This window comes from Zalophus californianus, chromosome 6, assembly GCF_009762305.2.
Source record: "Zalophus californianus isolate mZalCal1 chromosome 6, mZalCal1.pri.v2, whole genome shotgun sequence".
Lineage (NCBI taxonomy): Eukaryota > Metazoa > Chordata > Mammalia > Carnivora > Otariidae > Zalophus > Zalophus californianus.
Genome location: NC_045600.1, coordinates 113,505,449 through 113,566,396, shown reverse-complemented (window position 1 = coordinate 113,566,396; position 60,948 = coordinate 113,505,449). Strand labels below are relative to the sequence as shown.

General features: G+C 46.7%; 1 protein-coding gene across 3 annotated transcripts; it reads right to left on the bottom strand.

Moving 5' to 3' along the window:
* Positions 1-307: 307 nt before the first annotated feature.
* ARID3B (AT-rich interaction domain 3B) lies at positions 308-49,532 on the bottom strand. Of its 3 annotated transcripts, XM_027571694.2 has the most exons (10): positions 49,422-49,532; positions 46,285-46,919; positions 25,830-25,895; positions 18,317-18,388; positions 18,030-18,102; positions 5,793-5,976; positions 4,395-4,666; positions 4,032-4,286; positions 2,542-2,640; positions 308-502 (listed from the first exon to the last, which is right to left on the bottom strand). In XM_027571694.2, exons 2-10 carry the CDS (start codon positions 46,456-46,458, stop codon positions 339-341), a joined length of 1,359 nt encoding a protein of 452 aa, XP_027427495.2. In that variant the 5' UTR covers positions 46,459-46,919; positions 49,422-49,532; the 3' UTR covers positions 308-338. The 3 variants fall into 3 exon arrangements, with proteins under 3 accessions (XP_027427495.2, XP_035584080.1, XP_035584081.1); XM_035728187.1 differs by lacking the exons at positions 18,030-18,102; positions 25,830-25,895; positions 49,422-49,532 and having other exon boundaries at positions 46,285-46,346; XM_035728188.1 differs by lacking the exons at positions 18,030-18,102; positions 18,317-18,388; positions 25,830-25,895; positions 49,422-49,532 and having other exon boundaries at positions 46,285-46,415.
* Between the last annotated feature and the right edge of the window lie 11,416 nt (positions 49,533-60,948).

Genomic DNA, 60,948 nt, shown 5'->3' with positions numbered 1-60,948 from the left:
CTCCAGCCCTGTGCCGGCTTACAGATTGTCGATACACTGTGCCCGGGACGGGAGGTGGCCTGGGAACCCGGGAGGAAGCTGGACGCCCGCAGACCCTGCCTGGTTCTCCAGGGCGATCCCTGATTGGACAACGCTGCCCTGTCCTGCCCCTGCAGCCTCTCCCTGTCCCCAGAGTACAGCAGGACCTGAACGGAGCCTGGACAGACGGACACGTCCAAACTCTCAACATCTGGCCAAATGGTGTTTGACATGGGCTCCGCGAGATGAGGTAAATTCTGTGCATCAACCTCCTTCACTCTCGACAGGAGAGTGGGGCGTGGGGAGCTGGGTCCTGCCCCTCAGAGGGACCAGCTGGTGGAGGGCTCGGCGCTGGGGGTGCCCCGGGACGAGGTAGGACTTGGCGAGCAGTGAGAGCTGCTGCTGCCGCTGGCGCTGCCACCCAGGCTCTGGGGGGTGGGCCCCGCGATGAGGTGGACCACGGGCTTCTGGGCAAACAGCACACCTGGCGGGGGGTGGGGGGTGCAAGTGTGAGCAGCTGAGGAGACACAGGCAGTGCTCTGTCCCCGCACGCGTGCGCTGCCTGACCCAGCGCGGGGCTGCGATCCTCCGCACCCCGCGCTGGCCGCCGCCCGGAGTCCCGAACACCTTCCCCCTTCGGGTGCTCAGGGCCGGCGAGGGGGCAGAGGTAAACCATGCTTTTGAGGAGACACAACCAGTGCTCTGCGGGTGCTGCTCCCTTCTCCGGCGGGTGGTGGGAACAAAGAGAAGGTCAGAAGGCAAGGGCGAGCAGGTCAGGAAAGGCTCCGGGGGAGAGAGCAGGCCCGGGCGGGCAGAAAGAGCAGCCGGAGGAAGGGCCGGCGTGCCAAGCAGAGCTGTGACAGAGCCGTGGCGGGGGCGCCCGGCAGCCTGCACTCAAGGGCGGGAGGAGGGGGGCCGGCGCCTGAGGCGGGAGAGGTGGGAGGCCTGTGTGCCTCTCAGGAGGCGGGTCTTACCCCGCACTGTGCTGATGGTGACGCCCCTGGAGGTTTTAAGGGGAGGGACATGATGAGATCTGTGTCTTACAATGCTCTCCGTGGGGCTGGGTGGCATCAGGGCAATGGAGGCCTGCAAGGAAGCCACTCCAACAGCGGGGAGAGGCCCAAACCAGGGTAGCGGCGGTGCGTGCGGCCGGAGACGGGGAGAGAGCAGAGTAGCGGGGTCCACTCGGCTCTGGGGGCTCCCAGGAACAACTTCCTGGTTCCTGGCCTGCGCGACTTGCACACCCACTGACAAAGGGCACAGGTGGGACGGGGACTGAGGCAGGTGAGGTCTGGGGAACTTTCACCTCTCTTCTGACTGCTCCCCATTCTGAGAGAAGGAGGTGTGATCTCCTTTCTCCTGAGATAGGGAGAGGATTATCAGCTCCAGACACGGATCCCCTCCTTCCCTGCTTTCTCCGTGGACCCACTCACAGCCCCCAAGCCTCCTAGGTCACCGAACACCACCAGATGGCAAAGGGCACCTAGGCCTTGCCTGCTGGCTCGCCTGGTCTCCTCGAGGGGCCCCTGGTGTCAGGCAGAAACTTCTGACTGTGGCCTCCGAAGCACCGGCCATGTGGTGACTGGCAGGCAACCTGGCATCACTGCTTCTCTGCAGGCTGCCTCCGAACTCTGTCCCTTCCCTGGCTGCAACCCTGATGCCCACCACTGGTGGCCCAGCAGAGATCCAGAGCCTGAGGCCTGCAGTGTGGTGCCCCAAGGGGGCCCAACCCCCAGCCCCCAGAACAGGAACATTCAAAGGGACAGAACATGCCCTGAGGAAATGCCCCCAGTGTGACGGGAACGTGCAGCTTTAAGCCCCTTTACCGGGCACCTCCTGAGCCCTCTGTCCAACATGAGGCTAGCATGCCTGGGCTCTCCGCCCCCACTCATCAAGCTGCTCTTAGTAAGAGTTGGCTGGGCTTGTTCCCAAACTCACACCTAAACCAAAGAAATGGGGGTGGGGAAAGGGCTGGTTTCCAGCAACTGGAAAGACTCAGTAGAGGTGCTAAACCAACCAGCCAACAAACCACTGCCCATCAGACTGAGAAGGACAACTGTGAAGGACTGGGCGAAATCCTACAAACAGGGGCTGCTTCTGCCGCACTCAGATTCCTCTGCCTGCATGTCAGTCCTTGGTCCATTTTAAAGAAAGGGAATGACAGGCGGTGTTTAGGGAGAGCGGGGTTGAGCTGGTCCGAGGAGAGCGATATGTCACAGGTGGCTTATGACATGTTTAGGGCATTGGTAGCTTCACACTAAAGGACGGCTGCAATTAACGAGCCAGCCATTGGTCCAAAAGGGTCAGACGGAGGGTTTCTATTGTTCTGTCAAGGCTGGGGGGAATCTGTCATCCTGTTAGCAACCCTCAGCTTCTGGCTGGAAAAACCACTTAACCTTTGGAACCTTGAGACTACATGCAAGAAAGCCACCCCCGGGAAGGGGGTTCAGATGGGAGGGTGACAAGCAGGGCCAGCCAGGACTGCCACGCTGTGGACCTCCCTTGGAGCTCCAAGAGCCTCACCTGCATAGGTGGTGCCATCGATGTCCACAGACATGTTGATGCTCCCGATGCTGCCAGTGGCCAGGTTCAGCGCTGCAGCCGAGGCCTCTGATCTGTCTTCTGCTGGGGACAAGGGAGACAGCGGGCCTGGTCAGGCCTCCTGGCGCTGCAATGTCCTCTCGGAGGCTCTCCCGCTCTCCCGGACTGGCCACAGCTGGCCGAGGCCTCCCACTTCTAGAAAGCATCCGTACAACCTTCTCCTGAGCGTCAGGTCTGGCAAGAGAACCCAGGCTTGCCAATGTCCAATTGCTTGCTTTCCCCATTTTCCGAGGAGCCACTTACTTCCCCCACTTCCTCTGTTGTCCAAGGAAAGGGATCACAGGCAGCAAAGCACTGACCCTGGCTCCTGGCTGTGCACCGACACTTTCAACGTGATTCGGCCAACCCTAACTAAGCACCTACCACCCACTGGGCTGGGGAACCAGAGACGAGGAAAGCCCAGTCACCACCTCTGGGTATCTGCCTTTTCTCCTCCTCCGCTTAAGCGGGCTGGGTCCTCAAGGAGAGGGTTTGCCTGCTCAGTGTGTGGCCCGGCACCTGTGACCCATTTCAACCTGACCATCTGTGAAAGCTGCAGGTACCTGGGGCCTCTGCCTGGCTCACTCCAGACTCTGCCCTTTCACCATGCAGCCAAGAATTCTTCCGGATGAGCTGTTTTTCTCTTAGTGTCTGGCTGGTGCAGGACCAGGGGCACCAGCCCTGAGAGGGGCACAGAGCAGAGCTGTTGCCGCCAGCGTCCTTCTGCTCCTCACCTGGGGACGGGGGGGGCAGGGAGCACTGCCTGCGAATACGCACAGCTCCCTTCACACCTGACTTCTTCCCATCACATGCTCGCTGAAGTTTGTTCTGCGATAGTGTCAAGGGCAAGAACCGCAAAGAAAGTGTGTGTGGGGAAGGGGGGGAACAAGGGGCATGGAGTGTGTGATTCAGGAGAAGGCAGGGCACCTGAGAAACGAGGAGGGGGAGGGAAGGATGTCAACGATGCTACCAAACTTGTATTTCCTCTTTTCCCCTGGTTCCGGAGGGTCACAGGCAGCCTGGCCTGAGGCACTCGGGCCCCTTGTGGAGGCTTGGGGATGGAGGGGCTGCCTTCCGCCCAGAGCCCAGCTCTACATCCGGGGAGGCGCTGGGGGGAAGGCTGAGCCCTTTCATTTAGACAGATCAAAAGGCTGGTGAGGAAGAGGAGCATAGCAGCTGTCCCCGAGGGCCTCTGGACCCTCCTCCTTGAAGGACTCCTCTTTTTTGCCAGAGAACAGGGCGCTGCCTGAGGCAATTTTTGGTCAGCTTGGTGAGCTGAGATCCCAGTGGCCACACAAGCGCCATGTGACTTTCTGGCCTTGAGACTGTTCTGGGATGTGAAGCCCAGTCACAGGATGTGAACGGGCCCTGGAGGGGAGCCCAGGTAGGCACCCAGCGGGAAGGGAGGCCCTGCTTGGGGGCCTGGCGCTCACCCCTGCCATTGATCCTGATCTTCATGGGCAGCTGCCGTGCCACGCTGAACAGGCTGCGCTGGAAGGCCTGCTGCACCAGGCGCTGCTCCTCCTCCGACAGCCTGGACGCCTTCTTCTCGGGGGGCTCCCCTGATTCCAGCCGCTCCCGCAGCTGTTCCAGCGCAGCCGTCCGGGTACCGGCCTGCTGGCCTGCCAAGGCCACAGGCACAGCCAGGCGATTTGGCACGGGCACTGTTGTCACTGGGACGCCATCACCTGGCAAAGGCACAGGAGCTGGACTGATTCATGATCCCCGGCCCCCGCACCTGACAGTGGGCTCTGCCACTCCCACCCTGCCCACCCTCCCTGCGGGGCCCTACAGACCTTTCCTGAGAGTGGTCGCAGGGGGTACCCGAGGGCTGCTGGCATTGGCGCCACTGCTGGAGCCCAGCCCGAGGATGGGGAAACGGATCTTGGGTGGGGAGAGAAGGGCGGGGGCCCCGGCGGTGGCGGCAGCAGGAGAGTAGCCCAGGAGGGAGGAACTGTAGCTGGGCCGCCGGCCCTCCCTCCGGTTGCCGTCGATGGCGGCCTGGAGCTCTGCCGGGGAGCTCAAGGCTTTCTTCTCACACTCATAGGCATAGAGATACTTCATGTACCTGGAGGGAAGGAAGGAAGGGAGGAGAATAGTCCAGAACGGTACAAGAAGCCACCCAGTTTAAGTTTATGGGTCTCCGTGGGACAGGCCTCTGGGACACAGGATCACTTGGCCGAAGAGGAAGGTCCAGGGAGGCCGGATGCCCTGCCCCAGGCCCCTCTAGCTGCTACTCAACACTGTACCAAACTCTGCTCCAAATAGAGGCACCGTTCCTTAAGTGAAATAAAGAACATCTTCACTCATGTTTCATGTTTGTTTTGGCACTGTTTTAGGTGCCATTTAGAAATGTTTTTGCAATGTCCTCCTGGCTCCTGGATGCCCTCACGATTCTGAGTCAGGCTGGTCAGGTAGGAGCACTGTTTCCTGTCCCTCTTTGCATCACATGTCCCAAGAAGCAATCATCTACCCAAGAACCTTGAGAGGAGGACTGCTGTACTGATTACAGCTCTGTCCCCAACTTCTGCTGGAACAGTTCCAAAGATAAAGCCCTTCTCCTTTTCAGCATACTGCCTCACTGATGCTCATTCCGTATTCTCCAGAGAGCAACACCCAGTGTGTTCCAACGAACAGATTCCCCTTGGCCCTCATTCTCTGATGCTACCCTTGGTTCCCCTGCTCCTAGTACCCCCATAATTAATTCAAATGATGATAAAAATAGGTCCCAAATCCCAGGTCCTCTGTTGCCAGGCAAGCAGAGTGTCAGGTAGGAAGGGCTAGGCTTAGGGTGGAGGTGCCGTGTGGGAGATAATGTCCTGGAAAGAGTGCTACGGGGCCAGAAGCCCAGGGGTGAATCTCAGCTCTGCTACTACTAGCTGGTATGGCCTTGATCGAACCATTTAACCTCGGAGACTCAGTTTCTGTTTCCTGAAGAATGAGACAGCACCTACCTCACAGGGTTGATGGTGAGGTCTGAAAGAAACAGAATGGCAAAGTAGCCTTGGCAGACACTTGGGAAATGGTGGCTCTCATGATCACTTAGTAGAAAGGGATTTGGCTCCTGGCTGCATTGGGAATTCCTCCCATCTTGCCCACTGTACAGTGGAATTTCCTTCCTTCCTCTCCTCTAGGTTAAAACATCCCCTTTCTCCCAGCCTCAGCTTCCTTTCCCTAAGGCCCCGGCCACTCACTGGGTCCTCAGGGTAAAGGCGGCGCTGGTGATTGATGTGGGCAGGTTCAGGCCTTTGGTGATCTCCCGCCAGATCTTCTTGTTGATGATCTCCACCAGGCCCCCCTTCTCTGTCACCAGCTTATACAGCATATACAGGTCCAGGATCTGCTTGGCCATGATGGGGATTCGATTGATGGGGGTCCCTGTGATTGCCCAAATAGAGAAACAGAGGGTTGTGTCATCAAGCAGAGAAAGAAGACATATGCATGTGCCCAGCTTTTGCAGAGTTGGAAATATGTTCATGAATCTGCTTTAATCTGACTCAAATTCCCAAAGCTGGAAGCTATCAAGACTAGCTGCCAGTTCTCCTTGAGCAAAAAGGTCCGATTCACAGGCTTTGTGGTCTTGCTTAAAACATGAGCCTCTGGCTCTGTCTTCCCATCTGTAAATAAGATGGCTGCACTAGATGGCCTCAAAGTTGGGTTTTTGTTTTGTTTTTGGCTAGCAGGATGAGTCCAGATTCTTTCTTAATGATGTGGCAACTCACACCCCTCTGGGGCCTTCAGAAGCCACTTGAGCGGTTCCACCACCCACCCGCACAGCTCCAGTGCACTCTGTAACAGTACCGCCTGCTTCCTCCTCTCCTGCGGCAGGACAGAGAGATGTTTTCTCTCCTGTGTCCCCCACTGAGTCAAAGGGGCTGCTGGACACACACAGGTCTCTAGGGGGATGAAAAGCCACTGAACGACTCTCTCCCCACTAATCGCTCCACCCCTCCCTGGCCTCTGAAAGAGGGAGGGTCAGAGCGGCTTCCGCCATTGGCCCCGAAGGGAAGTGAGAGGAGCCGGGGACTTGATTAGGAAGCCTGGCACCAGGCAGGAAGGCCCACTAATGAGCACCAGGGGACGGCAGGGAGGGCGGGCCCAGGGTCCTTCCACAGGCCGCTGGGATGCTCGGCAGGAGGCGTGATGGATGACTGTCATTTGGCAGCCTCAGGATTAATGATCTGGAGGTCAGAGGGGAGAATTCCACAGGGAAGGGTCACCGTCCGGGGCAGGGTATGAGACTTGTTGCCTTTTGATGGCAAACTCCTTTTACTGTACACAGGCTGCTCTCCTCTGCCTCGGACCCCTCCCACTGCCCAGTCTTGCCGAGGGTCTCGCTGACGGCCTGGTGGGCGGTGAGCCAGCCTGACTTTCGAGCAGTGCTGTTTGTTTCAGCTCCTCCCGCTTCTTTCCCCTCAAGGAATGGCATTTTCTTCCTAGCCCTGAAATGTTGGCCTCAACAACTCTTCCACAGGGTAATTCAAGCAAGAGAATGGAGCAAAGAGTCCCATGAAGGGCAAGCAGCATGAACATGGGGGGGCTGTGTGGCAGCAGTGTGAGGAGGGGGCACGAGGTCTTCGAGAACTCCGTTTTTCCAGCTGGTCCTTGGAGGGTCAAACACAAAGGGGTCATAGTGTTAGATCCAAAGATACACAGGTAAAAATAGCAGAGGACTGTGGGTACCTTGCCAAGACACACAGCTTGTGTTGGTTAATTTTTCCTCTCTGTGCTGCTCTGGACAATAAATCTGATTCCTGACATAAGCACAAGAGCCTGGTCTGGCAGAACTGGTCTCCTGGCAGGACCAGGGCTAAGGTCCACCTCCTTCTGGAGGCCTGTCTGCCCGAGCACACTCACGGTCCAGGCCAGTTTGCATCCTCATGGCATCACCTGGAGACTCTGGAAGGACCACTCTCAAGGTCCCCTCACATTCCCAGAAGCTTCCAGGACATCTCCACGGTGACCTGTTCACTTCCAAGTCAGAATGTTCACACTGAGCTCACCGTTATCCCCAAAGCCAGCCCCTCCTTTCTCACCACTTCCTCTTCTTCCAGCAACACCATTGTCCTCTGAGGTCTCAGGCGGCAATGGCCCCTCTTCGCTCCCCCGTCGCCCACCCTGAGGTGGTTAGGAGGCTCCACTGATTCTTCCTTGGAGGCGCCTCTCAGATGTATCTTCCTTTCCGCCCACGGCGGCCTCTTACCCACGCGCTCCACCTGCGCACTGCGGCCACCACGACGCTCGCGTCCTTGTTCCACACCACAGACCCTGACGCTTGCCCAGTCTCATCACCTGGGTCCCCCACACCCCTTAAAAGATTGCCTGTGAAGTATTTCAAGCGTCCCGATGGCGCACTCTCTCACTCTTTAGCTGGGTCTCCTCACGACCCTCCCCAGACCAGGCTCATTTCTACTCTCCGCTTTGTGTTTTCCCTCATCAAGCCTAACGTGACCTGCCTCCGCTCAAATCCTCTACACACTGGCCTTCAGGAAGAATCTTCTAACTATCCCAGTTCAGGGGATTTCTTCTCTCTCAGAATTCCTATTACAAGCCCTACAAGGTCAGCAGGTAATTAGTCTCTAATCGTTTTACGTACGTTCACCTGGCATCCCAGGAGGACTGTAAGCTGCATGAAGGCAGAGAGAGACTGTTTCCCCCTCACCATGCCCTAAAGAATTATAGTGTTTAACAGATGAAACTGCCGTGCAGATGGGGAAAAAAAAAGGTTTCTCAGAGTCAAAGCAACCAGCTATGGGTTACCCAACTGGGACCCTCTGACGCACTTCTGTCATGCTTGTGGTGTGCCCGCCAGACCTGTCACCAGCATCACATGTCTGATGCTGACAGCCCTGAGCAGAAGTCACCTTCTCCTCTCAGGTCCCAGCAGGTTCATTAGGGTCATGACCCTTAGTAAACAGCCTGGGGAATGGAGGCCGAGGGTGCGTAAGCTCTTTGTGTCCACATCCCATGCAAAGTGGACGAGCAGCAGCAGAACGGATGGAGAGCCGGGGGGTTGGAGAAGGTAAAGAATCTATGACTGCACTTGGTGGGGTCGAAGGGATGAGGAAGCAGGGACTAAAGAGTGGAATATGGCTGGGTCTGTGCCATACACAGATGGGCACGGCTGAGTGTGTAAGACCAGGCGGGGGTTTGCCCAGCCGATGGAGCGCTGTTCTCCAGAACAGTCACCTTGGGGAACCAGCTACCCTGCGGTTTTGGAGATCCATTTGCAAATGGCCTTCTCAGTTGGCATTATTTTCATTAGAATCTCCAATGGTGGTAAACCTTCAAACATAAAGGGTGTATTTTACATTTAGAAATGGTCGTTCATGGAGGCAAGCCAGGAGAATAGGAAGTGACCAGGCCGTTTATACTGATTTTATCTGAAGATGAGGTGTAGTCATAAACCATGAGAGGTTCTCAGGTGTGGCTCACACTGCCTCTGGAGGCAACTCCCTAGAGAGGAATTATACATTTACTCTGAGTAGTCACTGGACTGTCTAGTTATTTGAGGTGGCTTCTTTGAAAGATAACGATGTTATAGTTGTAGAAATTTCAGGAAAAATGCACCTTTTTATAGTCGTAGAGTGTGACTGCATGAGGCTGAGAACTGCTCAGGGTGGCAGACACAGAGGTAGGTATGGGAGCTGAGACAAGGAAGGGGAAAGTGGCATTTGAAGTCAAGACTGTAAATCTAACCAAAAAGTGACTTCTTCCCAGCCCCTCTGGGAAGAAACCACAGGTCTGGGGTGCACTGGCACCAGGTGGTGGGCCCCACAGTTCTGCTCTGTGGTCCAGCCAGGCACCCTCGTTCAGAGATCAGTGGATAAGGAGACTGGGCACGTTCTTCCCAGAGTCTGGCCCTCTGTGAAACTGCTAAAAATAGCTCCCAGGGCAGGAGGCCCCCCGGGTGCCGTCAGAAACAAAGCCGAGACTATTCTGAGTGCCAGCTCAAAATGACGGTATGGTTTTCCCACGTTATCCAGACAATCCAGACACAAAACCTGTCCTGGCTTCCATTCTTCTGACAACCAAGAAAGAGGCTGGATCCTCAGGCTGGTCTGTCTCTACAGTCTGCTCTGTGCCTAACAGACCTGGCACCCATCTCCCTTGTCCCAAGGAGACTCAGCTATGAAGAGAGAGGGGGAGAAGGCCTTTTAGCTGAGTTTATCTTCTGAACAAGAAAGAGAACCAATATATCATACTGGGGGGTGGGGATGAGGGATGGACATATTCAGGTCTCAGTTTCTCCATCTGAAATGAGGAATTTGGACTAGATGAACATGAGTTTATTAAAACTTAAAACAAAAATTGATAGTCGTGATTATTACTGAAGGGAGGGTGACTTGGTTTTAGGAGCTTGCCTGAATTATGGAATAATGTTGCCAAGTGATCTTGAGATGGTGGTTTAGGAACTTCTCCTAGGAAGGCCCCTGTGTGGCCACAAACCACAATGTTCGTTCTTTCCTCAAACCTGAGGGGAAGAGGGGCATCTATGGCCTGCTCTCTGGGCTGGATTAGATCTTCCTCTAAGGAGGCTCTTCATCTGAGAGGTGACAGGTCTCTGTCCACAATAAATGCAAAAGCAACCTGCTAAGAACCAGGAAGGAGGCAAGCAGCCACTGCAGAGAGCGCTCTGTGGGTCACTGGTGTTGGCCCTGCAGGAGGCCGAATCTCCGCCCCCATCACGCCTCCCAGAGGGGGTGTGAGTACCTGATGGGGAAGCCTGTGTACTGTCAGTCACTGCTATCAAAGCAGGAGCTAGGATTGAGGGTAATTAATCATGCTCCTTCTGACAGGAATCCAGGGCCTTATCTGTACCCCAAGAAATGCCGCTGGTCTCCAGTTCCCTCCTCAATAAAAGAGACTGACAGTTCCAACAAAGAGGGCCCTTATCAGATTTCAGCCAGGGAGCCTGAAGCAGCCCAAGGGACAGTGTAGAAAAAAGGCTTTTATGAGGGCCGGGGACCCAGCGAGGCTGTGGCACTCCTGGGGCTTTAACCCTTGGGTGGTGGGAATGCCGCTGGGCACGGGCACTCGCAAGGCCAAAGCTGTCATCAGGAGCTTCCAGCCAGATTGAGCCAAACAAAAAAAAATCCTGGTCCCTGGCACTTTGCTCTCCTTCCTGCCACTCAGACTATGGAGACAGAGCTAGGGATAGGGGTGAGGGCAGACGGAGGAGATGGCCTCCTTGGGCACTGGAGACAAAGATGGGAGATGGCAGGAGTGTGGGAGGGAGGGCAACTTCCTCCCCACCGCAGAGAATGGGCCCACTCCAATGATGACCAGATGCAACTGGGAGCAGGGACCCCAGACAGAGTCACATGGTTGCCTTCCTGCCCACTGATCACGGGGCGAGGGCCCAGGACCCAGGACATGGCCCTGCCGAGGACCCTTGCTGCTTTTTCCTGGCTTTAAAAAAAGATCATTAATCATTTCCATTGCCTGTCAAGAGAGCTGGGTGGCCGAGCAGAGAGCCTAGTAGAGTTAAGACCCATGTGAAGCAGGGAATGTGCACAGGCAGACAGGCTTCCTGTCCATTCCTCTGCATATTAATTCTTACCCTGCTCTGGTCCTGCTGCCCAGAAACAGGCAGAGAAATGACTGGTGATCTTCCTCCTAACTTGTTTACGTAGAAAATACCTCACCCTAGGAAACGGGGCAGCCGTGTCTGGCAGCGTGCAGCACAATGTGTAGTCGACTGTTCCACAAAGCAGAGCAGAGGCAAGATGGACAAATATCGCCATTTTGCACTGACAGGTGTCTCGAAGCCTTCTACCTCTGATTTCCCAGTGAGCAGGTCTAACAGATACATACTATAGCGCACTAAGCTGAAGGATACACAGCTCACTGGGGTTCTACTTCTGTGTACACTCCTGTAACCACTCCTCAGATCAAAACACAGAATGCTTCCAGGGCCGCAGGAAACTCTCGCACCCCTTCCCAATCAACACGCGTCCCCTACCTCTTCCCTCCTGGGAGGCAGCCATTATCCTCACCCGTATCTCCGTAGGTGATTTTCTTCACCTTTGTATACGTGTAACTAGGTCCTATCTACTCTCTCATGTCTGGCTTCTTTTGTTCAACTTTAGGTTCGTGAGAGCCCTCCCATGTGTACAGCAGTTCATGCCTTTTTGTCGCGTGTGGAATTCCACTACAGGACTGTGCCGTTTGTCCATTCTACTGCTGATGGGCACTGGGGTTCTTTCCAGTTTGGGGCTCTAACGAATGGTACTGCTCTGAAGACCCTGGAGATGTTGTTCAGCGAACGCAGCACTCATCTCTGTTGGTATACGCCTAGGAGTGGAGTTACTGAGTAACAGCGTCAGCCTATGTTTAGCTGTAGTAAATCCTACCAAGTACATTTCCAAAGTGCTTGTGCCCATTTATACTCCTAGCAGCCAACCTGAAAGGTTCACTTTAAATTCCTCACTCTTTTTGGTACTCTAGCTCAGACTAATTGCTTTAGGTGAAGGTCAGTGTTTAATGCTGTCTTCTCCTCTGGCTAATAATCAAATGAAGGTTAGGGCTATGCTGTCTCCTTCCTCAAAAACTCTGTTCAGAGAAGTTGGCCAAGGAGTTAGAAGGAGGCGAACCACTGGGTCTTCTCTGCTTTGACTGCTGCTGATCAACAGACCTGACTGGTGTTTCCAGGAGAGGGGGCAGAAAGTTGGCTGGGGAAAGGCCCAACCACTCAAGGGCCTTTTGGCCTGGGGAGTGCATAGCTGTCTTTCATTGTCAATCAATCCATGGCACTAGCTTCTCAAGTGTAAGTGTAACCAAACCCTTGCTTTAGACTTTTCCTGCACCAACCCTTGGATGAGGTACTAAATATTAGTTCACCTGGAACAAAGAAGGCAAAACTATCAACTCCATTTTACCAGGTGCTAAAGGTATCAATAAAAGATTTGAGGAGGTGGGGGGCACGCCTGGGTGGCTCAGTCGGTTAAACGTCTGCCTTTGGCTCAGGTCGTGATCTCGGGGTCCTGGGATTGAGCCCCATGTTGGGCTCCCTGCTCAGTGGGGAGTCTGCTTCTCCCTCTCTCTCTGCCCATCTCCCTAGCTCATGTTCTCTTCTTTCTCTCTCAAATAAATAAATAAAATCTTTAAAAAGAAAATTGAAGCGGAGGGGACTGAATTTAATAACAAAATTGGGCTCTTCAAATTAATCATGCCTTCCAAAAACCAGGATCCCTTCCCGTTATTATGGATAACTGAGTAGATACAGGGCATTACATGACTATTACAAGTGGAAAAAAGAAAAAAGCAGTTTATCAGTAGTAGTTGAAACACCTGAGGAGAGAAAAAGATTTGGCCTCAGACAAAGGCTAATTGAGAGACAAAGATTTGCATTTTAGACTTTCATTTCGGGATAAAGTTAGAAAATGAAGTCCCAAAGCCTATTTCATCTGACAAAGACAACATATTTTAGTCGATCAGGAAGACTGTCCATGGCACAGACCATTTACTTCAAGATAAAAAGAATATATGAGAAACTGCCTCCACCAAAAGGCAAAGCAATATATGTCATGAACATTTCCTTGCCTGAGATGGATAGATAAGCACACAACAGAAGGAAAAACACTCAAATTGCACTTTGAGGCAGACCAAACCCTTTTCCCACAGTAAATTCCTTGTATATACACATCAAAACCAGATTCAACAATCCATTTGGGAAAACCAAGGTCAGTTTGCAGCCTTGCACAGAACTAGTGGGGGAAGGAGGGCAGTTCTCTGGGTGAGGTCTTGACAAAACTTGTCCTCTGTGTGACTAAGCAGTTCATTCACCTGGTGTGTCCAGCTGGGGCAGGGAGAGGGTGCTCTGAGTGCGTGCATGATGTGTCAGAACTTCTGCCTCCTATGCCCTGCACCCCCACCCCATCCTGCCCTGACAGATGGCAGCCTCTGTGCTACTGTGAACTGTCACATCTGCCCTTCCTTGAGAGATAGGCCTTACCCTGAGATGAAGACTCCTCTTACATGAATAGTTCTACCTCTGGGTTAATCGGCTAGATGCTGTCAGACCCTACCGGACACCCCACCGTGGAGGTGGACCAGCATTTTCCATGGGGCTCAGAAGGCTGAAGGAGAGACAAGGCCTGCCCGTTGCCCGAACAGGAAGTGATGGAGCTGCTGGTACTAGGGACCAAGTTTCTCAAGTGCAGGAGAGGGAAAGAGCACTGGCCCAGGAGTCAGGGGACAAATGCTAAATTGGCTCTGTGGCCTTAGGCAAGTCCCTTAACCTGGTGACCTTTGCTCTCTCTACCCCTTAGAGCTGGAGCTGTGGGGAGATCAGAAAATGGGTTGAAAGGGTTCTATAAAGTACATGGGATAATAAAAATAACAGCAAAATCGATTTCTTTCTGTTTCACGGCCTAGGGAACAAGAAAACAAGCTTTTCTTCCTCACTGATGAAGAATGGAACTGTTTATAAGCCTCTGCTTATCAGACTTCCAAATTAGTCCCCCTCTGGCCTACTTAGATTTCCCCCTGGAATATCTATCACAGAATGATATCTCAGAAATCACCCACAGTCAATTTAATTAGCCAGAGAATTTTATTTACAATAGTTTGGCTTTATTTCTGGCAAAGAAACGTGTGTGTATTTTCTACACACACGTGTGCGTGTGGGCACATGCAGCCAAAGGTAAGTAAGAAGGGGCATCGGAACTCTGAAATCTAACCAATCTTTCTAGAGAAACACGGGTGGGGTAGCAGAAGCAAAGGCAACTTCTTGACTTCAATTTGGCTTAGGTAAGGAAAGGGGAGAAGCACTTGGTCTTGGGGGTCAAAACACAACTGTTGTGATAGAAAATTGCTAAAGGGGCTTTTCTTCTCTTTTTGGTCACTGAGGGTGGCTCATTATGTGTTGGGAGCTCAAAAGACAGTCATGGACTTAATACAGAACACAGAACTTGGAAGAAACTTCCAGATTAACTCTAATTGAACCCTCTCATTTTACATATACAGAAACTGTGGCCCCCAGAAGGAGAAGGATTTGCTCTAGCTCATGGAGATGGGTCGGGGGGGATGTGAGCCTGGCTTTGCACTCAGTCTACAGCTCTTTCCCCTGCCTGGGTCTCTTCTCAGGCTCCTTCTGGGGCAGCTTGCTCTGCTGGTGGGGGAGGGGTCAACAGGGTGCAAGTCATCCTGGTCTGGCCCAGAAACCAAGGTGCCTGGAGCTGAAAGGCCCATCTGTTGCAGTCAATTCACTTAAACGTGTTAACAAGCGAAGGAGACCCTGCACAAAGCAGCAGTTATGGCCTGGCCCCTCTCCCACTGGACAGCCGTTTTATCACCTGCAGCTGTGGTCACTGGGGCAGCCTGCTGGCCACTGCCTCCCTCAGAGCCCTGTCCCCTTCCTCTGCGGTGCAGCCTGCAGCATCAAAGCTGCCTGCCCCCACTCCCAGCAGGCCTTTGAAACTCAGGCCGTTTTTAGTGGCTCCTGTGAATTCTACGTTTCTCCTTCCTGTTAGCTCTGGAGGAGGATCGCTGGCCTGCTGCCGGAGTCTCTGAGGCTTTTCCTCGGACCCAACTAATGATATCTGGCTCCTGAGTGCCCCAGACACTCCGATTTGGGAGTGATGAATCAGTCACAAATGTCCAGGGGGCCCTCGGTCTCATCATTGTGTGAAGAGCAAACACAGCAAGCTTCACATGAGTAAAACTCTATCTGCTCGCAGCCCTCCTGAGGCGCCCCCTCTAGGTTAGACTATCAGATGCGAGTTTTCCAGGGAGGAGATCACGGTGAGTTTAAAGGGAACCACCTCCACCCTGCCTCTGTGCCTTGCTCTCCCCTCTCTACCCACCCCCCCTCCCGCCACTGCTTGCCACAGCAAGCTTCCTGAAGGCCCAGCTCTGGTGCCACTCCCCACGTTCTATGTGCATAGACCAGAGTGCTAACTTCTTGGTCGGTGGGGTGCCGGCTGTGCCTGGGTCATGGGGTCACACGCTTCTGCCTCCGCCTGTGTGGGTCCTCCACTCCTGTTACCTCCTATCTGGGGGAAGTGCAGCTATTCTCAGAGGCCTCCCCTGAGCCCCAGCCTAGGACAGGGTCCCAGCACCCACTCCTTGGGCACTCAGCCGCGGGAGGGGCGCTTGTGATATTGCTCGGCACAGGCCCCTGCTGCCCTCAGGTCCTGCTATCTGAGCGGAGGTAAGATGATTTCCAGAAAGAATTTCTCTGCAAAGGAAATTTTAGACCTTCACCCTCGTTCCCATCCTTCTATAGTAGTGGTTCTCAATGGGGGGGGGGGTGCGGTGGGGGAATGTGCTTCTGTCCCCCAGGGGACGTTTACACTATCTAGAGATATTTTTGGTTATCATGACTCAGGGGGGTGCCCCCTACCACAAAGGACTGTCCAGTCCCCTAAGTAAATATGCTGAGGCTGAGAAACCTTGTATTCAGGTAACTAACAAGTAGCAAAATGGACTCCTCTGTTTCTACGGGTGATGCCAGCAAACAGTGAAAATACCTAACATTTTAAGTGCTGAGGACAAAAAAGATTTGTCCAGCCTGAAATAACCGTGAACTGACACCATCAAAGGGAGTCACTTACTCCTGCTCAGAAATCTACTCGATGGCAGTCTGGCAATCCCCAGCCGCCGCGGAGGGGCAGGCTTTGCAGTGCATGCTGCTTTTTGCTGCCCGCTTCCAATTACGGGGTGGCTATCAAAGGGGGGCAGCTCAGCCTCCCCGCGCAGGGCCTGCTGAGTAAGGAAAACCTACAGGACTGCTCATACGGCAAACACCTTTTGAGCACCTCCCTGTCTGGCCCCGTGCTAGCCTGGGGACACAAAGAAATGATAAAGTGGCTGTCCTCAAGGAGCTCCTAGTCTAGCGGGGACACAGAGTAGTCAACAAATCATTTCCGAGATTCACTCTTGGCTAGGCTGATCTAACTTCCATTTTCCTTTAAAAAATCCTTCTGGGAAGGGAGACAAACAATAAAGGAAAAAATAAGACAGTGGAGCCACACTGCTGATTAAAATCTATATTGCTATGGCAGCCCCTCTGAGACGGGATCAGCTCCTGGGTCTGCACCAGCTGGGCTTGTGGAGCTTGTAAATAATTAAAAGGTAATTGGAAGGGAGACCAAAGTATTAAGTGGATTTTTCGCTCTCAGGGCAACCAGGGAGTTTCACTGCTGCCAGTCACATTATCTTTCAGGATTATATTCTTGTTTTTTACTGACACATGCAGCTCCAGATAGCAGTTGGAGGAGCAAACTAATTAGGCTGCTTAGACTGCTTTGAGAGGCTTGGAGATGGGAGGACACTTAGACTCAAAACTTTCAATTGTTTTTGTAAGAAAAACCAGCAGTAATGGGCATGCTACTAGGACAGCAATGAGGCTTTAGAAGGTAAAGGAAGTGGAAGGAGGGGGAGAGAGGGAAGGGTGTGTTGGGGGAGGGGGGAAGAGGGAGAGAAAAGAGTTCACACAGAATAGTACCTGCTGGGGGCTGCCATTATAGCTCAGCCTAAGACGAAGAGGAGGATTTCAGTCCCAGGTCTCAATAAAGGAGCTGACACAGAAACCCGGGGATGCATGATCAGACATAAGCAGAGTCCCAGGCAAGAGGCTGGTGTGAACAGCTCTCTCGTGTGGCTTTGTCCTGAAGGTGATGAAGGTGGAGCTAGGCAGGTTGCTGAGGACCTTCTCCTAGAGAGGCTGGGTTTCTGGCCATGCTTCCTGAGGGCTGACCTGGCTGGTGAACCCACTGCTATGACAGGATATAAAGCCAGGAAGCTGAGTCACTGGGCTCAAGATTCAGTCACGCCAGGGTCCAAAGTGGAGATGGCTGGGGAAGGGGGGTGGGAGTGAGAAGGAGAGATGGACAGAGAAGTGGGAAGGTGTATTATGAAGCAGATGCCCACGCAAACTACAATTAAACTGCAGGAACGCCCCAACCAAGCCAGTGTGTGCAAAAAATCAAAGAGCCAATGGATAAGGAAAAAGAGTTAGCCTTCCCTTTTCCCGGATCATTTCAGACCCTCTCAGCAAATCCTGAGGGCCTCTATTCTTTTATTGGCCTTTCTCAGTCTCTTTGAGACTAGGTACACCAACAGGAAACCCCACATACTAGTTTAAGTGATGTCTAAGGTTGCTAGAAGGCTAAGAAAAAAGTACATTTGAATTCGAAATACCTCCAGAGACCAGTTAATCAGAAGAGAGCATCACAAATAAGGCAGGACCAAATCTGGATGGATCATTCCATTCATTTTCTGCCAAGGCCCTCTCTGCCCATTTCGATCTCGTTGTCTGCCAATTACTCTAAGGCCAGAACCAATCGGCAGGAAATGCCTCTTGTTCTCCTGGGCTAAGTAAGATGCTGGCACTCTGCACGGAGGATGGCTAACAGTGAATTGCACACAGTAGGCACTCAATTAATATTCACTGAGTTGAAAAACTGCGTAGACTGCACACTCACCCCTCTTCTGCATAAAGACGAAGAGGTCATCCAGGAACTCTTTCCTTTCCGGATCACCATCCAGTTCATACAGCTGCAATCCCAGTCCCCCCAGGAAAAAAAAAAAAAAACCACAATGAAAAATTCCATCTAATGCAGGGAGTCTCACACCAGAGATACACAACCATCTCTCTGTTTGACTACAGATGTGACTCACAGGCCACTCCTGTCCTTATTCCTTGGGGATCAGATACAACAACCCACTGGAGAACTGCCCCTTTCGTTATCACAAAGGAAACATTACAGACCTTGGCAAAATCTCGAGAGATCTCTCTTCCCCGGCCTCCATCCGCATCATCAGTCCAGGCCAAACCACCATTCTGAAGGGGAACAAAGCACAGAGCTCAGAAGGGAGAAGGACAGAGTGGCAGAGGGCGAGGCAATCATTCAGGGCGAAGACGAAAACCCTTAGCAACTGTGCTATCCTGGCTTAAGACTATAAAAGACTGCTCAGCTGACCACCTCTGCCGCTCCTACAGGGACATCTTTTGCTTTCAGTTACAGTTCCAAAATAAGAGAGAGTCAGGTGGAAGAATCACATCCATTTGTTGGAGGAGGGTGGGTGTTACTTACCCTTGATAATCCTGGAAGGGAAGGACACAGAGGCCCAACTTTCTGAGAACCTGCTCATCCCTAGCTGATCTTCCAGAAGCCATCACTCTGAGCTGTACCACTTTTCTTCAGGTTCTGTATGGTATACGCATTTGTATGATTTTTATGGCATGCTTAGATACTACACGGTATGTTATATGGTATGTTATTAAAGACACCTAGCCCAGCTTCCCTCATGAACACTCTAAGTGGAGGATAAAGGGTCACAGCGAGCAGGACACAGGTCCTGAAGTTCTGGTCTCTTGACCAAGCCTCCCCACTAGAAGCCGTAAGTCTAGTGATAGGAGGGTCCTCAGAGCTTGACATTATTCCCAAGGTACAGAGACTGTGCCACTAGGGTGAAATGCATTTCCATTAGAGAGATAACGAAAACCTAATCCTAATTTAATTGATTAGGTTAAACCAACACCACTCAGCCCAATAGGAGGAAATGGCAAATATGCCTTTGTTTATGTTCTTGGGAACTGCTTCCTGCCTTTATTCAGTTGGGTAACTCTTAACTCCTCGGATTAGGCAACATCTTCTCGGGGAAGCCTTCCTCTCACTTGCGGCTGCACTAAGTACTCTGGAAGCAATCTCTGTACATTTTGGGTTTGGAATTTAACATATCTTGGAATTATCTATCATCCTCACCACACTGTAAGCTCCTTGAGAGGAAAGGGTCTCATCCATCTTTATACCCCCAACATACAGCACACTGCCTGGCACTTAATAGGCCCCAGTGAATGCCTGATGAACTACAACATTGTTAAAAGGCAATAACTGGCTATTTTAATCAATTAAGCACCTCTTCTAAATATACACACATCTACTGTACAGAAGAGTCAAAAAGGCCCTCCACTAGTGGGGAATACGAAATGTCACAGCAGAAGTCTGCTATTTACTTCTGCCATGCTGGTCAGCGGAGGACCTGGTGGATGGGACTAGACGCATGGAGGCTGTCACTCTCTCACTTCTCCCCCAGGACTACATGTGCACGTGCAAGCACTGGGGTGTGCAAATGGCTGGGGAGGGGCATCTGGGGATGGGGAGCAGAGGTTTTTGGGAGGACTTTCTTTGGACTGCTCAGGGATCGCATTGTAAAACGTCGTCAATAATACAAAAGCCTGGTCTAATTCCCTTCTTTCCTATCGCCCCCTCTAATCAAGCTTGCCTGAAAGCAGGAGGTTATTATTCAGTTATATTTTGGGACCATACTTTGCTTCCCCTACTCAAAGAGGGCTCTGAGATGCAGACCCATTTTCTGATAGAAGCAATTTAGAACACAGGGAGGTAAGTATAACCAAGAAGAACTGACACTCTGTCAGCTGAAATGAAACAGGCTACACCAAATTGTTTCCCTGCTTATCTCGTCAAAGATGTGTGTAAGGAAGTGCTCAGTAAATGCTATCTGACTGTGCACTCATCATCTCCCCAGGCAGACGTTAGAGATCTCCCTACAGCTCTTCAGCTCAGGGAGGCCAATAACTAAGCAGGAGGAAAAAAAAAAAAAAAGCTAAGATTCATCCCCACATTGTAATTACAGTCAACAGAAATCTGGTGTCATCTGGTGGCAACTAGCACAATGAATAATCAAGATAAATTATGCCTGTCAGGTCAGCAAAACCAGAGAGAGTTACAGTCCCCCTTTCAAAGGATGCAGGAGGTTGCCCTAATGCCCAGTGATTTTGTTTGAGCCAGTAATTCCTGCTGGAAAGTCAATTATCCCGGGAGCCCCTATCGGCTGAAAGACATTTAATGGGGGATCATTGCTGCTTCTGTTATGTCAGCTGTTTACTGCGGCAGCTCAATTCCCAGCCTCTCTAGCTGGAGATCTGAAGCGGATTCTGTTCACAGGAGGATTCTTTCTCTATTGGTGACCAAGAGAGATGAAAACACCGTTTTTTTTGCTAATTACAGTAACTTCCAGGCACTCAGAATGCTCCCTCAGAAATGATTTAACACTCAGCTGGGTGGGGAGGACGGAATCCACAACCCAGAATCCAGACAGGGCTTCCCACAGCAGGAGAGGACTGTCAAAACCAGCACACCAGTGCAAGCACCGTGTGACTACGTGTGAAAATAAACACCCAGGTGCGAGAGCTCAGCTCAGGAACAGAGGAGAATGCCTTGGGGGGGGGGGTGGGGAGGGGACCGGGGGTTGTCATGACCCCTTGGCTATCTCCTGCTTTGCTCAAATGGTATCAGAACCCGAGCGGTGGGAGGGTCGGATCTTGCTCTAGCTTTGGCCCGCTGTATATGAAACCCTTAAAAATCTGCTTAGTGACAGGATTTTAGTCTGAGGCACCCCTAGCTCAGTGACTGCAGAGGGCAGGGAGATTTGCCAGAACAGGATGGAAAGAGGACATCCAACTCTTTGGGCAATCCCACCATTCCACAGATAGGAATTTTAGTGATCATTTAAAGAAAACACAGGGTGAGAGTTTCCCAGGAGTGGAGGTGTTTTCTTTTGTCCAAGGCAAGGATGGGCCATTACTTAATCTAAAATATCCCGTTGGGGCTGATGGGGAAATGTCCACTCCCTTTGCATTACTCTTTGTCTCAGGGCTGTTAAACCCTGCTTCACAGGATTTTCTGGCTGAAGTGAGAGTAATTCCTGGACCTGCCCACCCTTCACAGTCCTGCTGGAATGCTGTTTCCCTGCACGAAGTCTCCCGCCTCTGCCCACTGGGCAGAATCAACGCCTTTCTCCTCTGGGCTGTCACCTAGTGTGCTGGCAACTTGTGCCCCCGCCTCTGTCCCCCATCTGCGTGTGGCCCGTTGGGGTATCTCCAACCCCCAGCACATAAAAAGCACGGACACGTTTACTGAAAGGCAGGGACCTCCGACCCCATAACGCCTCTGTTCTCCCTCCTCCTCTCACGGGGAGGACTACAGGCTTCCACGCTATCTTCTCGGCTCTGATCAACTACTGCAAAACACAGCTCCCTTAGGCACTTTGAGGTTATGTGCAGGTTTCCTGACCTATTCACCTGGCTGTGGGTGTGACTGCTGGAAGCCCAGCGATGATTCTTTCTTGGATGCCAAGTGTGGCTGACTGAGACCATGGTGGGGAGGCCAGTGGGGAGTGGCAGACGTGAGTGTGGGGAACACATGTCCAAAGGGAGCCAGCTCAACAGTGCCGAGGGGTCCCCGAGAAAAGCATTTCGGTTGAAGGGCCACTGCAGGCAAGTCTACGGCCCAGGGGAACAGGCTCTGTGACATTCAATAGCCCCGAGATGCGTGCAGGGAAGTCAGGGAAGTCAGCGGTAGCGCAGCGAGGGCTCACTTACTGCCATTTACAACCTTCCCAGCCTCTCCTACTTGAGAACCCTCTTAACCGCTTTGATCTCACCAGGAGCTCACAGGAAACTGACAGTTTGTCCCCAAATACCCACCTAGGACTACTTTGGCTACTATGTCCACATTCAGCTTCTTTTCCCCAGGGAAGCCACGGTGTTGTGCGTTTAAATCCCTCAAAAATGGCAGCGAAAGAAGGTTGGGGAAGGAGAAAGGGGAGCGTAAAGCTGATATTTGTGCATCTTCTGTGCAGCGAGGGCTGGGCCAGGGGCTTTGCAGGCATTTTCTCACTGAGTTGTGTGATGTAGAGGTGGTTATTTTAGAGATGGGAAAACAGTGGCTCAAAGAGCAAATGGGTTAACTGGCCTGGGGTCTCAGAGCTTCCAAGTGGCAGCGCCAATATATCATGAACCCAGGTCTGGCTCTGTTACGCCTGTTCTGCCTGGTGGGTGGAAAAAACAGCACAAAGTGTTCTCACTGGGACATCAGGAAAGGAGAGAGGGAGGAGGAGAAGAAAAAAAATCCTCCAGTTATAGAGTGCCTACAATGCCAAGTCCTGGCCCTCGGGGGTCCTCTCAAAGGGAGATTCTTTAATTCCCTGATTCATGTCATTGGTGACATCTGGGAAGTACAGCCAGCCAGGAAACCAGCCTTCACACATCATCAGCTGGAGACTTATCTAGGGTGCTGGGGGGTACTGGAATAAGAATTGCTAACCTTTCACCACTACCTCCAAAACAGAACATCCAGGGTAGGATGGGCCCCTGTCTTCCCCCCGGGGCCAGGGCATCAGGGGAAAGAGAAAGAGAGATAAGCAGGTTATGCCTCTGGGAGGACCAGTGGAATATGGCACCTGGCACTGTGACTCACACATAAAAGGCCTTCAAAAAACAATGAATCAGTCTAACCTGCTTCTCAAAATTAACACAGTGCTTCCTCAACACCTCAACCCTGGAAGATCAAGGAGACAGAGGGGAAATGTATTCACTCCTAGAAAATCTAAAAGGCTGCCTTACAGAAGAAGAAGAAGGGTGTTTTTGTTTTTGTTTTTGTTCCTTTTCCTTTTTTTCTGTAAAGCCCCAGAGGGCTGAACTAGAGTTACTGGGCAGAAGTTGCCACGAGGACAATTTCAGGTGGACAGAATAAGGACTTCTCTAAAAATCCGAACTGCCCAGGAATGGAGGGGGCCTTCTCAGGAGGTGGGCAGCTTCCTGCCCCTGGATGGCCATCTGTCTAGGACGTCATGCTGTGGAATCCAACATGAGACAGGCCTGGATGAGAGGGCCTCTAGGGGCCCTTTATGTCCTGAGAAGCAAAGACCCTATGACAAATTCATTCAACACTGATTTCCTGAGAAACCACCCCAGGTAGAGCCTTGTGCAAACTGCTGAGAATACCCCCACCCCCCAAAAAAGTGATTCTCCCCACTGGGAGTTTTACCGAGTAGTTGGAAAAACAAGCTGGACACACACATTTAATAGAGCAAGTCAAAGTGCCAAAACACAAAGCGCCCAGGAGGTGGAAGAAAGGTGGAGATAAAGCCGGCCTGGAAGAATGGGCTGAGGGAAGATTTACAGTGTAAATGAGCATGGAGTGGGGGGGTAAACAGGGCGTGTTTTGGCAGGGAGGATGCAAGTCTGAATAGCTGAGGTGGAAACAGGCTGTGAGATGCCTTGAATACCAGAAGGAAATTTAAATTCTGAACTGTGAACGGGAGGGAGGCAGTGGATGTTTTCTGAACAGAAAAATAAGTGATTAAATTGGTGTTTTAGATGATTTTAATGACCCACTTTTGTTGGAGAAAATAGAATATAAATATACAAATGTATGTAGATACCTAATTGGATTGAGATTATGGGGGATTTTCACTTTTCAATTTTTCATTATATTCATTCACATACAAACATTTGATCACCTAGGATATACCAGATAATGTGAAGGGTTCTGAGGGAAAAAGAACAAGATAGTTAGAACCTCTGACCTCGTGGAGCTTAATGGAGAGAGAGATGATTACAAAAACTGCTTATTTTTTCTAGATTAATTTTGACTCATCTGTCAAGCCCCATCACTTGCTCTCCCGCTTCTCCCTTGCCCCCAGTGAAGAAAATCTGGATTGCAATGAAATGATAGAGTAATTCAGTGAACTAACACCTTCACAATATGTAGCCTTTCCAGTAAGGGAGCAGTATGACCCTTCATTTAACAACAGATACTCTGAATGGCCCTCAGTAATGATTTGCAATGCCGACATACTACTTTTGTAGATGGCACAGAAGACCAGAGAGGGAAAGCCAGCACCGGGGCTGGCTGGCTGGCTGGCTGTGCAGCAGCCGTGCAGAATCCAGGGTGGGGTGGGGGGCAGTGGGCCCAGGGAGAAATGACGGGACCTGTACTAAGGGTGGGAAAGACAAAGAAGATGGCTGTGAATCTTACCAAGAGAATGGAAGTGCAGAGACGCTGGGCAGGGAATCGAGCAGGAAGCCTCTGAGCGCTAATGGAAAAATAGACCACTGTCTCTGGTGGATAGGGTGTGTGAGAGAAAGAGAGAGAGAGAGAGGGAGGGAGAATATCCCATAACCCTGAAAGAAGCCGGGTTATGGCAGCTGGCCGTGGCAAGAGCCAAGCTTCTGGGGAAGAGAAAGGGAGAAATTCAACCAGTGTTTCCTGACCCGAGAAGGCTACCTTGGGCCTTTCTTTTTACTGGGATTTGGGAAAAGGGGGGGAAAAGGGCACACCAGACCACGCCTCCAAGATCTTAGGAGCCAGCACTGCATTCCTTAGAGCTGTACCTCCCCAGAGACAGGAGCGCCTGACTTTAAAAGCAATTAAGTATCTAGGCTATTTTAGGATTACTCCTTGACCACCTGGAATATCTTACTAAAGCACAGCTCAGATGTCCAAAGCAATTTTAGTTCCCATCCCTCACTCCTCCCCAAGCCAAGAGTTAACCCTTTCCTTCAGACCGAAGTGCAGAGGCTAAGCTTCCAACTCTTCACTTGGGCTCCCCAGATTCTAAAACCTCTAAGAAACCGTCCTGTCAGAACACTGTCACACATACTGACAACCTTTATAGAGATTCTTGAGTGTTCTCTGAAAACACAGAACAGTAATGTGTTTCCTTTCTGTCTACTCTATAATCTAATAGATTCTGAACCCCAAGGTCAAGGATCTTGGCAAATTCCTGGGGCCTGAATCTCAAAGTAGTCATTAGCAAAGGAACTAGACTTCAAAGGGGCTGATCACAAACTCATGGATACTATTAACTGCTTTGAAATATAAAATGTAACCAAAGTATTAGGGCTGAATATTGCTGTTGTTACTACTGTTATTTTTTGAATAAGCAAGACCTTGGCTCTACTGTGGGTAGCACCTACACCACACAGCCCCACCGCTGGCCAGGCTTTGATGCTGTAATGTTAAAAGTCCAATTCCCAGATCTTGGTAGGAAGAAAAGAAAAACATCTTTGCCCTCCCACCACTTTTAACCGATTCCAGGAGGTAATGAGACATGCACAAGGGGGTAATGGGCAGGATTATAGGAGAATCCTAAGAGGCGACTGAAGCCCCAGGAAGTAAAACAGATATTGTTATAAACAACACTGTTGGACTACAAAACCCTCCTGATAAGATCAGGATTACTGCTCTTAGCTAAATCGCTCAGGCCTTGGAAGCCCTAGAGTTATAATTATCAGATGCACGCCTTCCGCTGTCAGGTAACTTTAGCAGGAACCAGAAAGTGCCTCCCCACCTCTCACTAGCAGCAAAGATCAATTCAAACTCGGTGGCTTGGAAAAAGAGCTAAGGGACACTTTTCTGATTAAGCAGTAGAAAGGAGGAAGTGTGGGGGAGGGGAGAAGACAGCGGTCTTACCTTCCCTTCTAGGCACACAATCCCTCCAGGCCATAACCAAGAAGACTGCCCAGAAATGGGGTGTTCCTACAAAGGGAGGAAGAAATACTAAAGTGCAGTGTTGGTGATGTGGATACCCCTCTGCCAAAGAGTGAACCTGCTAGCCCGGCCAAGTCTAAGTCTGAGCCACAGAGCAAAATCCCAGCTCCTTCTCCCAGCAGACTCGTCCTGCCCTGCAAGCTACCCAGCCCTGGACTCCCACCATGACCGCTGCCATCCATTTACACCACAGAGCTCGGAGAGCCAGCGGGGGAGAGCTGAGGAGAACACCTCATCTGACTTTCATCTGACAGAAGGGGAAACTGAGATCTGAAGAGGTTAGGAAACTTGCCAAAGTCAGTGCTTCAGAAACTTTTTTCATGAAACTTCACGAAACTTTTTTTTCCCAAGCTAAATTTTTTAAAAAGAATTATTTATTTTTGAGAGAGGGAGGCGGAGAAAGAGCGAGGGTGTGTGTGTGTGGGGGGGAGCAGAGGGAGAGAGAATCTCAAGCAGGGACCCCGCTGAGCCAGATGCAGCTTGATCCCAGGACCCCGAGATCATGACCTGAGCTGAACCAAGAGTAGGACGCTTACCAACTGTGCCTGCCACCCAGGTGCTCCACAAGTACATTTAAAAAAAAAAAAAGTTTTTTTTTTTTTTTTAAGATTTTATTTATTTATTTGACAGAGACAGAGAGGGAGAGTACAGGCAGAGGGAGAGTGAGAAGCAGGCTCCACACTGAGGAAGGAGCCCAACGCGGGGCTCGATCCCAGAACCCTGGGATCATGACCTGAGCTGAAGGCAGCTGCTTAACTGACTGAGCCACCCAGGCGGCCCCAAAAAGATTTTATTTTTAACTAGTGTCTACACCCAATGTGGGGCTCAATTGACAACCCAGAGATCAAGAGTCACTCCATCGACTGAGCCAGCCTGGTGCCCCCAAGCTACATAATTTGAATGTACAGAAGAACACATTTTAAAAAAATGCTATGATGAATTATTTTATAAAGTAAAAAAAAAAAAAATCCTTTCATTTCAAGTTTGGTATTCCACAGAGCGGGTTTTCTCACACAGAAAACAGTTGCACTTTGTGTTTAAAAGTCAGCCCCTTTTACAATTCTGAGAGCTTCTCCTAAGGCTCCCCCCGAGCCCCACAACCCCATCCTAGGGGTGACAGGCACCATGGTGTGCGTGTCTGATGCCCACTGCCCTGTGCTGCCTGTCACCTCTCCCAGGCTGTGGTCTCTTCATACACAAATAGTGACTTACAGAAGACTGAATCAGAATCCAAAACCTTCCAACAAAGAAAAGCCTGGAATCAGATGGCTTTGCAAGTAAATTCTACCAAACATTTAAAGAAGAATAACATCCAATCCTTCCGAAACTCTTCTAAGAACTTAAGGAGGAAGGAATACTTCCAAACTCATTTTATGAGATCAGCATTACCCTGACAACAGAGCCAGAAAAAGACACTACAAGAAAACTACCTGATGAATACAGATGCAAAATCCTTCATAAGACACTGACAAACCACAATCAACAGCACATTAAAAGGATCATATACCATGACCAAATGGGATTCATGCCGTGGGATGCAAGGATGATTCAACACACAAAAATCAATCAATGGGATATAGCACATTAACAGATGGAAGGATAAAAATCACATGATTATCTCAATAGATGCAGAAAAAACATTTGACAAAATTTAACATCCTTTCATGACAAAGATACTCAATAAACTAGGAATAGAAGTAAATTACAAATTACCTCAACATTTTAAAGGCCATGAATGAAAAGCCCACACCTAACACCATACTCAATGGTGAAAAACTAAATGCTTTTCCTTTAAGGTCAGGAACAAGGCAAAGATGCCTACTCTTACCATTTCTATTCAATACAGCACTAGAAGTCCTAGCTGGAGCGATTAGGCAAGAAAAAGAAATAATGGAAAGGGAGAAGTAAAATTATCTTTATTTGCAGATGACATAATCATATGTAAAAACCCTAAAGATTCCACACACAAAAAAACCCATTAGAACTAAGAAGTGAGTTCTGGGAAGTTGCAGGATACAAAATCAATGTACAAAAATCAGTTGCGTCTCCATACACTAGCAACAAACAATCCAAAAAGGAAATTAAGAAAAACAATCCCATATTTGATAGCATCAAACAAATAAAATACTCAGGGATAAACCTAACCAAGGAGGTGAAAGACTTGTGTACTGAAAACTACAAAATACTGCTGAAAGAAATTAAAGATACAGAAAAATGGAAAGACATCTCATGGTCATGGATGGGAAGACTTAATACTGTTGGAATGTCCATACTACCCAAAGAGATCTATAGGTTCAATCAACCCCCACCAAAATCCCAGTGGCATTTTTTAAATAGAAATAGAAAAAACAATTCTAGAATTCATATGGAACCACAAAGGACCCTGAATAGCTGAATCAATCTTGAGAAAGAACAAAGCTGAGGTCTCATGCTTCCTGATTTCAAAACATATCACAGAACTACAGTTATCAAAACAGTATGGTACTGGCATAAAGACAGATTTTATAGACCAAGGGAAAAGAACATAGAGTCCAGAAATAACCCACACAATGGTCAATTGCTCTTTGACAGAGTACCAAGAATACACAATGCGGAAAGGACAGTCCCTTCAGCAAACAGTGCTGGGAAAACTGAATATCTACAGGCACAGAATGAAAATGGACCCTCAGCTTATACCATACATAAAAAACTTAAACATAACCTGAAACTATAAGTTCCTGGAAGAAAATACAGGATGAAAGCTTTGTGACATTAGTCTTGGCAATGATTTCTTGGATAGGACACAGGCAACAACAGGAAACAGACAAATGGGACTAAAACAGAATAAGAAGCTTTTGCACAGCCAAGGGAACACTCAACATAGCAAGAGGCAACATACAGAATGGGAGAAAATATTTGCAAATCATATATCTGATAAGGGTTAATATCTAAAAGATATAAGAAACTCCTACAGGGGTGCCTGGGTGGCCTATTCGGTTAAGCATCCAACTCTTGATTTTGGTTCAGCCCCGTGTTGGGCTCCATGCTGAGCAGGAAGTCTGCTTCTCTCCCTCTTCCTCACCCTCTGCACCTCCCCCCACCCCTCCTCAAATAAATAAATAAAGTTTAGAAAAAATAAAAAAGAAACTCCTACAACTATGGCAAAAAAAAAAAAACCCAATTACAAAGGGGGCAAACACTTGAATAAACGCTTCTCAAAAGAAGACATACAAATGGCCAACAGACACATGGAAAGATGCTCAACAACACTCATCATTAGGGAAATGCAAATCAAAACCAATAAGATATCACCTCACATCTGTTAGGATGGCTATTATAAAAACAAACAGAAAATAAGAAGTATTGGAGAGGATGTGAAGAAACTGGAATCTCTGTGCACTGTTAGTAGGAATGTAAAATGGTACAGCCAATATGGAGAACAGTATGAAGGTTTCTGAAAAAATTAAAAACAGAACTACCATATTATACAGTAATCCTAGTTCTGGATATTTATCCAAAAGAATTAGGATCTTTTCTTTTTTAAGATTTTATTTATTTATTTGACAGAGAGAGAGAGTACAAGCTGGGGGAAGATCAATGGGGGGGGGAGAAGCAGGCTCCCGAGCAGGGAGCCCAATGCAGGGCTTGATCCCAGGACCCTGGGATCATGACCTGGGCTGAAGGTAGATGCTTAACCGACCGAGCCACCCAGGAGCCCCAAGAATCAGGATCTTTTTTTCTTTTTCTCAAGATTTTATTTATTTATTTGACAGAGAGAGACACAGAGAAAGAGGGAACACAAGCAGAGGGAGTGGGAGAGGGAGAAGCAGGCTCCCTGCGGGGCTCGATCCCAGGACCCTGGGATCATGACCCGAGCCAAAGGCAGACGCTTAAAGACTGAGCCACCCAGGCACCCCAAGAATCAGGATCTCGAAGAGGTATCTGCACTCTCATGCTCAGTGCAGCATGGCTCACAGTAATCAATATATGGAATCAACCTAAGTGTTCAGTGAAGGATGAATGAATAACGAAAATGTGGTATAGCAGAAATAAACTCATGCTTATATGGTCAAATAATCTATAACAAAGGAGGCGAGAATACACAATGCGGAAAAGACAGTCTCTACAATAAATGGTGGGAAGACTGGACAGCTACATGCAAAAGAATGAAACTGAATCACTTTCTCACACCATACACAAAAATAAATTAAAAATGGATTAAAGACCTAAATGTGAGATCTCCAACCATAAAAATCCTAGAAGAAAACATAGGCAGTAATTTATTTCACATTGGCCTTAACAACATTTTTCTAGATATGTCTCAATAGGCAAGGAAAACAAAAGCAAAAATAAACTACTGGGGTTACACCAAAATAAAAAAACTTTTGCACAGCAAAGGAAACCATCAACAAAAGACTATCTACTGAATTGGAGAAGATATTTGCAAATGATATATTCGATAAGGAATATCCAAAATATATAAGGAACTTATACAATTCAACACCCAACAAACCCCAAATAGTCTGATCTGAAAATGGGCAGAGGACCTGAATAGACATTTTTCCAAAGACAGATAGATGGCCAACAGACACATGAAAAGATGCTCAACATCCAATTGTCAAGGAAATGCAAATCACTCAGTCTTTTTTTTTTTTTAAGATTTTATTTATTTATTTGAGAGAGAGAGAGCATGAGCGGGGTGGAGGGGCAGAGGGAGAAGGAGAAGCAGGCTTCTTACTGAGCAGGGAGCCTGATGTGGGGGGCTGGATCCTAGGGCCCTGAGATCATGGCCTGAGCTGAAGGCAGACACTTAACTGACTGAGCCACCCAGGTGCCCCTTGGGAAATGCAAATCAAAACCACAATGAGGTATCACCTTACACCTGTTAAAATGGTTAGAATCAAAAAGACAAGGGGCACCTGGCTGACTCATTCAGTGGAGCATGCCACTCCTGATCTTGGGTTGTGAGTTCAAGCTCCATGTTGGGTACAGAGATTACCTAAAAATAAAAACCTTAAAAAAAAAAAAAAGACAAGAAATAACAAATGTTGGTGAGAAAGTCAAGAAAAAGTAACCCCAGGGCACCTGGGTGGCTCAGTTGGTTACGCGACTGCCTTTGGCTCGGATCATGATCCTGGAGTCCCGGAATCAAGTCCCACATCGGGCTCCCTGCTCAGCGGGGAGTCTGCTTCTCCCTCTGACCCTCCCCCCTCTCATGTGCTCTCTCTCTCTCTCATTCTCGCTCTCTCAAATAAATAAAATCTTAAAAATAAAGAAAAAGTAACCCTGATGCACAATTTGTGGGAATGTAAACTGGTGTAGCCACATTAGTAAGGAGGTTCCTTAAAAAATTAAAGATAGAAATACCATATGATCTAGTAATTCCACTACTGGGTGTTTACCCAAAGAAAATGAAAACACTAATTCGAAAAGATATGTGCATTCCTATATTTACTGCAGTATTGTTATTTACAAGAGCCAAGATATGGAATGGATAAAGATGTGGTACACATACACACATACACACACACACACACACACACACACACACACACACACACGACTATCATTCAGCCATAAAAAAAGAATAAGATCTTGCTATCTGCAACAACATGGATGGACCTAGACGGTATGATGCTAAGTGAAATAAGTTAGAGAGAAAGATAAGAGCCATATGATTTCACTTATATGTGGAATCTAAACAACAAATGAATAAACAAGCAAAGAAAAAGCAGAAACAGACCCATAAATACAAAGAATGAACTGATGGTTGCCAGAGGGGAGGGAGATAGGAGGATGGGCAAAATGGGTGAAGGGGAGAGGGAGATACAGGTTTCTGGTTATGGAATGAGTAAGTCATGGGGATAAAATGCATAGCGACAGACGGCAGCTACACTTGTGGTGAGTGCAGTGTAAAGTAGAGACCTGTGCAATCACTATGTTGTACACCTGAAACTAATGTAACCCTGTGTGTCAACTCTACTCAGCTGCAGAATACTGACTCATGAAGAAGAAGAAAATCCTGCAGGATGTGGTAACATGGATAAACCTGGAGAGCATTCTGTTAAATAATGTAAATCTTTCAATAAAAAGTTAAATAAATGTAATGAAAGTGAACTAAGCTAGTCTTAGAAAGACACATACTCTGCATGATTCCACTTAAATAACGTATCTAAAGCAGTCAAACTCATCAAAGCAGAAAGGGAAATGGTGGTCGCCAGGGGCTGGCGGGGTAGGGTGATGGGGAGTGGGTATTCAATGGGTTTAAGTTTCCATCATGCAAGATGAAAAAGTTCTAGAGATCTTCTGTGCAACACTGTGTTTATAGTTAATGTGTACTGTACGCTTAAAATTTTGTTGGGAGGGTAATCTCATGTGTTTTTTACAATTAAAAAAAGAAAGAAAAATGGACAAATGCCACAAGCAGGATAAGACAAAAACAAATAAAAAAGGCAAACAGGAAAAGATAATAATATACATATACCCTCTTGACACAACAAACTCAATCTCTAGGATAAACTCACCTACCACAGAAATGTAGACACAAGGGTAGAGGGTTACACAGCATCTACAAAGATAGTTTAATTTATACTAAACACACACACATACACACACTCTCTTCTCTAACACATTCTGTAACTACACAGTTCAGTATGTATATATGTATGTATATATGTGTGTGTGTGTATTCATATATATATGTGTATTCATATATACATATATATGAAAAGCCCTAGAAGCAGATTCATGCCAACTGGAGCCTCCTGTCGGATAGGGTGGGGTGGGATGGAAGGGAGCAGAGTAGGCAACAGAACACTGTATTTTTTTAAACTATAAATTTTTATTCTGTATCTTCCTATGTAGTTTTAATTTTCCTGAGCATCTATTCATATTACTTATATAATTCTGAGATAAATGCTTATAAAAATATTAATATAGATCATTATGAACACACAGGGAAAGACAGCCATAACACTGAGTAATACAGTACCTTATAGAATAACATGTAGAGTTCCTACTTTTGTTAAAAACAAGCAAAATGTATTTGTAAAGAAGAAAGTTCTGAAAAGATATAGAGTACCAAGTGTTAACAACAATGACCAATTGAAAGTCAGGCTTTTACTTTATGCATTTCTATATTTCTAAAATTATTTAAGTTAATATAACTTCTGTAATATACATATTTTTAAATTAAATGTTTAAAATAATCCTTTACAATAAATTTTAATGATAAAAATTCCTCATAGTCTACTAGGTGATGAAAGTTGGACATGAAATTATATATAAAATGCCTATCACAGGCATTTTTTAAAAAGATTTATACATTTATTTGAGAGAGAGAGTGCACACAAGCGCATGATCTGAGGAGAGGCAGAAGGACAGAGAGAATTTTTTTTTTTTAAAGATTTTATTTATTTGACAGAGAGAGAGGGAACACAAACAGGGGGAATGGGTGAGGGAGAAGCAGGCTTCCTGCCAAGCGGGGAGCCCTATGCGGGGCTCGATCCCAGGACCCCGGGATCCCGACCTGAGCCAAAGGCAGATGCTTAATGACTGAGCCACCCAGGCGCCCCGGGACAGAGAGAATTTCAAGCAGACTTCCCACTGAGCTCGGAGCCCTGACCCAGGACCTGAGATCATGACTTGAGCTGAAACCAAGAGTCCAATGCTCAACCAACTGAGCCACCCAAGTGCCCCTACAGGCATTTATTTTTTTTAACACAAAGGAAATACAGCTGACCCCTGAACAACACCAGGGTTAGGAATGAGGGATGCTGACCCTGCATACAGTGGAGAACCTGAGTATAACTTTTGATTCCCCCAAAATTTAACTACCAATAGCCTACTGCTGACGAGAAGTCTTACCAATTAAACATACAGTTGATTAACACATATTATGTATATATATTATATGCTGTATTTTTATAGAAAACTGAGCTAAAGAATAGAAACTGTTATGAAAAAATCATAAGAAAAAACATCCACATACTATACCATATTTATGGGAAAAAATACACATATAAATGGACCCATCCAGTTCAAACCTGTGTTGCTCAACGGTCAACTGCACAGGAAAATGTTTACAGTTACATCTAAGTTATGTGGTTATAGTGATTATATTTTCTCCTTTACAAATGTTTATATTTTTCGTGTTTTCTAAAATGAGTCCGAATTACTCTGACAATTAGAAAAAATAAATCAAAGTTACTTTTAGAGTAACGTGAGCACTAAAAAAAGATTATCCTTGCCCTGCTCTATCTGGAATGGAGTGAGAGGGAGCACAGGAGGAGGCAAAGTGTGGAGGCTGAAGTCAGACCCCCTGGGTTAATATAAAAGCCCAGCTTCCCAACTGTGAGACTATAAGCAGCACAATTCTTTCCTCATTTGTAAAACAAACACATAAAGGGTGATAATATCAGGGCCTGCCTCACACAACCCAGTGAAATAAGGCAAGTACCTGGCACACAAGAGGTCAAAAGCCTAAGCTATTAAAATCAAAAACAAAACCATGATTGAGGACAGGCTGATATGGAGGAAGTCTACTGCCCCCCTCCCTCTCCAAAGAAAACCTCACTCAGAAATGCTAGATAAAATTCAGCACTCCACACTCCTTACACACACAGCTTAGCTTGAAACCAAGAGAGAAAGCAGAGTCTACAGTGCCAGAAACAAAAAGGAAATCAACCGGCAGTGAGAAGGTGCCAAAGCTGTAGGACTCAAGGGAGAAGGACCTGGATATAGTTCTTAACATCTAAGGCCTGAGGACCTCAGATTTAATCCAAAGGGAGAGGAGTCCAGGCTGCAGGCCCCCTGCATGCCAGGACCCAGCACTGAGATAACCGCATAAAGCCAGTGGCCAGGAAGGACTACATTTCCATCCCCCATTAACTGGGGCTTAAAAAACTGCCCACCGGCCTGAAAAAGAAGGAACCTTGCCGCCTGTCATGGCCCTCATGGAAAAATAGGGTCCATAAGACATGGAAGCCCAGGTTCTCATCAGGCACAGACAGAGACTCCAAATTCACATTACCCCAACACAATGACAACCAGCTAAACTTGTAGGGCCCTCAGCGTAGGAGCAGACAAAACTTCCCCTTAGGAATGCTTCCATAATCTAGCACATGGGACTCCCATGGAACCAAATCCCAGCTCAAAATGAGCTTACACTGGGAAAACAAAAACACCACAAGAGGAAATAAACCACCATATGGGAGAGTAACATGAAACAAGAACCTGTGTTCCAAGAATGATAAGAGAATCATCTAAAAGCATCTCTAAAATAAGCATGTTTAAAGAATGGCAGAATGTTGGTAATTGTTGAAACCTGGGTAAAGGACACAGGCAGTTCCTTACCATCCTCTTTTTTGTATGCAGGAGATTTCCATAACAAAAAGTTCTAACAATTCCGTAATATAGTTTTTAAAAAGTTAAAGATGTTCAAAGAGTTTAAAGGAAGGAATATAAACCAACTGGTAAAAACAGGCAGGTTTTTAAAAAGACAAAAAAAAGTACAGAAATTAAGCACAATATTAAGATAAACAATATTTTCAGTTACTAAGTAGAATAGAGAGAGCTGAAGAGAGAATTCAAAATTGGGAAACAGAATGTGAAAACATTCCAGAATGCAGGGGGATGACATAAAAAGATAAAGCTATAAAAGATACAGAGAAGAATGAATGAGAGGGTCCAAATACTTCTGTTAGAATAGAAGTCAAGGAAAAAAAAAAAAGAGCGGCCAAAGGAGAAAAGGACTCAGATCAGGTTGAAGGAGCAGAACAAGGCCCAAGTGGAATAAATAAAAGTAAGTCCAAACCTAGAATACTGAAGTACAAGTGCAAAATAACAGTCCCAAAAAGAAAATTCTTAAAAGCACAAGAGAGAAAAAGGATTCACAAAGGCGAAGATTAGACTGACAACAGACTTCTCAACAGCAAAACAGTTGCTAGGAGAGAGTGGAATCATATCATCAAAGTGTTAAAAAAAAATCAGGGTCTACTTAAAAGAAAAAGGGGGGTGTGCCTGGGTGGCTCGGTCAGTTGGGCGTCTGACTCTTGATCTAGGCTCAGGTCTCGATCTCACAGTTGTGAGTTCAAGCCCTGCATTAAAAAAAAAAAAAGAGGGGCGCCTGGGTGGCTCAGTCATTAAGCGTCTGCCTTCGGCTCAGGTCACGCTCCCAGGGTCCTGGGATTGAGCCCCGCATCGGGCTCCCTGCTCAGCAGGAAGCCTGCTTCTCCCACTCCCACTCCCCCTGCTTGTGTTCCCTCTCTTGCTGTGTCTCTGTCAAATAAATAAATAAAATCTTTAAAAAAGAAAGAAAGAAAGAAAGAAAATGAGAAAGAAAAAAAAGAAACATCCGGGTCAATCTAGAATTAAAAGCTATAATCAATCACACAAGAGTAAGGGCAAAATAAAGATATAAATTAACAAAACTTTTTTCAGACATACCAAATTTACTAGATACAAATCTCTGCTAAAAGAGTTAGTAAAAAAGTATAAAGAAGACCAAGCCTAAAGGGAGAGAATGGGCTGGAAGAAGTCACGGAGAGCAAAGAAATGGATAAACCTGGTGGGAAGTCTAAATACCATTAGCATTTGGGGAAAAAACTAATTTGGGGGAGGGGTTAGAACAAACTGGAACTAAAATACTGTCCACAATAAACCGGAAGATGGGAGTGGAGTAGAAGTTAAAACTAGAATCTCTAAAGTCCTAATATTGTTTGAGAGTAGAATAAAAAGTCAAGAATGCAAGGCAAAATCTAAACGTAACCAAGAAAAGAATAGAAACAGAAATATAACTTCTAAACCAGTAGAGGAGATAAAGACTGAATAAAAAAAAAAAAACTCAATCAAATGACAAAAGATAGGAGAGGACAAAACAAGAAGCAAAGAGAACCCTCGGTCAAACTGAAAATCCAAAGCTAGAGGTTAGAAATAGACCCACATGTATCACCGATCCTAATAACTAACTACATGGATTAAGGGGCGCCTGGGTGGCTCAGGTCACGATCCCAGAGTCCTGGGATCGAGCCCCGCATCCGGCTCCCTGCTCAGCGGGGAAGCCTGCTTCTCCCTCTCCCACTCCCCCTGCTTGTGTTCTCTGTCTCTTTCTGTCAAATAAATAAATAAAATCTTAAAAAAAAATAACTACATGGATTAAATTAATAAAAAGGCAGAGATTATAGGTCTTTTATATGTGGTCTTAAGACATAAAGATTGGAATGTGTAAGAAAAAAAATGTACTAACACTCACCAAAAGAAAGCCAGTCCCACCCTGGAATACTTTAATTCACCTCTCTTTGAAACATTACACAAAACTTAGTAAGGATAAGGAAGATTTGAATAACACAACTAATAATAAGCTTGATCCAACAGACAGATACATAACCCCACATCTATCAAAAGGAAAATTTACATTCTTTCCAAGCACACATGGAGAATTTATAGAAACTGCTCATATATAAGGCCAACATAGGACATCGTAACAAATTCCAGAAAATTATCATCATACCAGCTCTCTAACCACAATGGTTAGAGCTTAATTATAAAGCTATAAATTGATATATTTTAAAAACCCACATATTTGGAAACTAAAAAACACTTTGAACAACCCACGGATTAAAGAAGCAATGACAACTAAAATAATGAAATGTTTAGTATTAACCAATGAAAACATTATATACCAACATTTGTGGGATACAACAAAAGTGTGACCTTAAGAGAAATCTGCAGCTTCAAATGCATTATTAAGTAGATATATTAAACATACAACTAAATAGGCTTAAAAAATAGACACAGAGTACAAGTAAAATTTGGAAACTCTAAATGGGATCAGTGGGTAATAACATCGTCAATATCCAAGTTGTGATATTATACTATAGTTTTATAAAATGTTACCACTGGGGGTGTCTGACTTTGGCTCAGGTCATGATCTCAAGGCCCTGGGATCAAGCCCTGATCGGGCTCCCTGCTCAGCAGGGGAGCCTGTTTCTCCCTCTCCCTCTGCCCTTCTCCCTGTTCACTCTCTTTTGCTCTCTCTTTCTCTCTCTCTCAAATAAATAAAATCTAAGAAAAAAAATGAAATAAATAAAATAAAAATAAATAAAAGTTACTGTTGGGGGAAACTGGGCAAGTGCACAGGAATCTCTCTCAATTATTCTTTTTATAACAGCATGTGAATCTACAATTATCTCAATGATAATTTCAATTAAAAAAAAAAGGCCAGAATACCAAACATTACTACCACCAAATGCTGGCAAGGATGTGGAACCGTCATTCATTGTTGGTGGGAATGCAAAATGGTACAGCCACACTTTGGAAGACAGTTTAGCAGTTTCCTACAAAACTAGTCATACTCCTAACATACAATCCAGCCGTCGTGTCCCTTGGTATTCACCCAAATGAGCTGAAAACTCATGTCTACACAAAAGCCTGTACACAGATTTTTATAGCAGCTTTATTCATATTGCAAAAGCAACCAAAATGTCCTTTAATAGGTGAATAGATAAATAAACTGTACTACATCCAGACAATGGAATCTTATTCAATGCTAAAAACAAATGAGCTATCAAGCCATGAAAAGACATGGAGGAATCTTAACTGTATATTAATAAGTGAAAGAAGCCAATCTGAAAAGGCTATATACTATATGATTCCAAATATATGGTATTCTGAAGAAGGTAAAACTACAGAGACAATAAAAAAAAAATAAAAAATCAGGGGTTGCCAGGGGTTGAAGGGGAAGGAGGGATGAATAGGTGGAGCACAGAGGATTTTTAGGGCAGTGAAACTACTCTGTATGATACTACAATGGTGTATATATGCCATTATACATTTGTCAAAACCCACAGAACATACAACACCAAGAGTGAACCCTAAGATAAACTATAGACTTTGGGTGCTAATGATGTCTCAGTGCAGGTTCATGGAATGCAAAAGATGTACCACTCTAGCAGGGGATTTTGATAGTGGGGGAGGCTGCGCATAAGTTGGGGCAGGGGCGGTGTGGGAAATCAATGTACCTTCCACTCAGTTTTGCTGTGAACCTAAGACTACTCTAAAAAAATGAAACGGTGCCATTTGCATTAAAAAACAGAAACAAAAACAGGGCAAAGACAGTGGAAGACACAAGTATTTATCCAGCACCTATTATCTGCCATCACTCCGCTGGGCACCAGGACACAATGATAAGCAAGGCAGATATGGTCCCTATTCTCTTAGAGCTTACCATCTAGTATAGGAATCACATACCAAACCAATCAACCACACAAATACAAAAGGATAATGTTCAATGACAGCATATAACCTGATCTACACTAAAGGGGAAGACAGTGCCTCTGAGGAAGTGATGTATAAGGTGAGAACTAAAGGCTGGGCAGATTTAGCCTAGAGGAGTGTTCTAGGCAGGACTAGCATAGTAAAAGGCCAGGATGGTTGGGGTACAGTGATAGGTGAGGAGATATGCAAAAATAAGGTTGACAAACAGGCAGGGATCAGATTATGCAGATTTTACCTTTTACAATTAGAGCAACTGACATCATACTTGGATGGCATTAAAGGAGTGGCATAATCTGATTTGTTTTTTAGAAGATTCTAGCTACTGTGTAGAGAATGGATTAGAATGGGGGAGGGAAGACACAGACACTTGTTGATAGCTCCAGCAGTAGGGAGGTAGCCTGGATTAGGTAGGTGATAGTGGAGAAGGAGAGAAGGGACGGAATTCTAGACATTTAGATGGGAGAATTGATAAGACTTGGTGATGACTAGACATCACCAGATGGAGTGACAGGGTAGGAGGTATGAGAGACAGTCAACTCTAAGGTTTCTGATATGAATCACCAAATGGAGAGAAATGTCCTTTACAGAGAAGGAAAAATAAAGGAGGAAGTAATTGTAGGGGACTAGGTTGGAAATCAACAGTTCAGGTTTATATGTGTTAAACTTGAGATGCCAGTATTATGTCTCAGTGGAACTGTCCAGAAGGTAGTTGGGAATACAGCGATTGAGCTCAGAATGGAAACTTGGGCTCAAACAATGCACGCTGGAATCAATGGCTTGTGGATAGTATTTAAAACCATGAGACTAAAAGAAATTGCCCGGGGAGGGGGATATAGAGAAGAGGGTTTTTAAGACCAGCTCTGGGGAACGTGGGGTTCTAGTTGTCAGAAGAGACAGAGAAAGGAAAATAAGCCAACAGAGGCGGTACGGAAAGCAAAGGAAGAGAATGTTTCAAGGAGAGGGGTCTACTGTATTCGATACCACTGAGAAATCAAGTGAGGTGAGGGTAGGCTAGGCTTAGCAACACGGCAGTCACTGGGAGGCCTGACCAAGAGGAACTTCAGGAACATGGAAGAGTCAGAGTCTAGACTGAAGCGCATGGAGGAGTGAGTGAGCTAGAGGTGACAGGCGTGCAAACAATGCTTCTGAGAGGCTCTGCTGTGGGGACAGGAGACAATGAAAACTAAGCTGGAAGGAAATGTATCCTCAAGGGAAAGTTTTTTAAAATGACTTCTAATTCCCTTTTAACAAATGAACTAGACAGATTTATTGATTAAAGGAGTTTTTTGCTGTTGTTTTTTAAATCTGGGAGACAGCAGAACACATATGAATGTGGAAAAAGCTTCAGAAGCCAGTGGGTCCAAAGAGTCAGGGAAACAGGCCTTTCTCTGATGGAGCAAGTCCCTGAAAATTAGGAGGGGGACGGGATCTCAGATGTGTGTGGTGGGATCAGTGTTTGGTAAGAAGGGTAAGGGCCTCAGTTAGGTCATGATCATGTATTTATAAGAATTCAATGTAAACATGGGGCACCTGGGTGGCTCAGTTGGGGTTAAGCATCTGCCTTCGGCTCAGGTTGTGATCTCGGGGTCCTGGGATCTAGCCCCACATCGGGCTCCTTGCTCAGTGGGGGGTCTGCTTCTCCCTCTGCTCCTCCCCCTGCTCGTGCTCTCTCTCTCTCAAATAAATAATAAAATCTTAAAAAAAAAAGAATTCAATGTAAATAAAGCCTAGTTCTACCTAAAGAAGAAACAAGCACATACCCCTATTTTAACATGGAAAGAAGCAGCTTCAAAAGTACAATGATTTCTCAACAAAGAGAAAAGAAAAGATTATTTTAAAGTGCTGACTAAAAAAAAGGTGACTGGTTTCAGCTCACATAATCTTGAAATGTTTCAGAGAACTCCAGAAAACGAGAGTTTGGTCACAGCTCTGGGAAACGTGAAATGGAATTGTTTCAGGGCAGTGTCTAGGATTTACTACAAAAGTAGGAAAGACTGAGGAATTACAACTTCAAAAAGTATTTTGGTGCTAATGCCAATCTGACCCAACCTTTGTATGATGGTATAAATTTACAAAGAGCTTTCACACTTGTAATTCTTCTTCCACGTTGGTAATAACTTTATAATCGCTCCCTGAGCACAGTGGGAGAGGATAATTTCCAGCCTGTGGGATTCATGTATGTATGGGTTCAGAGTGGTAGGGGAGGACACCTGCCCCAAGTACTAGAGCGAGCAAGCAGTGGAGCTGGATCTAAATCCACATCTTCTGGCTCCAAAACCAATGTTGATTTAATAATTAAATCTGTTACTAATTAACATGTTAGCTGAGTATTTATGCCTTAACCTTTTGGGGTTAATGTCTAAAAGGGCAACCAAGCTGTCTCACAAATCACCACAGACATCTTAGACATCATGGAATGCTAGGCTAGAAGCACCACTGGTCAAGCCAAATGAGAGAGCACAAGTTCTAGGTCCCAATCCTCTCCTAAGTGACAGTTTGGTCACCCAGGTGACTATGGGGAAAGACATGAACTCAACATAAATACTGAAAGTAGATGTGACGAAAACTCAAGGTTGCCAAACTCTTCAGTGACCAAGACCGAAACACAAAGGAACGGAGTCTAGGGCAGCGTCTGATGAAGGCATGGCATATGTTCTTTTTCTTTTTTTTTAATTAAAGATTTTATTTATTTATTTGACAGAGAGAGACACAGCGAGAGAGGGAACACAAGCAGAGGGAGTGGGAGAGGGAGAACGCTTCCTGCTGAGCAGGGAGCCCGATGCGGGGCTCGATCCCAGGACCCTGGGATCATGACCTGAGCCGAAGGCAGATGCTTAATGACTGAGCCACCCAGGCGCCCCATATGTTCTTTTTCTAATGACACAATGTAAAGCCGGTTTCTCAACACAGCACTGCTGATATTTTGGACCATGTAACTCTTTGTTGCGGGGGCCTGTCCTGTGCAGGAAAGGATGTTTACCAGTAGAGCCTCTACTCACAACACGCCAGTAGCACATCTCCCCCATCCCAGTCTTGACAACCAAACATGTCTCCTGACCCTGCCAAACAACATCTGGGAGCAGGGTGGGTGGGTGGAGATCAACCTCAATTTAGAACCACTGATTGGATTCCACTGTGACGGTAGGAGCTAAGGACATGCAAGATAAACCTACAAAGAAAAGTGAGGAAAGCCTATGACTTTATTTTTATTCAGGCAATAGTTCACACAATCTTTACAAAAAGCATCAAATGTTCCAAAGACATGCAGTATGTACCAAGAAAAGTAGGACTAGCCCAAGAAACAGCACCTTACTACTTAGAGGAACTCTTGGTAATAGATTCCAGAGACCAAGCAGTCAGCCATCCTTCCTCCTTCCCACACTCAGTAACCGAGGTGACTGCCAAAGTATGCAAAAAATCAAACATACACGCTTTGGCTCCCCATGCCTCTCAAGCCATTGCTCATCTTTCTACTTCTGGAAACCTGGCTCCATTAATAGGCTCAAGACAGACAAAGCCTGTATTGCCTAAACTACCCTCTTCCCAGGAGGACAGATGACCACCCCTAATAGGTCAGCAACACCCCCCACTTGGTTGTATGCTGACAGGGCTCTACTGATCTCCCTCGAGAGAAGGGACACGCAGCTCTTTGTCTGTTGCCTTGTTTTACAATTATTTACTCTGCCCATCGAAATCTGATGGGCTTTAGAATGCTTGGCTCAATGGCATCATCCATCTTCCCATCACTCTGGTGTCAGAGAATACTATACTCTGTCTAACGATCTGGGCCTTAAGAAGCAATTACTTTCTAAGAGTTTCTTTAAAGAGAATCCATAAAATTATTTGACTTCACATGTTCTCAGAAAGGGATTGCAAAAGATAATCTGTGGAGACCTTAAGCTTTTTAAATTTTGCTCTTTCGTTGGCAGATGCCTGCCGACCTGCACCCCCAAAGTCTTACAAAATATTATTTGAGTATCCCCACTGGCTTACCAAACTAGGCTAGCTATGCTGTAGACAAAATTAATGTTTTTACCCTGGTATGTGAATGTCTGAAACAAAACCTTGTTTTAAAATATCTGCAGCATAGGCCTCCTGGGTGGCTCAGTAGGTTAAGCATCTGCCTTTGGCTCAGGTTGTGATACCAGGGTCTTGGGATCAAGCCCTGCATCGGGCTCCCTGCTCAGCAGGGAGTCTGCTTCTCCCTCTCCCTCTCCCCCAGCTTGTGTTCCTTCTCTCTCAAATAAATAAATTAAAATTTTCAGGAAAAAAAAATATCGAACAGCATAGCTAAGACTGGGCGGTTGGCCTTCAGCTGACTTAGGACAGAGTGAAATTACTGCAACCTGAAACCCAATGCCCCTGAGGTTTCCACACACTGCCTCTGCTTAGACTGTGAGTTCCTTAGTCCATGGAGCTCAGGCCTGGCCCAGGGAAGCCTCTGTAACAAAGTCTGTTGTATAAAAGAACAAAATGGACACCTCAACATATTGACAGTGAGATCATTTTGTATTACCTGCAGAAGATCTTTGTTTCTGGAGCAAGGGATACTCCATTTCTGCTCTCTGCAAGTTAACCCATAAGAAACAAAAGCTAGTTTCATGGTCTGTAATGGTTTCTACAGGCTCTCCCCAAGGATATTTTTTCAGCCCCACTTCATAAGCACAACTTTAAAAAAAGGTTTTTTAATCCCTAGCATATTATTTACTTTTTTTTTTTTTTTAACATTTATTCATTTATTTTGAGAGCAGAGACAGCGAGAGAATGTGACAGAGCACGGGGGGGGGGGGGGGGGGGGGGGGGGGGGGGGGGTGGGGGGGGGGGGGGGGGGGGAGAGAGGAAGAGGGAGAGGCAGGCTCCCTACTGAGCAGGGAGTGTGATGCGGGGCTCGATCCCAGAACCCTGGGATCATGACCTGAGCCGAAGGCAGACGCTTAACCCACTGTGCCACCCGGAAGCCCCTTATTTACTCCTTTAAAGGCAGGTTTAGACAAAGGAGGAGGGCACAGACCAAGGCAATTTTGTAAAATTAAATTCAAAAAAGAAAAGGAGGTATGCATCTCAGGTTTCAAAGTCATTGTAACAATGACCCCCTAACCCAGTTTTCGATCTCCAAATCCAAGGGAAAGGGAAATTTAGGGTGTGAGATTAGTCTCAGCTCTGCTGTGTTTATAAAACATTCTGGCAGGTGCTCTGCCAGGCAGTCTATAATTAGTGAGTATGCCTCAGAAACTTAAAATGAACTCAAAGGGTTTCAGAAACCAACAGCCAGCCCCTGAGCACTGAAGTGTGTAGGCATGGGGCTGCCGCGCCCAGAACACGGCGCTGGGTGCCTGCCACAGTGCACCCGAGTGTGCACGCACACGCCGCTTCTGAAGTCTTTTTTCAAAGCTCTAATGGCTTGACCTCAACACCTGCTGCACTTCCTGAAGACAGACAGGCTCTGAGCTCCACTTGTTCCTCGCACGCGGCTGCACTTCTAGGAACGACCGCACACACGCAGAGGCTGGCCAGCTGCCAAGGCGGGGGCAGCCCAGCCGCCTCTGGGCCTGAACTTTCCCAGTGCTGTCAGGGCGGGATCCCGCTCCGAGCTGACTCAGCCGCCCAGCTGACTCAGCGGCCGGCATGGAACTCTGCCAGCCACAAGGCAGCGCGGGGGCTGCAGCAACTCACAGATGTTTTGCTAAACTAAAGCAATCAGCCAGGAGGCGGGTCTGGGCTGGCGGCCAGGCTGCCGCTGTCGTGGAAGCTGGGACTCTCTGATCCTAGTCCCAGCTCAGCCACTACCGCCTGGTGAGCTGAGGGAAAACCCCAGGGCACCTCAGCATCTTTTGCCTGCTTCCGAACCTGTCCATGGGGATACAGCAGAGCATGGCACTCCGTGCATAAAAGAGCACCGGGAGCACTACTACCTACCGCGCCATAGCTCGGTCTAACTTCACACCGTCCTTGGGAGGCCCGCTTCGTCATTTTCACTTCACAGATGAAAGACCCAGGCTCAGAGAGGCTGAGAGCCCTCCCGAAAGATCACAAGGGTAATAAATGGAAGTGATGGGAATTGAACCCCCACTTTGCCTGCTCTGGAATCCACTGCAAACACTGCTGTGCTAAAACTCTGATCAACTACACAGGGCTCCTCTACACAAAGACGCGGATTTTTCAGGTTCCAAAGGACCTTTTAGATGACTTCTCAGTGCCCTGTGAAAAACCCACAGCTCTTCACAACGGATTTCCAAAGAGCACCACTGGGCCACTGAAGAGCATGTACTTATGGGGAGTACCCAGGTACTACCAGCTTTGTCACGAACTCCCTAAGCATCAATGAGTCACTTAACTTGGAACAACCCATCAGCATTCCCATTCTTTGGGTGAGGAAAAACTCAAGCACTGCGGGTCAGAAAGAGAAGAGTAATTAGAAGCCAAAGGCTTGGTTAAGAACATAGATTCCTTAGGCTCCACCCCAAAATAATTCTTTAAGACCCCAGAATCTGTATTTTTTAAAAGCTCCTGAGAGGACTGTGATGCTCACTCATGTTTGAAAATCACATAAGCTTGCCTTGGCTAAACTGGGAATTTTGAGGTCTACTCTTTCCTGTTTCAAAGGGAGTGGTGTAAGGGGTGAAATGAAATCATGTCTGCAATGCTCTGTTGGAAAATATACACAATGCAAGCACTTCTTGTCAGCTATACTTAACTGCAAAACAACAAAACTGTCCTTAAAGAGCATGATCCTGGTTTAGCCTGGAGCTAAGGAACGGTCTTAGGCAAGATTGTTCTTTCACTAAAAGAACTGTAATTAGAGTCACACACATTGCATTTTTAGATATCCCTTATAACACTGTTGCAACCTCACCCTTCCTTTAAAAAAAAAAAAAAGATTGTACTGACATTCTTTCACATCCCACTTGAATCAATCTGTATTAGGAGTAACTTGCACACTTCATTGCTGTAATCAAGAAAACAAGTATGAGAGAAAAAAAACTCAAAGTCTGTTCATGGCTAGGCGGTTGGGTCACGGAGGTGGGGTGAGAAGGCACGGACTGGCAGAGATCCTGGCCCTGACAGGACTCCTCTCGGCCAGCCTTTAGGAAGAACAAATGACCCCCGCACCACGAAGACTGACCTGCTTGAGTTGCTCATCCAGATTCCAGCTCGGCTGCCCAGCTGTGGAGACTGAAGGTGGGGCCTTGGAAACATCTTTGGTATGGTCTTCTTTAGCTTGCTGTCCACGCAGTGGGAGCCCTGGTGCTGGAAGCAGACCAGATCCAGACGCTGCTCTGGGGTCCTGGCGAACCATTTTCTGCACATGAAAATACTTGGATGCGGCCTGGGCCTCTTTCCCAGCCACCTCTGCAACTTCATCATCCCCATCCTCATCTTCCAGACCTCCTTCCTCCTCCTCGGGCTCGAGTTCACATTGCTCCGTTCAAAAACTCGGGCCACTGCCCGCGGCTGGTGGCCCTCTGGCCAAGGGACCCAGGGCGGGGCTGCCAGATGGCCTCCCGGGGGGTGGCAGAAAGAAGAGTCTGCTGTGTGACCAGCTTCTGGGCATACAAGAACGGGGCTTCTCTCATCTGTTGTCCTGCTTCTCTCTGGCGTCCATCTGCAGAGGAGCCAGGCGTGGGGCCTGCTGTGGCCGGAGGCTGCCGAGGCTGCTTCTGTTGTGCCAGCGGCTCCATCACGGCCTCAAGCTTCACCCACCGATGGGCCATGGCTCTGAACCTGGGTACAGCCCAGGCCGGCACACTGGGGCTAAACCTTAAGTGATTAACAGAAACCACAAAGAAGAAACAAGGGGGAAAAGATGGTAAAACAGGTATTAAAAGACTTTACTTTTTCTAGTAAAGGGTGTGAGTTCTGATACTAGACATATGCTCCAAAGCCTGGGTTCTAAGAGAGTGGTTTGTGGGAGCTGGGGGTTGGGGGGGGGGAGAGTGGTAGGGAATGGTGAAGAACGGGATTTAAGAGAGGAAATGCAGATGAATCTCAGCAGTGGTGAACTGTGGTTTAAAAAAAGTAAATCCTGACGGTATCTAGCCTCTGTGTTCTGATCTTTCTCTCTTGACATTATCAAACATTAGCCTTATTTATCACGGGAAAAGGCAACTGGGTTTGCACTGTACAAAGGTTGTGAGTATGAAAACCACAATAATGAAGGAAAGAAGGGCCTGCCTACAAAGGAGAGAACGCGGCTTATGTTCCCAGGCCCATCAGAGAAAGAAAGTACCATCCTAGCTAGACACAGAGCTATCAGGGAGACAGAATGATTTCTCGCATACAAAAGCAGAACATAGCAAACTGCTCTTCGGTTTAAAACTTTTCAAATTTCCCAGATCGAATTGCCAGCCTGCTTTTCAAGTGGGCTGAGCCACGCTAACTGTACATTACAGCCTCAAAAAGAATCCAATTTCAACAACATGAAAGAAAGAAACACGCAAGGAGGCAAGAGTTTCAAATTGCAATGGTCACTCAAAAAACAAACGGGGGAATTCCTCTGGAGATTTTAAAGTTAATTAAATTGAAACAGATATCAATATTATCTAACAAGTTAATGCTTCTTTTTCATAAACAGCCAAGTAAATCTCTTCACATCCCTTTTCCTTCTGATTCACTTCTACTATGATATTTTATGACAAATGCAAACAGAAAAGGCTTTCAGGCCAAAAGTATTCTGGGGGCAGGTTTATCAGCATTCTTACCAATCAATCTCCAAACACATCCCCCTTTCACACCCTCCTCTCCACTCTAGCTCCCCCTTTCCCTTCCTCCTCTCCAGATCTCCACCCCCAACAAACCTCACTTGAGTTATGTTTCCTCAGCACGCCTCCATAACTGAATGGATTACCATGCACGGGCAAATTTTAGGTGAACAGGACTTGCAACATGGCGTACAATGTTGTCATCACATGAAAGAAGCTTCACTGCACAGGTTGAGACTTGATATTTGCATTGTTTCGCTGTTTTAGAACTGAGTACAAAGATAAAAAAATACTACGTGCCTTCAGCATCTTCAAAAATTCATGGGGAAGGAATCACATCCCTAGCAATAAAAACTGCTTGCATTTACTAATCTTTTGATGGGTAGGGGGAAAAGGTGCAATTTTTTTTTTAAAGCTAGGCAAAAAAGTAAAGATAAAAATTCTCATTGTTTATCTGAGAAGCACTGCTTTTGCCTTTTGTAATCTGTGAAAGATTCAAATTCCAATTTGCCTCTTACTGCCTTTACTTCCTCTTGGCACTTGAGAAAGTGTGAGTTATGCCTGTAGCATTGCTTTCATTCTGCTTTAGCCCTTTTTATAGTGTAACAAAACATGAGATTTACACCCCCATTAAATCCAGCTGGCAAAAGTATTCATTTAGGATAAAAACAATTGGCGTCAAAAAAAAAATTAAAAGAATAAAAAGCAAATAATTCGGCGATCAATTTAATTTTCCTTATCATCATTACAATTTATCACAAGAGAAATCATTTTTCAACTGAGTCCTGCCAGTCTTTGAACAACTGCTTCTTGTCCTGTGGCACCATCTTCTCAGTGTGCTGTCCCCAGCAGAGGGGGAGGTGTCTCACTGCTTCTTTAGTAAGATTGAGATGACTCAGTTCCACAACTCAATACACACACCCTCCCCCAAAGAGCCCATCTACCCCGTCCCTAAGCAGAAAGATCCAAACAACAATGCCACCTGCCTACATTTAGAAAACTTGTGTCTCAGAAATCTAAGCCACTTCATCCCTTCACTCGGCCCCCTCCCCCATTCCCCCCAAAGTTCCCGGACCACCATGCCCGGTGCAACGGACTGCTTGTAGCTTTGAACCCGGCCTCCCCTACCATTCCCGCTACCTTCGCAGCCGGATCCCTTTGACCCCGGTCCCCTTGAAGCCCCATACCTCCTTCCCGGTTACGCCAGCCCCCCTTCTTCATGGCCCCCAGTCCAGCCCTATCACTTTTACCTCTACCAAGCCCTCCCAGCCAATCCGCTGGCTCTTCTTCGATCGCCCCAACCCCACCTATCCTTCCCCTCTCAGTTCCCGGGGGCCTTTACTCTTCCCATCTCTTTATCTCAAATCACCCTAAGGGTTGCAGGGCGCTTCGGGTCTCCTCCCGGCGCTCTCACTTCTCCTCCGCAGCCCCCGGGCTCTGCTCGCCCGCGCCTTCGCGTCTCCCCCCACACACCTGCCTCCCCTCGCACCCCTCCGGCCCCTCCACCTGCCACAGTCCCCGCTCCCGCGTGACTGAAGAAGCCGGGCCCCACGCGGCTTACCTGTGCGGGGCGCTCCGGGTCCGCCGGTGGGGGTGGCGGCGGCCGCTCAGGCCCCGGCGCAGCAGCTGCGTCTCGGACTCCTCCGCAGCCGGGGGCCACAGCCGGGGCGGGGCCCGCACCGGAAGCGGTGCCGCGGGGCCGCGGCCGCGAGCCCGGGGCGGGGCGGGGGCGGGGCCACACTGGACGGGGCGGGGGCTAAGGCCGGAAGCGGCCAAAAAGGGACCAAGGGGCGGGGTCAAGCGGAAGTGACTTCTAGGGACGGCCCCGCCCGACCGAGTCGTTGGCGGATGCGGACTGACGCTGGCGGAAGTTTCCGCCAATGGGAAAGCGCGAACGCCGCGGCGTTCCGGTGTGAGAACTTCCGCACAGTTGAAAAGAGCGGGTCTGAGCAGCACGGGAGTTCTCACCTGCTCCGTTTCCGACCTGGGCCGGTTCGCCCCGCCTTAGGCAACCTGGTGGTCCCCAGCTCCAGAAAGGTCACCGTATTGATGCCGAACTTAGTGCGGACACCCGATCGGCATAGCGCACTACAGCTCAGAACTCCCGGTCTGCGTTCACTAGTCTCTGCCTGTTTTCTAGTTGCGGAGGTTGGTGTGGCGCGGCGTCAGGTTGGGAGGAAGGTAAATAAAAGACGGGGGGTGTCCGTGTTTTCTTCTGCGTCGGTCCCCTCCCCAACTCTCTGCTATCAAATCGATCTTTCCCTGAGATTCCCGCTTCCAGATCAGTTTTCTCTGAACGTCTCCGACTGAGACCTGGCTGTCCCCCGAGGATACTTCATCCCCTGGAGAATTAGTATTCTCACTTCCCAGGTTCAGAAGCTCGGGGAGCTAGCTATGTGCCGAATACTGTCACCTCTTGTAAAAACCTTTGCTTCTCCGACACTTACTCTCAAGACTTTAACACCTGTTTAATCGCCTCTTACAGATCATCTGTTCATTGGTGCATCCAGCTTCTTGTCTTACTTTTCTCTCCTCTATCTTCCATCTTGATAATTTCATTCAGACTGCCCGGTTACTGTCCGGGCGTCATCTCTAGCGACCCTTACATCAGCCTCCCAATCCCAATAGAAAACCTGGACCTTCTCACCAGAAACGTTATCGCGTCACAAATTAGTAATTGGAACATCCTTCTGTCCAGTTACAGCCTGATGTCCTTTCAGCTTGACTGCTCAAGAACTTAACTTTTTTCACTTTATCAGTACCTCTAATCCGTTGAAAGCCCCCATTAGTTCACATTCTTCACTTCCCCTCTTAATACATTCTTAGATACAACGGTATTCCATTACAGTCCTACTCTTACTCCTAAGCCTGCCTGCCACTCTCTTTTCCCCACCTAAGTCTTCCACCCTAGATGGACCAACATGCTTCTCGGTGCCTGTATCTTGTTTTAAAAAATTGTCCTGCTGAACAGACTGGCATCACTGAGTTATTAAATTACAACCTTAAATGGGCTCTGAACAATGCCTGGAAATTTCATTATATTTTTCTAGTTAACTTGCTTTCCACTATCTGTGTAAATCTGCAGCCCTACACTTCTCGTACACCTTCCCCTGATTATCTTACTGTATAAGTAACAGGAAGTGCAGAATGCCTTATACCCCCAAAATGCAGAAGCACTAAATAAAAGGAATACATGCACCCGTATGTTTATTGCAGCATTATTTACAATAGCTAGATTATTATAAAAATAGCCTGAGTGTCCCTCAATAGAGAATGGATAAAGAAGATGTGGTATATACACAATGGAATATTATTTAGCTATAAAAAAGAATGAAATCTTGCCATTTGCAACAATGTGGATGGAACTAGAGAGTATAATGCTAAGTGAAATAAGTCAGGCAAAGAAAGACAAATACCATATGATTTCACTCATATGTGGAACTTAAGAAACAAAATAAACATTGGGTACCTGGGTGGCTCAGTCAGTTAAACATCTGCCTTCCACTCAGTTCATGATCCCAGCGTCCTGGGATCAAGCCTCCCTGCTCAGTGGGGAGCCTGCTTCTCCCTCTCCAGCTCCCCCTGCTTGTGTTCCCTCTCTCGCTGTCTCTCTCTGTCAAATAAATAAAATCTTAAAAAAAACAAACAAGTAATGTGGGGGTAGGGGGAGGAGAGAGACAAACCAAGAAACAGACCCTTAACTATAATAGAGAACAAACTGATGGTTTCCAGAGGGATGGTGGGTGGGGAGATGGGTGATACAAATGATGGGGATGAAGGAGTGCACTTAAGCACCGGGTGATGTATGGAATTACAGAATCACTATTTTGTACACCCAAAACCAATACAACGCTATATGATAACTATACTGAAATGAAATGAAATAAATGTAGAATGTCCTAAAATCTAGAAATCGACATATGTTCCCATTCTGTTTTTTCCCTCTATAACTTATTAAATAGAAAATATTCATTGAACTCACACTATATGCCAAGCAAGGCACCCATTTACATGCTTGTTAAGCAGTGAACAAAAGTCCTCATCCTAAAATCCTCATCTTTCTAGTGTTGAGAGAAAAAGAAATACATGTGTGCTTTGATGAAGAATAAAGCAGAATAAGGGTTAGACAGTGGTGTCAGGTAGCTGCTATTTTAGGTGTTAGAGAGGGACTGATAAGCAGAAACTGGAATTGATTTGATGGGCTGAGCCACGTGGAAATCTAGGAAAGGAGTATTCCAGACAGAGGAGACAGCAGATTCAAATGCTCTGAGGCAGGAGCATGCTTGGCTTGCTAACGGAATAGCAGGGAGACCCCTAGAGCTGATATAGAGTGAGTGAAGGGGATGGTGGCAGGAAAAGAGATCAGAGAGGTAGTCAGGGGCCCAATCATGTGGGTCTTTTAGGCCATGGTGACAACTATGGATTGTTAACACTGAAACCACTGGAGAGTTTTGAGCAGAAGAATGGCCTGATCAGATTTAAGTCTCTAAAAGACTCATTCTAGCTGTTGTGTGGAGAATAGACTGAAGGTGGAGGGGTAAGAGTAGAAGCACTTGCCCTGGCAAAGGATGATGGTAGCCTGAACAAGATGACAGCAGTGCAGGTAGTAAGAAGTGGTCAGATTCCAGGTCTATTCTGAAAGTAAAGCCACCAGGATTTACTGATGGATTGGATGTATCCAGGTTGAAGAAGAGAGTCGAGTCAAGGAGGAAGCCAAGGTTTTGGCCCGAGTAATGGGTAGAATAGTGAAACCATTTACTGACCTGGGGAATGCTATCAGAAGCTGACCCCAATGGGATACTACTCAGTAATATAAAAGAATGAAATATTGATATACCCAACAGCTTGACATAACATCATAACAATAAAAGCATTATGCTGAATGAAAGAAGCTAGTCTCAAAGTGACACTCTTGAAAAGATGAACACTGTAGTGATGGAGAATAAGTGGTTGCCAGGAGTTAGGGGTGGAGGAGTGACTATTAAGGGATAGCAAAAAGGAAGGTTTGGGGAGATGGGACTCTTCTGTATCCCAGTTGTGGTAGTTACATGAATCTAGGCATATGTTGAAATCTATAGAACTGTAAACAAAAATACAATTTTATTGTATGATAATTTTTTGTAAGCCAACCATTTCATGTGTGCTCTAGTTTCCCTTCCCAATTCCCAGGGCTCTCCTTCTAACTTCTTGCAATATTGGATCCTTCCATCAGTATTCTATCAAGCTCTAGTTTCAACCATCTTTTCCTTAAAAAAACAAAAAACAAAAAAACAAACACAAAACAAACAAAAAAACCCAAAGAAAACAACAACAACAACAAAATCTTTCCCTTAACCCCGTATTCTACGACTAAAGGCTTATCTCACTATTCCCCTTCCTGCAAAAGTTTCCAGAATTACTATCCTCACTGCAGCCCAAGTGATCTTATCTCTCCTTAAAATGCTCTATGGCTTCCCATTGCTCTTGGGATCAAGACTGAAATTCCTTCATGTGGCCTACAGAGTCTCTGCCTTCTTTGGTTTTATCTCTTTCCCTCAGGTGCAGTAGTGGACCCAAGATGGCAGCCTTACTAGATGACCTCAGTAGTTAAACAGAAAAGTCGCCCCTCACGCCCATGGAAATATGTTTAAACCCTGAGATAAATCACCCATTCTGGTTATAAGGAATATCATTCAATCTCTCTATTTTGGCTTCCAAGATATAGTAGATTGAACAGAATAGCCTTGGTATTTTCCAGCTTCTCCCCACAAGAGGTGTAGTCTCTCTCTGAATCTAGGCTTGGCCATGTGACTTGCTTTGTTCCATGGGACATTAGCAAATCTGATACAAGGAGATTCTTTAAAAAGTGCTTACAAAATTGTGGCTTGCTCTCTCTTGCTGTTGGGAACTCTTCCACGACTTTGTGAAAAGCTCATAGCTGACCTGATGGGTGAGGAGAGACCTCATCTGACATCTAACCAATTGCCAAACATATGAGTGTGGCCCCTTAGACCAACTAGCCTGCCAACCCCCAGACATGTGAGCCAGACCATTGTAGACTAAGTCCAGGTGTGCCAGCCCAGACCAAAAGAAACCCCCAGTGAACCCACAGACCAGTGAAAAATAATGCTTATTGTTTTTAAGTTAAAGGGATAAATTTTGAGATGGTTTTGTGCACCCGGGTGGCTCAATTGGTTAAGCAACTGCCTTCGGCCCAGGTCACGATCCTGGAGTCCCGGGATTGAGTCCCGCATCTGGCTCCCTGCTCAGCGGGGAGTCTGCTTCTCCCTCTGACCCTCCCTCCTCTCATGCTCTCTCTTGTCTCTCACTCTCTCTCTCAAATAAATAAAATCTTAAAAAATTTTTTTGAGTTTTTTTTTTTTGCAATAAAAGATAAGGATACCCAGGGCATTTCTTTGCATCTACTAGGCTGGATTTAGTTGGATGTATTTCTTGGAGCTGTTTAGCACCTAAAGAAGAGAGCCACCATGCATCCCCTTCACATGGTTAGTCTATGTTACCTTATGTTTTCCCATCTGATTTCTCACTGTTTCGCTTATTTACAGCAGGGGTAAGCTCACATGTCATGTCTATTGTATTTCTTTTTTTTTCTTCAAGATTTTATTTATTTATTTGACAGAGAGAGACACAGCGAGAGAGGGAACACAAGCAGGGGGAGAGGGAGAGGGAGAAGCAGGCTTCCCGCTGAGCAGGGAGCCTGATGCGGGGCTCGATCCCAGGACCCTGGGACCATGACCTGAGCCGAAGGCAGACGCTTAACGACAGCCATCCAGGCGCCCCATGTCTATTGTATTTCAACTTGTTCGGTAAAACTAATATCATTTGTGTGGTTTTCACTGATTTTATTGCTCTTTTTTTAAAACTAAAGATTGAATTGTATAAATATGGGTATTATTTGTATGTATGTTTTGTTATAAATTTAATCTTAAATATACAGGGCGTAAAAGCTAAGAAACAACAGGGAAATGGTCATATTATAGAATAATAATGTAATTAGTCATAACTAGTAAAGGGAAAGATGGCTTCCATTTGTGTTCATGATAGCCAATATTAATTGTTAATGTAATTGGGTCTATCTTAATGAGATTTGGCATTTTAGCATGAATGGTGGATCAGTTTGGGAACTCAAGAAACATAAAATATTTTCCCATTGAAATTACCAGTGATTACATTTTCAGCTTGCATTGGCTCCACAAGAGGTTTTGCAGGATTGACTACCCTAGTAAGGCAGGAGAGGACTGTCCTGCAGTTACTGTACCTTTAATGCCATGGAAAATTAAAATGTAACCAGATGATTAAGGTTTCCTCTTGTCCTGAGATCAAGGTATAGCCTCAGGAGCCTCTATGAGCATGTGTAAAGCCTCTGCTGAGTAAATGTTATGAACATGTGTAGAGAAAGAGTGTGACTGTCCAATGGGGTATGAGAGGTGGTGGATCAAGTCCACAGATTCCTGAGCGGACCTCGTCACAGAGGTGGAGGCACCAGTAATGTTGTCCGAAGCCTGATTGGGCTTTCACTGTGCAGTGTGTTTTCCCACAGAGCGGGGAGGGGATGCCCATCAGGCTGACCCTTCAGTCCTTTCTTTTACTGAACTGTTCATATTTTGAATCAGACAGTTGTTATTTGATGTCTGATGACTTGAGTTACCTGATGTGTGAGCTTGCACAAGCTAGTCAACCCTGGAAAACTGTCTGCACCCAATTACTGAGACCCAAAGCTGAACTTTGAGAACGGCTTCAAAGTAACAAGGACTCCTGGCAGCGGGCAGCCAGCCTTCTGCAGGTAGCTGCTCTCTTGCCATATTCCCTTTCAACCTACTTTCACTGCAAAGGTCCTTTCCAAACCTGTGCCTCTGGGATTGGCCAACATTCTGATGAACGGCCTTAACCATACTGTTCTTCCCCTCACTGAGGAATAGAACAAGTCAGACCTCTAAAGCAATTAAAAAGGGACTCATCGATCCCAAAGTGACTCACCTTTGAAAACATTGGATTGTCTCAGTCTCCTTGATACTTAACTGAAGGCTGTCTTTGCAAACTCCATCCAGATTTCTTTGGTGGCTCTAGCACTCAGCCGTCCCACAGACTGGCAAAGCAAAAGGCAGCAGTTCAAGCCATCTGTCCCAAAACGAGACATCTGGTCATAGGTCTGTGCCTCTGGTTGGGGCTTTTTGGAAGCCATCTGGCTCCCCACCCAACAGAGCTGTGATAAGCCAGAGGCTGTCAAGTGCTGGTGAGTCTAAGAGGAGAGGATGCCTAAGCTGAAGTTGGCCTGGCGGTGAGCTTGGTCGGCTGGGAGAATCATGGTGCCAACCAATTGCTGTTAAATGTGTACACAGACACCTACACATGCCCGGGGGTTTTACATCCATCAAATAATCTTTATTTCCAGGCACCAACACTGAATGTTGAATTATCAAGAACAGTAATATGCATTTTCTTTTTTTTTAAAGATTTTATTTATTTTTATTTGACACAGAGACAGAGAGTGAGAGAGAGAGAGAGCATAAGCAGGGGGAGTGGCAGGCAGGCAGAGGGAGAGGGAGAAGCAGGCTTCCTGTGGAGCATGCGGGGCTCGATCCCAGGACCCTGGGATCATGACCTGAGCCGAAGGCAGCCGCTTAATGACTGAGCCACCCAGGTATCCCAGTAATATGCATTTTCTGTTGTTAAGGTTGGCCAGGATTCTTGTCCTCTCTGAATTAAAAAAAAAAAATCTGTCAGTTTCAGGAGAAAAAGTATAGAGAATTTATGGTGGTATTTTGGAAACGTGGGCTTAGAGGATGCAAGGTATCCTAGAGAAACTTCAGTGAAAAAGAAGCTTCCCAAATATGGGGTGGAGGAAATGAGTTTCTCAAATGTAGGGAGGGGAGCACTTGCTTTTGTGAGGCGTGAGGTGTTTGGGTCCCTGGCTTATCATGTCTTTATTGCCCCCACAAAGCGCATGACACAGCCATGTTCCCATTGGCAGCTTACTGCTATTTTATCCCTCCTTCTTAGCTAAAGAAACCTGATTATAGTATAATGGGAATTCCTGGTATTTTATTAAAGTGAAATATATGAAATGCCAGAGAGGTTGAAAGGGTTGTGTGTACTCCATGCCTTCATTTACTACTTTATAGCAAGAGCACATGTTGAGTGCTTTCATTAAAACCAATCTTTTTTTTTAAGATTTTATTTATTTATTTGACAGAGAGGGACACAGCGAGAGAGGGAACACAAGCAGGGGGAGTGGGAGAGGGAGAAGCAGGCTCTCTGCTGAGCAGGGAGGTGGACGTGGGGCTCGATCCCAGGACCCCAAGATCATGACCTGAGCCGAAGACAGATGCTTAACCGACTGAGCCACCAGGCGCTCCGATTCAAACCAGTCTTAACAGGATTTCCACCTGCTGCAATTTCAGGGAATAACAGATAACCTCATTTGGGAATCTGATTCAGAAACTTCAACTGAGCTGAGGGGGCGCCTGGGTGGCCCAGACAGTTAAGCATCTGTCTTCGACTCAGGTCATGATCTCAGGGTCCTGGGATCAAACCCCATGTAGGGCTCCCTGCTCAGCAGGGGATCTGCTTCTCCCTTTCCCTCTGCTGCTCCCCCTGCTTGTGCTCTCTAGCTATCTCTCTCTCCCTGTCAAATAAATAAAATCTTTATTTTTTGAAAAATAAATTTATTTATTTGAGAGAGAGAGAAAGAGGGAGCACAAGCAGGGGGATGGGCAAAGGGAGAGGGAGAAGCAGGTTCCCCACTGAACAAGGAGCCCGATGCGGGACTCTATCCCAGGACCTTGAGAACAGGAACTTGAGATCGGGACCTGAGCCGAAGGCAGACACTTAACCATCTGAGCCACCCAGACAACCCTAAATAAAATCTTAAAAACAAAAACAAAAACAAAATAAAAAACTGAGCTGGGGGCGTACCTGGGTGGCTCAATTGGTTAAGCATCTGACTCTATTTTTTTTAAAGATTTTATTTATTTATGTATTTGAGAGAGAGAATGAGAGACAGAGAGCACGAGAGGGAAGAGGGTCAGAGGGAGAAGCAGACTCCCTGCTGAGCAGGGAGCCTGATGCAGGACTCGATCCCGGGACTCCAGGATCATGACCTGAGCCGAAGGCGGTCGCTTAACCAACTGAGCCACCCAGGTGCCCAAGCATCTGATTCTTGATCTCAACTCAGGGCTTGATCTCAGGGTCATGAGTTCATTAAAAAACAAACAAGTAAACAAACAAAAAAACCCCAACTGAGCTAGGTTTTCAAGCTCTCCAATTGAAGTGAAAACTTGATTTTACAATTCTTATAACTGCACTGAGATTATGCTGGAAGAGAATAGAGTAGTTCTAAAGCTAACTGATCTAATAATAATATCCTCCTGACCAATTCCCTTCCATGTCACCCCCACCGCCCCCAAAAGCAAAATACTGAGCTTAACTGTGTGGTCATCAAGCAACCAGTCATTTCCTAATATGGACAGTTCAGCCCTCCAGTTTCACTTCTGGAATTCAAGTGCTAGGAGAATGGCATTTACATTTGCATGTGTTTTCTGCAATTCTTTCTCACTCCCCAAAGCAATGAAGTCTCTGTGTTTGCTTTAACATCAATGATAATATCGAAAGTGACTGAATTTCCTGGACCTGTAATACAGATCAGCCCTGACCCAATATTTTGATAGGAAACTCATATGAACAGTTACAAGTATGAGGGCTTTGTCGTTATTAAAAATGAAGTTACCCCCAAAATGGGTATAGCCATTAAAAACAATGAAGTCCATAATTTCTACTGACATGGGAAGATGCCAGTGGTAGAATTTAAAAAGAAAGTACCAAGCTGCAGAAAACTGTAAAATAAAATCATTTCAAAAAAGATAAAAACTTGAATGATTTAACCTTTTGAAAAACAATTCCTACCTTAAGAATAAAGATACTTATAATGCATGCCCTAACCTCAGAGTCAAGTCTAACTTTTGCTTTCTTTGGTCATTAGAAAAAAAATGCTATATTAAGGAAAAATCTACAGTACTTCTTAACTGATAGTTGTGCGCTAAATGCTTCACCTGCCATCTCATTTAATCCTCACAATAGCTCCCATTTTACAGGTGAGATAACATGCTCAGAGGAGTTAGGTAACTTGCCCAAGGTTAAGTTACCTGTTACAGGGAGCAGGGCTGAGATTTGAAGCCAGGGCTGTTTGACTGTAATTCATGCTGGTAAGCACCATGTCGTATTCCTCCCTGCAGTGTCAATATTTGACTTGTAACCATTTGAGTTTATTTTTCAATATACAATTTATCATAGTGTGCCACAGAGAATCAATAATGTCACATATTAGCTTTGCAATTTGGCTAAAAGAAGCTAAGTAAAGTCCCCCATCAGAGAGTAAAACTAGAGCATGCTGGACATGAAACTGACCCGTATCTGGCATTTGCAGGGGACCAACTGAAAGAACTTGAGCATGAGAATGTCTAGCAAAAGATCAGAAACAGCCTAAATGTCCATCAGTAGGGAACTGGTTAAATATTGTGGTACTTACGCTATCAAAAAGCGAAAAAGAAAGAAAAGAAAAATGAGGAAGTTTTTAATGTACTGATATGGAATACTTACCAAGACATTAAATGAAAAAAAGCAAGGTTCTTTACAGGGTGGTTAGTATATTACCATTAATAATTGCGTTTAAAAAGGATGTACATGTGTAATCATTTTATCGAATAAGCACGACTCATGGGGTATATCTCTGCGACAAACAGATCCAAAACGTGACTTAGCAAAATAGTTTCTTTTTTTGTTTAAAAGGTTTTACTTATTTATTTGAGAGAGAGAGAAGGAGCAGTGGGGAGGGGCAGAGGGAGAGAGAGAGAGAGAGAAGCAGACTCTCTGCTGAGCAGGAAGCCTGATTTGGGGCTTGATCCCAGGACCCTGGAGATCATGACCTGAGCCTAAGGCAGACGCTTAAGCGACTGAGCCACCCAAGTGCCCCAAAATAGTTTATTTCTTGCTCACCTAACAGTCCTGGGCAGATATTCAGGTCAGGGACATGGCTGTCTTTCATTGCTGTTATTCAGGACCCTAGCCTCCTTCCATTTTGTGTTGTACCATCCCATAAGTCACAAAGTGGTACACATTGCTTCCACTCACATTACATTGGAGAAAACTTTATCATATGGCCACTCCCAAATTGGAAGGGAATATGGGAAAGAGTTCAGCTGTGTGCCTGCAGAGAATAATGGTTTTTGGTAGACAGCAAGAGGTCTCTGGTCCAGTTGGTCTTTCTGGTCACCAAATATACTCACCCTTCCCCTAAGGGAGACCACAAGAAGTCCTATCCAATTATGGCATTCATACCAAATTTGGATCACAGCCTTCTTTAATTGGCCTGAATGAATTTCCTCACAGTGCAGCAGCCTATAACTAAAAGCCAAGTTGTTGCCACTTCACCATGACCCCACTACACAGTGACAGAGGGGACAGGAAAAACTGCAATAAAAACTATTTGGAAGAGGGAGAATGGGAAATGTGAACAGTCATGTCCCAAGCAATCATGGAATCCTGCTGGATGGATATTGTGAAGACTCCCTTTCCTGGTGGTGAAGGAAGCTCCTAGATTAGACCCAGTTTTGCTCTTTAGGAAAAATTCTCTTGTCTTTCCTTGTTCTCCTTATGCTCTGGTTAAGCCCTCAGCCATCGCTCTCCCTGTCTATACCTGAAGTGGGGAGCATGCCCTCTTTGGGGACTATACGGCCCTAACAGCCTGCTTCCCGATGGTGCAAGTCTGGAGATCCAAGTGTTGTTTTATGGCTTTACTGATTTATTCAGGCCAGGCTTGTGGGGTTATGGCAATACAATTCCCTCAGAAACTTCAGGTCGATTTGTTTCTAAGCAGCTTCTTATGCCAGAAATCATGCCTAAAAGATTTTTTTCAAGATAGACGTATCAACTTTCATTTATTTCTTTACTCCATGCCTGTCTCTCCCAACTTTAGGGCGGCAGTTACAGGGAAGCCATATGAATCAAAGTCATAGGTAGAAGGAAAGCCTCGAGACTGTTCTTTGCACTAGTGCTGGAGTCCTCTGTTTAACTGAAATATCTTCGTGGATAAC

What these genes read in the sequence shown, in the direction of transcription:
- ARID3B (XM_027571694.2), bottom strand. Translation starts at nt 46,458, where the DNA reads ATGGTTCGCCAGGACCCCAGAGCAGCGTCTGGATCTGGTCTGCTTCCA. An exon ending in CGTCTTTATGCAGAAGAGGG is followed by an intron (nt 5,977 to 18,029) that starts GTGAGTGTGCAG and finishes GGGCAATCACAG; the next exon opens with GGACCCCCATCAATCGAATC. An exon ending in TGCGACCACTCTCAGGAAAG is followed by an intron (nt 4,287 to 4,394) that starts GTCTGTAGGGCC and finishes TGCCTTTGCCAG; the next exon opens with GTGATGGCGTCCCAGTGACA.